The sequence below is a fragment of the Syngnathus acus genome, chromosome 10 (genome assembly GCF_901709675.1).
Source record: "Syngnathus acus chromosome 10, fSynAcu1.2, whole genome shotgun sequence".
NCBI lineage: Eukaryota > Metazoa > Chordata > Actinopteri > Syngnathiformes > Syngnathidae > Syngnathus > Syngnathus acus.
In genome coordinates, this window is record NC_051095.1 from 7,236,179 (window position 1) to 7,307,233 (window position 71,055).

Below are 71,055 nucleotides of genomic sequence, written 5' to 3' on the forward strand. Positions count from 1 at the left end.
TCCTCCACACAATATCGTGTATCATTCCATTTTGTTTACCTGTTCTCCTCTCTGAAACACTGCCGGAAAATGAGAGGAGCATTTTGTATAGAAAATTGTTTTGTTTTTTTCACGCTTTATTTTCTGCTCCAAACAATCAGCAGCAAAGTGCTTTGGACAGATGCAAATCACCTCATTAACTCCACAACCTAAATCCATTCGGCGGCGAGCGAGCGTGAGGAGACGGGAAGAGACAGCGAGGCTGGAAAACGGCAAGAAAAAAAACAAAAATTCCAGTTCCGATGAAAACATCTGCCGGATTGGTCCATCTGTGCCAACGAGGGAGGGAGTGAGTCGGCGGGCCAAGACAAAAGACAGCAGACAGAGGCGGACGACGCCATTGTGCCCACGTATGCCACTGACACAAATTGTTTGGAGTGGGTGAAATTCAGGATAACGAAGGCGGGTGCCGGAACAAACATTTTTATGGTAATTCTGCTGTTATATTGTGGGTCATTTCAATATTTACCCCTTCTCTAATATTATAAGTTATCAAGATTTATTTTGAACACTCATTATGTTGTCCTCTTAGATGGTGGGTCAAATTGACCCATTTCAATCTTTACCCCTCCCACACTCCTTTTAGCTTTGTCTTATGCTGTAGGTCAAACTGATAAAGATTTAACCCGCCTGCTTTAATATGAATCAGTTTGAAAGATTGTATGCATTTAGTCTTCATGTGTGGACATGTGGGTCAATTTGACCCATTTTAAAAGATCTTTAACCTACTTCTTATCATGTAGTTTATAGTGACCAATTCATTCAAAATTGACAGCTTTTTAACCTTCCTCTTATGTAGCGGGTCAATTGACCTGTTTTTAACGTTCACCTCATCGCTATCATGACGGGTCAAAAGAACCAGTTTTTAACATTTGTATTATGCTGACCCATCTTTTATGTCCTTAACCTGGCTAAATTTGAAATGCTCCTTATATACTGTGGGTCAAATTGATTTTTGCATTCAAATATTGTGTAAATTTGATTGAATTTTAATATTTAACATTTGTCTCACCTACTATGATTGCTCAGCGTGCCAGTTTGTAGCACAGATGTGGAGGAGACGTTGGCATTGTACCCACGTACACAGGTGCCACAAATTGTTTTGAGGGGGGAAAAAAATTGCAAAATAGCGGGGGTGGACCAAAATCCCAGAGATAATGCTAAATCCTGTAGGAAACAATTAAAGGCGCCATTGTCTCTCACGGCCATCTTTTTAGTCACACGCTCGCTCTTTGTGCCGTCTATTGCCTGATTCCGTTTTAAGAGGATTTAGCGTTTGATACACCGCCGGCGTCGCTGATGCCCGCAGCGTCGCTGGGGTGACGAAGCGAGAGTCCCGGGGTCAGCAGAGGACAAGATGTTTGCTGCGTTATCACCACACGGTGGTGAGAGGATTATTATTATTATCGTCAGGATTATCGTCAGGATTATCCCGCCGCTAAAGTAGAGATTAGCGCATCCGTCCACCAACAAACAGACAAAAGACTTACGCCGATGCATCACCAGTGTGAGGATATGAGTACTATCATCCAGTCCTGAGGGGTCAAACCGACCAGTTTTAAATGCTACGTTATACTGTGTGGAAACTCACCTGTTTTTATGGTCCTGTTATACTGCGGGTCAAAACAAACCAGTTATGAGTCAAACTGAATCGTTTGAAATATTTAGGACTGTAACGTTTACCTCTCACGTTATAGTCGGGGTAACACAAACCCATTTTTAACGTTTAACTCTGTTGTAATACTGCGGGTGAAACTGGTAGGCTGTGGGTCGATTTGACCCGCTTTTAAAATTGAACTCTGTAAAATCGAGTCACAGTGACAGATTTTTCTACGTTTTATGTATTTCCCTATTCTCATATTTCCAGTCAAATTGACCCATTTTTAGATTCGATCCCCGTGTTCAATTTCAATTTGTGTTTAAAGCGGACTTTAAACCGATGATGATGATGAGGAGGATGATGACATTTTTAAAATTTTACCACTTGCCCAAAAGTTTTCAAATCAGCATGAAATCACAATTAACATTGTCAATATCTTATTATCAGGTTAAATAAACATATAGACATATAAATAACACTTATGACGCCACTACACTCACTCACTACACAACTTTCAAATGTGTCACTATGACCCACATCATAACAGGGGATTAAATTGCTAGATTAATATGCACTCTATGTTCCCGTGAGAGTGGCACCTCCTCTCACCTTTGTGTAACACTTCATCTTTGCTGTTTGATAGCGCTAATCTGCGAGAACGCAATGTGCCTCCATAGAATACATTTATTACCCTGAGTGATTGATAGGACAGCTTTCGTTGATTTTAATTAATACGGCAGGAGGTGAACGGGCGCCTTGCTCGGACAAAGATTTATGCCACCGGTGAAGTGGTGGTGGCCGTTTTGGCAAAGTATATAATCTGTCAGCTCTTTAAAATGCAATTATGGATGATCAGACTAATAGCAGAATACAATCTCGAGCAGAGAAGACGACGCAGATGAAGCAGCGGCTAATCACGACCAGAGTGCACTCGGCAAAAGTTTCCACATAAGTGTAATTAGATAGCAGGGAGTATTTGCATGGCTGCTAAATAATTAAATAGATTATGTATTGAATAAATATGAAAAATAATCTACTTAGAAACAATCGAACATCATCTTTAGGAGGAATTCAAAGGATCCATGGAATACCAATGAATCCTAGAATTGCTACTTCAAACCAGAAAGGCAAACTTACTGATTTTATTGGGCATGGGTTCTTGAGACTTTTATGTGGATCCATTCATGAAAGACATTTCTGTCAATTACTTAAATAGTGAAACTGGTTTTGGGGACAGATTTTTTTAAACTCTTTTGAGTGCTACTAAGTCAATTAGGCATCAAAACAAGATGGCCGACTTCCTGTGTCTTCTCGGGCCTGACTTCCTGAGACGTTTTTGTGGGTCTACTCATTATAGACACGACTACAAAATTTCATGTTACCAAGAAAAACTAAGTTTAAATTTCCACTTTGATCCAAAATGGTAGACCATTCGCTAATTGTTAACATTAGAACCTCATAGATGGCCTCGCAGAAATCAACATGTTACAGTAATTCTAAACTTTTGGAAACCTGCTACTTTAACCAATGACGCAGACAACAATCCTCAAAGTCAAAAAAATCCATAAAGAAAGATTGCTTAGAAACTGCAATATAGCAGGGTCCATCATTTGTTTAGCTTTGGATTCCGGTCTGCTCCAGTTGCCCGCATCTCAGAGTGGACCACAGCTCTCCGAGTCATTGGTTTCGTTTCCCCGGATCCAATCGATGCGCCACTAATGGCGTTGCTGTAATGTGTGTCAAATCCATGCACCAGGGCGACCGTGACAGTGTGGCCGCCACCCGTGTATGATCGCAGGTGGCTGGACGAAGAGGGCGGGGTGGGCACTTTCTACCTCCACCCCCGACCAACCGCCGGCGGGAATCGGGAAGCAAAGTGGCCCTAACCTGATTTTCACGCCATGATTGGATATTGAAAATTCAATATTGGCGGGAAAAAAAGAGGTAGCGAGGATCAGGTGGCCATTTACACCTGCCGTGTTTCCGCCAGCACGGTTAATGTGTGAGAAGTGGATTTATCAAAGGCCCACAGCAAGAGGATGGGATAAGTTTATTTGGACGGCCCCAGGTTGGACCACTGGGATAAGGACGGGGGGATTTTTGCAGTCAATTGTGCTTAATTTACCCATCTAGCGATTCAGGCTGGCCACAGATGAATAAAAAGGTTTTTCATTATTGAGAGCAGAGGAAAAGGAAGGAATGCAGTACAGTGGAGCCTTGTGATTTGAGTTTTGCTAACTAAAGCTAACAGTACCCACAGTGAGATATTTTTTTTTCTCCTATGTGGAATAACAAATACAATATGTGTGTGAGTTGCAGTGTAATTTTAACTTGACCCACAGAATCACAGCAGGCTTTTTTGTATTGAGTCTTCCTGCCTAGTCTGTAAGTTTTTTTTTGTTTTTTGTTTTTTGAGCGCAGATAACAAACAGGAAGAGTCCGTTATGGATTTTCACTCTGGCGGCGTGGCGATCGATACATCATCTTAAAAGTAAAATGCGCTTGTGCCAATTATTGCGCACGTCGGCCGCCTCGCGTGAGTAATCGGCCAATTTAGAGGACGACGGCGAGGCTAAGTGCGGCGGCCGTCGTCATAAATCGCGGACGTCCTCGCTGGGCCGTGCGCCCGACGTGTAATTAAGTTCCCCAAACGCACGTGTTAATATGGCTACCGCAGCGAAAGGTGCGCGGCGGGCTTTCGCTGACTCGTCGTCTCCCTGGACGGTCCTCAAATCGGACATTGGCAATACAGGTAACAGTTCAGTAGAGACGGAAGCGCTGCTCTTTTAAGTACGTTGAACTTTTATTTAAAAAGCTTATCTTACTTTCTAATATGCAATGGTTATAGAATATTTTATTTGATTGTATTTATTTTGTTGGATTAGGCAACTATTTTAGTTTTCTTTAATGATTTTTTAAAAATCCATCCAGACTTTTATATAAAATATTAAAATAATTTGACTGAAAAATATTTTTAAAACTTGGCTTTTTACTGTTGAGAAAAATGACAAAATAATTATATTGGAAAATGACACGTCTAGTTTTGGATTTTTAAAGGTATTTTCATTTGTATGTTTTTGCACTGGGAAAAATAATTTAGCCCGAGCACGTATGAAATGTATTTTAGAAAAGTATACACGGTAAATATATTTGAAGTACTTACTAATGTTTAAATATATATCATCTGTATGTTGAACATAAAGCTGCACATTTTTACTTATTTGTAAATCTTTTACTTACTTTGTGGAGGTTTTTCAGTTTTCTCCAGCCTGCATTTGCAATCATTCTGAATCATGCTAGACTGATTTTATACCCTTACCCACCTTGTGCTAGTTTCTTCCCACATCGCCTTCATACTATCAAGTTTAAATCATTGCTCTTAAATGAATGGAACTGCATTTTATCAATGCATATTTGTGTTTTGTATGACGTTGAACAGAATGCGTGTCGTCAAGCACAGTTAATGCACTCAGCTGTTGGTGGTTGTTCTGACCAGAAGACAAGAAAGGTGTTGAGAAGCTCACAAAAGCTGTCACCATTATGAAGGATAGTAATTCACGTTTGGATGGGCGTGCAAAGCCCAAAATGAGCTTGATAGCATCTCACACACTGGTTAGAAAAAGCAACCCCTGCACACAGTTTGACTTGGCAACACGAAATTTGCTAGACATGTCCATCGATCACCGTTTTGTTTTGAAGCAGACATTTCACGGTTATTTCTAGAACTGGAACAATTGTTGAAAACTCAGCCTATGAAGCCAGGTTAGCTTTGTGACATGAACATTGGTGGACATCTTTATCCTTAGGAGCCCCACAAAAAAAGTCTCTGGAAGCTACGCTCGGAAATCCAAAGGAAGTCAAACCTTTTACTTTGAAAAAGTCGTGAAGTTCAATTGACTCTTTTGCTGAACCTGATTTGTACTGAAAATTTAACCCGATGACCAACATAACATTTTCTAGAGAGGTCCATCATGATAATACCCACAAAAAATTCAAGAAGCCCTGCCCAAAAAAACAAAAGAAGGCTGACACAAATGTATATAATATGTACATTGTATATAATATGTACATGTTGTGATTTCCTTCAAACAGCGTATCGTTGCATCAAATTCTATGACCGACGGTTCCGACAACACTGGCCACAAAATGGAGTCAACAAAGCGGCAGCGACATTGCGACTGTTTTCATTTTCCACCGCCTGGGTTGCATCAAGTCGGTCCACCGCGCCGCATCCGTTGCATCAGCGGCACGGCATCCAAAGCGCTCGTTACGGCACGCCAGAGGACACAAAAAGTGCCTGCACAAAATGAGAAAATAACACCAGAATGATCAAAGCGCGTGTTTACGGGAGGGGTTGCGGTCAATGATACTCCAAACTCTGCCCCCAGGTGAGAGAATCAACAACATGGTGTTCTCAGCTTGCCCCCTCGAGTCAATGCACTCGTGCAGGAGCCGACTTGCTGCTTAATTACTGCAGCCAACGGTCAGAGGCGTGACTGTGGTTCTCAAGAGTACTCGCCATGGGATTTTGTTATTGTCTCAAAGTTGCAACGGGCTTTTACAGAAGTTGGCAACGACGAAGAAAAGATTTGATACAAAAACAGAATTTGAAAACAGACCCCCTTATTAACAACTGAGGAGGCCTTATAATGTGGTTGACTTATATTGTATAATAAGTCTCAGGTTAGCATGTATGTGGTGTGACTTATTTTAAAGTGTGACTTAATATCATTCCCATTTACGTTAGACTACAATGTCATGTTACTGCGCAGCTCATTTTTGTTAGCCAGGCTGTAACACTGTTTCCCATTGTGTTAGCATTAAGCTAGCTGACGTTCTGTAGTTTGCGTGAACATTTTCGGTCTTTAATATAGTGTTGGAATTGTATATCTCTACTTATCTCTTCTGAGTATTTGTATAATCCAAAATAAAGTTCTTAATGGTTTAACTTCATTTTATGACTGTTTTGAGTGGATTTACACAATACGGGTCAAAATGACCCGCAACATAATAAATGTTTTTTTTCTCAACATAACACAAGGGTTAAATGCATACATTACAATGATTAATTTTCTTAAGCTTTATGCGTCAGTCTTAAAAAAAACTCATCAGGGTGTGTTCAATATTCCGTTAAACCTCAAGTAAAAACAATTTATTTTCGTCAAGGTAATTCCAAATAAAAAGCAAATTCCACCTCGGATGCATGTTAAATTTTTCAGACACCTCCTGTAATTTATTACTACCACTCCACGACCCATGCATAATGGACTTGTAACCTATGTTTGGGTCCCGACCCACCGGTTGAGGATCACAGCATTAGACGTGTTGAAGGTGTTGTGTCATCGCAGGGTTGCCAGACTAAACGAGCATATATTCCCCCCTCATGCACTGCATAAAATGTTCAAAAGCCAGATGGTAATAAAAGCAGCACATGGAGAGCAAGCAGGGGGGATGCACCGGAGGGGGGAGGCCGCCTGGTGCTTGCGATGAGAGCGAGCGAGCGCACACGGCCGCTACCAGATAAGCCAAGTGGGCGCCTCTCTGCCTTTTTTTTTTTTCTCGCCTCCCTCTCCGTCATTACGGCGCTGAAACATTTGATTATGCGGGCTGGCAAGAAGTGTTTATTTGGTTTTTCTTCTTCTATTTACTGCCACGAGTGAGACGCCACGGGGGCCCTAAAGAAAAGAAGAGTGACATGCAAAAGACAAGTGTAGTATTAATGCCTTCATGCATGAATTAGCTCCCCCAAGTGTTTTTATTACGACTCGTCAGGCATGACGGAAACGTGAAGAAAGGAAGTGTGGAGCCAGCCAAAAGTGCTTTTCTTCTATTGCCCCATCAGTCTGTGTCAAAATTGAGACAATTCAAAAGCTATTCACAGCAATATTTTAAGTCTTGAGAGTAAAATGTGCATCAGGCAATACAATGAGAACCAATTCACAATCAATCCAACCTTATTTGTGCACCACTCAGAGAGAAACTTTCAAAGATGTGAATCAGTCAATACAGGAAGTAACTTTTCACAAGCAATATTTTATGCTTCAGTACTAAAGGTACAAGCTATTTTCTTAATGTCAACATTGTCTATCAGTCACTAAAGTCGATTGCTCGTTGCTCAGTCACCACAGTGAACGGCTGATGATTTGGCTAACTGTAGTGACTGATGCAATTACATACTTTGACCTTTTACGCATATAAAGTAGTAACCGTCTTTTTAATAGCATCCACTGTCGTGACTGATTATTTTTTTTCCAAGCCTAAAGGGGAATAAAACCCGCCTGCCTTTTGATCCCGAGCAAGTGGAGCGATATCTGTGAGCCGCCAATCACGCTGCATCCAACTTAAGTCTCCAAATGCAACAAAAGTTATTTGGGAGTCAGAGCGCGTGGTCCCGACTCGCAGCATCCCGCCTGTGACGAGGCGGAATATCCTAACGTATCCCTGACATTTCCCCTCCCAATTATACACTAATCCGGCATCCCCGCCACAATGTGTCTGCATTTATCAGTGGAAATTGATACCATTTATATTCATTTTGCAGCGTCACACAATAGCGCCGTACTGGAATGGATTGGCATCCTAAATGCGCGTGCATGGAAATGGCCAGATAAGACGTTCAGCAGCCTGAGCGGAAAGATGAAGATTTAAGGATTTTGTATCTATTTTGTCAACTGGTTGTTTTTTTTGTGTGTGTGTGGCTGTTGGCTGTTTTTACCTGCATGAAGGAATTCCAAATGAGAATGCTATCTCCCTCCGTCAGTCAGCAGGACTTACTTGAGGCCTGAGATGCTCACTAAATTGGACTTGGTTGTATGTTTCATTTAAAATCATGTCAGACGTGAACGTTTGTTTTTACACTTGGTCAGGATTTGGTGTTAACCCCTTCTGTTTTGGTCAAAATCTTGGTCTTGATCTGCCCTAGGTCTTGACTCCTTAAAGATCCGCAGTTAGATTGCATTTTTCTCTAGACTTGTGTTGGGCAGAAAACAGAATCCTTGGTCTTGAAACCCAGGCCTGCTGACTTGTTTACAGATGGTTGAAGTCATGACCATGACTAGGGCTTAACTCCTTAAGTCTAGGCCTCCGCGCCTTAAATGCTTGATCTTAACAAGGATACTGGGTGTGAGAAGTTACCCCAAAAAAGTAGGGTCATGACTTTTTCTGAGTCTAACGTCTCGACCTTAGCTCGATCTTGATGCTGCGATGTCATGATCTTGACTTTGTCTCAACTGCTCAAAGGTCTTGGTGTTGATTTGGACATAATACATCATTGGTCTTGAATTGGTCATATTGGCTTAAAGTCCCTCAAAGTCAGGGGTGCCCAAGTCCGATCCTCAAGAGCCCCCATCTAGTCTGTTTTTAGACATATCCAACCCTCGTCCAACACACCTGATTAAAATGATTAACACATCTGCGAGCTTTGCAAAATCCAAAACGATCCTTATTATAAGAATCAGGTTCGCTGGACGAGGGCTACATCTAAAACCGGTTTGGTAGGGATTCTTGAAGACCAGTCTGCTTACTAGTCTTGACTCCTCAGTCTTCGTCTTGGCTCTTGAGTCTAGGTATTGTCTAAACTCCTTGAATTCTGAAGTCTCGGTGTCACATGAACATTCAAGCTTCTCGTTGAGGTTTTACTCTGTGGTTATTATTTAGTTTGTTTTTGATCCAGTGATCCAAGCTGACATCATCCCCCGGCTTCTCCCTGGTCTTCAGATACATGTTGGGCTGCACCCGCCGTCTATCTTCCACCATTCTCCTTTCACGTTTGTTTCGAGTGCCACCTGTGAGTACAACGAAACGTGGTACAGTATCTAATTGCTGCAGGCGCCTGCCGTTATTATCTCTCCCTCCTGTTGTCCCACCGTCTAAATCCTTCACGTTATTGTCGGCACATTTTCATTATCTTTGAGAGAGTCGGCGCTCTCGGTGCGCTTTGATGAGTTTATGAACAGTGGCACCTTTAATCCGAGGCAAGATGCTCTGGAGAGCTCACATCAGAGCGCCGTCAGCCAGGAGGGACCAGGCTGATGCAATTTTACATTTGTAATAATAATCTGGGAAGCCTTTAATACGAGTCAAACAAAACCCCGTCAAAAGGAATACGGGCCAGTTTATATGAGGTAAGGGAGGCTGCTGCTCTCGTTTGTTTGTCGCAGCACACGCTACAAATGGATTTCTCATTACGACTGTGTTTCCTCTACACCTGTGAGGATACTGACCTTCGCCAGCTCACAATTACGAACACTCGTAGGAAGCCTTTCATGCAAATTGGAGCGATTTATGAGATGTTTTCCAGAGACGTTATAGGGGCCATCTGATCGGGAGCTTTGAATCTTGACGTCAAAGTTGATTATCAGTACAATGTATTATGCCACATTGCCATTTTTACACGCTATTAGCCAATTTTAGTTGGTCAAAATAGATTGAGAACAAATTGAGGGTTGTAAAACTCCATTTCTTCCCTCACTCAACAGGAGCTACGTGGCATGACATCTCCTAAAGATTGTTAAACAATAATGTGAGAATCTTTGTTTGTTGGGATGTCAGCAAAAGTCACATTCAATTTTATAATAGGTCATTTTAATACTAAAAGTAGCATTCATCTCATACATGACTAGAAAGAACACCCTTTAGCTCTAAAACACGCTGTCTGTTCAAAATTACAAATATATACTATATGTGAATACATATGTAAATAAATACAATTTCATTTAAGAGAAAGGAGGCAGTTACCATAGCAACATTTTTACTGTATTGTTTTTCCGGTCCTAATACAAAATGAGACTCGCTCTCACCTGTGCCTGTCATCGCCGGGACGGCAGAGCAGGACAGAAAAGATTCTCCGGATCTCTCCTTAAATTGCCAATTAGCTTTAATGAGAGCTTTAATTTTAATGAGATGTGCCATTCATGTGCACGTCAACACAATCATAAGCCGAGCGAACCGCCGCCCGATCAGGGTTGATTTCTTCTCGCCCCACCGCCAACCCTCCTGCCCTTTTTCCTTTTAATTCTTTTCATTTATTTCTTTCCAGCCGGAATGTCAGTCCATCTTATTCTAATGAAGCTTTGATTTCTGCGCGTTCCGGAGCATCCGAGCCGTAACGATCCGCCGCCCGCAGCCCCGGCCTCAATTAGATTATCCGTGGGGGAGGCAGAAGTGGGGTGGCGGGGAGACGGGATGATGTTGATGGTGGTGGTGGGAAGCATTAAAGGCATTGGCATGACTGACCTCATGCCGTAGGTTTGATATAAATTGCGTTAATGGTTTTAATCCCTCTGAGTGCACAAGTTAGTTTGACAGGACTTTTCTGTTCAACACGGAGGATGATGGAGAAGTCCATTAGAATGTTGTTGTGTTGCAAGCTTGGGAATTTCCATGCTTTTGTTTTATGACTTGAAGATTACACTTTGATATCTGTTGGTTCCTCAAACTCATTTCAGACTATCGTAATTGTCCTATTTTGGTAATCACCAATCCAGGTTGTCATCGATCTTAAATCTCCAGGTCCTCATCCAGGGAGTCCTCACTGAGGCTGTACCCATCTGAGCCTGGAAATTCATTTTTTCGTGTGTTATTCCCTTGGTTTGATTATGTGCTGACTCGCAAGAAGAGTTGCCTCTGCTACTTGACGACTGACCCTTCGACATTCATTCACTCATTCATCCCTATTCCCACATTACATTCATCTCCAGTCTTGCTGGTCCCATCCAGGTTACATTCCAACACTAATTCTGACAGTCCCCGCCTTGTTTTTTTTTCTTATCCTCTTGGGAATCTAGATCAAGTCGTTCATTGCTTTCCTCATCCTTGCTCACAATTCAGGGATCAGATGTCTTTCTCCATCATGGAAATCTTTAACCTGGTGAGCCCTTGAACATGCTCAATGCCTATGACTTACCTGTAGTGTCCACTCCTTATATGCTTTATATCCATCCCACGTCCAGTTTCGGTGATCTGATTCCCAATATTCCCATTCTTGGAGTCTCCATCTTGTCAGTTGCCCTTTTTGTAGTCTCCACCCTAACTTTTTCCATTTAGGTTTGTCATGTCTCGTCCCCAGTTTTGTTGTGTGTAGATTGTCATCGTGTCTGTGTGCTCGCCCCTCCCTTCCTGTGTGCCCATGATTAGTGTAATCATACTCACCTGCCTCTTGTTACCTGTGTTGTATTTAAGTTCTGTTTGCGTGCCACTTGTTGTCGCCTGCATGCATTTGCTGCTGTCATGGAAGGCCACCCTGTCGGTTTTGTCTCACGTCTCTGTTCGGTTCCTGTTATTGATTTTGTCAGTAAGTTGTGTTAGTTTGCCGAGTATGTCTTTTGAGTTCGTCAATAAACCCTGGTCCAAGCTGCACTTGGTCGCCCTGCTCCTTTTCCACACCTCCATTCGTGACAAGGTTGTCCTTATGCAAGCATGTCTAGTTCCATTTATTGTACCCACTGTCCTGTTTTTTTTTCTATTGCGGTCCCTTTTGAGGTTGTCCTCAGTCCACTGACATACCATGGTGGTTTTCTTTGTCCAGGAAATCCTCATCCTGGATGGCCTCATCTTCATCCCCAACATGGATTTCTATTTTTTGGTTGCCCCTATCCTGGGTGTTCCCATTCCTGCTGTTCCCATCCAGATAGTCTTAAACAAGGTGGATGGTCGTCTCATGCTTTTTCACGAGTGTGTTATGTTGACTACAAGCGGAAGTCACTTTTGTTATTCCGAATATGTGACAGCCGTGGCTCATCCCTGCAGAAGAGGCTGCCAACTGCAGATGACATTAACATTAAAGTAAAGATGGAAGTGACCGTTCTGAAAGCAGCTGTGACCAGAAAGAGACTCCAGAAAAGTTATTATACACGCTTTAACACTGAGTGAAAATGTCTTGGGTAAATAAGAAAAAATATCCATTGAAAGTGTTGGTAATGAGGCGTCTTTCCTGTAAGCTAAAATCTTCTCGTCAAGGAAATGTCATCAGCTTTCGCAGTGGTAACTGCCGCCCAGCTACGATTAAGGGTTACCACTTTTAACTCCCACACGAACCTTTAAATGCAATTTAGGATGGGGAATGGCGCAGCTCGGAATGTTAGATGTGTGTAATTAAAGGGGAATGAGCAATAATGTGCATGGCGCCAGGTCATCCTTTACGTGCCACTATGGGGATCTGCATAGAAGAACAAAGATTTTATAAAATGCGGATATATGGCATCATGAATATTGCATCAGCTGCACATTGTAATGAGCAACAGCATTGCAACATTTAGTCTTTCCAAAGAAAACTAATATTAGAGTTTCAACAAAGAACTAGGCGTTTCAAATTTGATTCTAAGAAATGGTTAAAACTTCAAATTAGGGTTTGAAGCCGGAACTGTTTTTTTATGGATTCGGATTTTAAACACAGATTAGGCTTTCATGCCAGTGTTAGTTTCAAGCACAGTGCAGGAACATCGTACAGTGTGTGCGTGTGTGTATGTGTGTGTGTGCGCGCGCGTTTGTGCCGAGGAGCCTCGGGGTGCTTGTGAACAAGGTTTCGAGATGGAGTCAGAAGAGGACCTGAGGGAAACGCTGTCGTTTCTGGCAGCTCACGTCCATCCAGAAAGTCCACAAAGTCCATAAAGTGTCATGCGGACGCTGTGTGGCTGCAGGTCCAAACAGTCGTACATTCTGCCAGAGAAAAAAAAAAACAACAACAACTATCCGAGCAAGCACAACACCTGCAGGCTGATTTATTTCATTGTGGCACATCCACACCCCGCTTTTGTTTACAGCCAAGAATGTGACGTGAATATCTACCACCTCAATGCATCTATAATGTTTAGATTACACAAAAAAATGATACATTTGAACAATTTCAATTGCATGAGCCCTAAAATTTACAGTTCAAACCAAATTGGGAGATGGTCTGTATATTTTCAGGCATGGTTTCTCAAGACTTTTTAGTGGGTCTACTAATAATGGACAGGTCTACTAATTTTTAGGTTGCTCAGTAAGACTGGCTTTGGGGGGTTGAATTGAAAAAGAAAATCCAGGGGTCACCTTTTCTTGAGAACAAGCACTAAATTGTCTTCTTTAGAACAAAATAGATGCCTACCTGTCTATTTTGGGGCGTGGCTTAATGAGGCTTTTTTGTGGGTCAGCTTATGTTTGACATGCCTACCAAATGTCAGTTTGCTAACTCAAACAAACTTTGGGGGCTTAGTTTAAAAAAAAAAAAAAAAATCCAAGGGTGATCCCTGGAAATGGCCCTAAATGTTCACTGTCTGACATGTCAACAAAAAAAATCATATTGCTAACAGCAACTAGCTTTGGAGATTGAATTTTTCAAAAAGTCCTCGGGCCACTCAGCATGGATTCCACTTAGTGGGTGCATTATTAGGTAGCCTTTTAGCCAGCAAGTAAAAGACTAACCTTGGTGGGAAGCGTTGACTGCCGCCCACACGGGAAGTGAGTCATAGCAGTTTATGAAAAACATTTGATCGCCTACACGCTGCGGACACTTCAATAGGTACACCTGCATAAACTCTAGCCATCAAAAGCTAACAAGAAATGGCTCCTTTTATGGTCGTGAGATTATAAAAATACCATTGTTGTCTGCAACGATTCCCATCATAAGTGGCCAATTGTTGCCTAGAACGAGTTGACTGCTTACAGAATGGACATCAACCTATCATTAGTCATGCCTGGAATGATTTATTTTGACCAATTGCTGCTCTTAAGTGGAATGACAAGTGGGTCAAAGTTAATGGACAATACATGAAAATGGAAAGCAGTGACGGTGATTTTCCAAAGAACCTCAAGGTGCAGTGAAATGGAAGTGTTTTATTTGAGATATCAGGTTGCCTGAATTCAAGTCAGTCAGTTAAATATCTTTGGAATAGCGCCCCCTGGCTTTGCAGTGCATAATCAGAGGCTTTGCAGAGGACGTGTATCATTAGGACGTCTTCATCCTGAAGGTGAACAAGATGGAGTATCATCGTCTTCGTCTTTTGGCCTCCAGAGAAGTAAAGATCGTCCCGGGTGAGAGGAGGTCTCTCCCGTAATGGCGACTCTGGGAGACGAGACTTCCCGAGGTCATGCCGCTGACAGTTTAAAGAATCTTTTGACCCGTCAGCCAGCGCAACGCTAGTTTCTCCGCCGGTGATTATACCGCCGCTTCTAGGCCCCCCCCATCAGCTGACGGGGGCTGACAGAGAGGGTCGACCCGGCCGCGGGAATGATGTTGTCGTGTGGTAAGACAGTCAGGACGGAATGGCAAAAGTGTCTGAAAGCTTCCTTGTCAAAGCAACGAGGTCAATTTCAAACTGTGTCATCAGGGCAAGAACTGTTTTAATTGGCTGGCTGGTCAATGTTATTTTTGTCACAGCTGGTAAAGTCTACACTTCTATACTCGGGATTACTTTTGGAGACTTGTTGATTCCTCTTTTAGGAAAAAGACGGCCCTGTTGTTGTCGATCAAGTGTCAACACATGACAATTGCATGATTGTGAGCCTGAGCAGGCTCCATCTTGAGCTCAACTGTCAACAATTGTGTGTTCAAAGACAACTCTATTTTTTTTTTCCAAGTTTAAGATAACACCACTTAACTTACTGTTTCTTGCCCAAGTCAACAATTGCATGTTTGTGCTCAGACGTTGCCTCGTGTGTCCAGAGGCTGTTTAAACTGCCGTTTGTTTACCATGTGCTTCTTTTTTACCAGATAAAAGCCTCCGATTTTTTACAACAGTAATAAAAAGCGCCACGACACATCTTCATATCTGCAGAACAACAGAAAAGAATCGAAAACGCATCAAAGCTAAATGGTGGACTTTTTTTTTTTTAAGCCCTGCAAGTTCATATTGATTTTCACAGAGTGGAAATGTAATTTTTCTTTGTCCTTCCTCGCCTGCCTGCCAATCAGAGGTGAGAGTACGAACTCCCACCGACGTCTCTCACTTGACAGCCTCATTTCCAAGACGGGAGGCCAAAGTGGCGACCAAGCCAGCGAGCCGGCCGGCGGCTTCTGCTTTTGTCTCCTCTCATTTTCCAGAGAAAAAAAAAGGAAGAAAAAAAAACAGCGGGAGAGTTTGAGATGGTCCTCCCGACCGTTCAGCCATTAACTGCCAAGCTGATTGCTTTGTGCAAAAGGTATCCAAAGAAAGAGGGGAAAGAAATTAGGAAATAATGGGCGGGGGTAATGGAAGACGATGAAAAGTGGCAGCCTGGCTCATCTTGGCAAAGTTGAAAGAAAAAGAGAAGGTGGCAGGAGAAAAAAATGGGATCACCGATTAGAGGTGAGATAAAGGGAGTCCTCTTTTTCTCCCAGGATTTTAGCTTGCTATGAAGTGGGGATGATAAAACTAATATTAAAAAAAAGTAATAATAATAATCTTTCCCTTTAGAAACATCTCAGATGAATGTGCATCAGTTCCGAGAAATGTATGGCAAAGAATTGTTTTTTGTTTTTGTAAAAAATAAACCGAGCGTGTAATCAAAAAAACTGTACGAAATTAAGATGAAAAATTAATGGAAAACTGAACCATCTAAAAATTAGGGCATACGAAAAACAATGTTCCACTGCATACAAAGAAACGGTGTTTATTTACCGTATGCAAAAATGTGTACTTTTGCTGTACTTTCCAATTCAAGCTCGTATGATATCGATGCCGTGCTAGAAGCTTTGTTCCATTTGCCATTTTAATCAAATTGGATTTTTTATTTGTTGGATTATGACTTGTTTTTTGTTCTAGAAAAGCACAAGATAAAAATCGATTCGAACCTGACTAACTTAGCACGAATGGCGAGTAGAGATTCCAGCTGTAGTTTATGCTAACATGTATACTCTATTAGTTGTATATATCTTCATGTTCACTGTATTCAGTATAAATAGTCAAAGTCTGCTTTATTGTCAATTTCTTCACATGCCAAGACGCACAAAGAAATCGAAATTACGTTCCCACTATCCCACGGTGACAAGACATAGTACACAATATACATACAAGTAAACAACACAAAAAAAATAAAAACAAGAAGGCACAAACAATGAATAAATAAGAGTGTTTATCGATAAAACGAGCTAGTGTTTTACATTACCTTTCAACACACTTTAACATGCTGCAATAGGATAGCAACCCATTTTGTCCCTTTCTTCGTATATTGACCAGGAAATGATGAAGTAGTTCTTTTTTTTCTGCCCCATCCCTCGCCTCCCTTCAATATTGAGCACAATGAGGCGCTCAGCTGGATGCTTTAGCAGCGGCGTGCCGCTAACAAGCAGTTGAGGGAACTCCAGCTATAAGGAGGAGGGAAAAATCAACAGTTTGATTTGCAAAACGCTGCACTCGGACCAGGAGGAGCCCATTACGGGAAGAGCAAGGAGGAAGCGGAGGTCGGAGGAAGATGAGGAAGGTGACGCCGGGAGCGGGAAGAGTGTCGATATCACAGCTCCAATTACGGCTTTCTAAATGGGCCCGGTGTCGGAGGGAATGAGCGGCTCCATCCATCTGTCCCGACAGCCGCTCCCCTTAGCCCGTCACTCCCGTTTGCCGCCGCAATCTGTACGTTTCTACTTGGCCTCGCAAATTGATAATCCGATTGCGCCGTAACCCGGTTAGCCGCACGGTGCGCCTTAGCAGAACGAAGAGGAGGAGGATGAAGCCGCAAGCGCGGCAAATCCAGAGAGCTTGAATCTGCTTGATTGATCGTCAAGGAAATTCACATTCGATTAACAATCGTGGCGGAAGCCTAGAAAAGCCAACCGGATGAGTTTTTTTGTGGCAGTGTAACGGCATTTTGAGTCCAAAAGTGGTTCATTCCAACTGACATTTGATGAAATACGGTAAAATTAGATATTGTACAAAAACTCATACGATACGACATCAGCATACGACTGATTCAATTATGATACAATACAAAGTGATGAGATATCAATAAATTACATTAAATAAAATTGACTTCAATTACGATACAAAACGATTAATTTCAATGAATATAACAAGGCTCAATACATACAATTCAATCTGGTTCAATTTAGCAACACTTAATACCGCACAAAAATAATGTTTTGATTTTGACACAAAGTGATTCAGTCTAACCGTACCGTACGATTCACTGAAATTACAATATGATACGGTACAACACGATTCACTCCATTACGATATGAGGCGATACACTTCAATTAAAATACAATTACTATGATACAAAACGATTAACTTCAATTAAGATAGGATTCATTCGTGTTACATTTCCGTCAAAATGTAATTCACAATTCACTCCAATTAACATAGTATGATGGTGATTCACACGATTCAGCACGATGCAATTCATTCCAATTCCACTGTGTGATTCACGTCTGCTACAATTAGATGACGTGACACGTTACGATTCGGTCCTGTAACAGTGTTACACGCTACTGTGTGATTCACGTCTGCTACAATTAGATGACGTGACATGTTACGATTCGGTCCTGTTACAATGTTACACACTACGACGTGGTAAACTATGATACAAAGCGATCCATATTTATACACACTCTGATTATGATTCATTTAAATCATTATGCGATAGGAAGAGATTCAATCTGAAGCCATAAAATATCATTCACTGATTCCAATTTACTCTGAATGTAAAACGATTCACTGGAATTACCATTTAATACGATACAATGTGATTCACTCAGATTACGATAGCGGTCGGCGATCACTAGCATTAGCGAGCCCTGTAATTGGATTGAAGCAAGTGGTTCATTAGATTTCTTCAGAGAGTTTGGGAGACAGAATAGCTGCGAAGCTAAACTTTACGTGTGCCAATAAATAAAATATTTCAGTTGGCTGCAGTTTTGCTCTTCATGGATTTGTTGAAGCGGCGCAGGTAACGGCGTTCATACAAAGAGGAGCTCCGGAGTTCGATGGAGGCGAGCGATCCCTCGCCAGGCTCCGTATTGATCCCGGGGCTCTTCTCGTGGCCCGCGGCAGATGAATAGCGCAGCGCCGACGTAATTGAGTCTTTACGGAGCGCACGTGAAGACGGCAGAGGTGGAATGGCTTTCAGATTGTCAATCTGCTCCTCCATTACGCTGCTTGGCTGTGCATGTTTGCCAGAGGACCGCGCGCATCTCAATGCGCTTTTTGTGCCGGCAGTGGCGCCGGTCGCGGGTGAGCTTGCCGACGTCTCGCTTTCTTCGTTTGACGGCCGCTGAGTCTGGAAGATGGCAACATCAGCTCGAGTGTGAGTGAGTGAGTGAGTGAGTGAGTGAGTGAGTGAGTGAGTGAGTGAGTGAGTGAGTGAGTGAGTGAGTGACAACCCTCGATCTGACCCCCTTTGAAAAAGTGACTTACCGTGTTTTCTAGACAATAAGGCGCACCTAAAAACCTAAGATTTTCTCAAAAGCGCCTTATAGTCCGGTGCGCCTTATATATGGTCCAAATTCCTAAATTTAAACTGGCCCGAAGCATTGTGTCATCAAATCAATCATAAGTGGCCCGCTGAAGACTATGAATCATGAATCAAAAAGACTATGGATCGTTATTTTGTGATTATAAAGTAATTTGTTGCGTCTGAAGTTGAAATAAAAAAGGTAAAATGGAGAATTATTTGATTTGGATTAAAAATCTGACATGATGTTTTAAAATGGACCATTCATTGAAGGTGCGCCTTATAGTCCGGTGCGCCTTATAGTCTGGAAAATACGGTACTTTGTGTATTGTGTAGGTGAGTTACTTACATGATAAGTGAGGGAGTGAATGTGTGAATGAGTGAGTGCATTATTTATGAGCAAGGGAGGAAGTAAAGTGTGTTTCCACGTGCAGCAGAATCATCCCAGTTAGTTGTTAATGGCAAAGTCATGAAAAAGACCATTGGAAAATGCCCGTCGGCGGATAGAACCCCCCTGCCTCTCGTGCCCCGACGTCACCTCAGCTATGCCGTCGTCGCCATGGCGATGGCGAAGACTCGGGGGAGGATTAATCGGCGTCGGATGGCGAGGCATCTGCAGCTCGCTACACCGCCAACTGCTGCTGTCACGTGATGAAAAAGAACCTCTTGGAGCTAACGTGTGCTGACTTCCTGTGTGACTCGGTCTCCCTGTCTGTCATTTCTTCTGTCTTGTATTCTTTTCAACCTCTAACTTTTACTCTCACCAAATTGTTTGCTTGTTGGGGACCGGTTCTTTTGGTTCCTAGATAGGCCCTGGGGTTACACTCAATGCCACGGTGATTTCAGGGTAGAGTTCCGGTTTCTCTGTGATTCTCCAAGTATATCAATCTTAAGATTAGCGTTAAGTTTTTTGTTTGTTCTTGCCACTGACACAAACTTCTTAATAACAAAAGACCCGCAGACAGATGTGAATAAGTCATAAGTGTCTTCTGCAGATAATACAAAAGATTAAATAAAATGAGGTGTAAATGTGAAAAGCAAACCTGCTGCCAACTTATTCAATGCAGCAAACCTTGACAAGCTAAAGCCTGAAGGCCGCCGTGTATTTGCCCTCCGTCCCGCGACCTCAACCTGGACTGGGCCTGCGAGTCCGCCTGACAAGACGAGGTCAGTGACCCGGACAGCCTTTAGAGTCGTCAAACCTTGAGGCGGCCTTGGGAGCGTCACCTTTCCTACGAGTTCAGGAAAATGTGGACACAGAGAGAAACACAAACTCCCTTTGGACCTCATTGTCTGTGGATGCTGATGTGTCATCTTAAAATCATACAGACGGGGAGATTTTTTTTTTTTTTTAAATGTTGGATTCAGACATTTTTCAGACTTTAAAAATAATGTGAAGAACCACATAAAAATTAGGGTTAGTTAAGATTCTGACATTTTTCAGACTTTAAAAATAATGTGAAGAACCACATAAAGAATCAGATGAAAAAAAAGAAACACGTCAGTAGGTTGAGGTTAGTTTTAGTTGAGGCGTGCTTGATGAGCCATTAGTATTGTAATGTCAAAAACAGCAATCTATCTTTAACACGAAATTTCTTTACATTTTCTAGATTAGTCGACAATTTAACAAAAATACCAGACACACTCAGGGATTTACTAATAATCGTGACAAGTGAAGAAGTAATACCAAACTGACCAAATTGTCAATGCCATTGTAACTTTTTCAAATGAACTCAAAATTTTATTTATTTTAATCAAATGTTTTTCTTTGTCTGGAAATAAATTATATAATCAAAAGTCATTCATCTTTTTTATTTTTGTTATTTTTTAATTTCAAAGGTGTCACCAGAGCAAACAATATTTGTGTTCTGCCTGTTTCTTTTCATAAAAGGGTTTTTCTTTGCTTTTTGGTCATAAACCTGTGTTTTTCATGAAACGGTTGTTCTATTATGCTGATTACCCAAAAAAATAAATAGAAATAGGTATGATTTCCATCCCAATGAAAGAGAAGAGATTGTTCTCCTTGGTGCGTAGATTGTCATGCATCACAAAAGATCCGACAAAATGAATATTTCACTCAGACTGAAACTCCTTCGCGTGTTGTGAAAGAAAAACATCAGCTTCGATGTGTTCCAGCACCAAACACTCTGAAACTGGCTCTTTTTTTTGGGGGTTGATTATTTTCTTCCCGCGGTCTCGATACGTTCCGGTCGGCAGGTTGCCGCGTCGCTGGCTATCTTGGATCACAGCGGCGTGACCTCTCGCTCTCATCTGGCTCTCATCCCCGTCACACCTGCCCAAACCACGCTCCGCCAGCATGGCCTCACTCTGTGGTATCATGGCGCCCCCTAGAGGCCACTTTTTGTTCCTCCTCATCCCCCTCTTCGGCATCAGCGGGGCACCTCATGCATATTTCATCAGGTTTAACTCCACTTAAAATATGCATTCTAATTGGGCCTAAGTGGCACAGCTCAGCTCCCTAAGTAGCTCCTCCGCTCGTACGCTCACGTCCTCCTCCTGACGGACACGTTCGGTCTCAGTCTGTGTTCTCCTGCCGGCTGTCTCGTCTTGTCTTCTTCCTCCTTTTTTTTTTCTTTTTTTGCAACTACTTCTTCACAGATTTGACCGAGTCATGTTGCTTTGTTTTGAGCACATTGTACACGGGGAGGAAGGGAGGTGCGCACTGTGGGAATACTAATGTGGCTAATGTTAGCTCATGTTTATTTGGATTATGGAAGAGCTTTCAATAAAACAAAACTTAGTGGGGTACACCCTGAACACATTTTAATTAGTTAGTTAGTTAGTTAGTTAGTTAGTTAGTTAGTTAGTGTGAGCTTAGCGAGTGCACAGTGTACGTATGTGGTGGAGTGTGTCGGGGGCTCGGCGACATGATGGAGCACACTGTGAGGCAGGAGGCAGCACTTTGTTTCCATGGCGATGGCAGAGCAACTAATAACATGGTGGTGGTAGATAAGACGGCTCACACATGCTGGAACAGGAGGTGTGCGTGGATGATAAATATCCAATCAATCACTCAGCAAACAATTTGTTTTTTTAATGTTTAAGCTAGAGCATGTACAATTTAACGCCCCCTGGATTTGAATTTTGCATTACAGCAATAGAAAAGAGCCGTGGGTTCAATATGACGTGGCCCGATGGGTTATGTTACTCAGCAACATTTCTATTACGTTTTGATAACTTTTTTGATTTTCATATTATGTATTATTTGTGCCCTCTCTGCATCCATTACAACCTGGTGATCCTGAAAGGGGGATCCTTCCATCTGTGGTCCCTTCTCAAGGTTTCTCATTTTCCCCGGGCAGGGGTTTTGAGGTTTTCCTTGCCCTTTTGGGAGCTTAAGATCAGGGGATGCTTTGAGAATAATTGTCAATTTTTGTCTATGTGAAGCCCTTTGAGACTGCTTGTGATTTAGGGCTATACAAATAAACTTGACTTGACTTGACTTGACTTGACTTGACAGGAACTTTGATAGTCAGCTAGAGGTCCTTGTGAAGTTGGACTTTTCAGCAGTTCTTAGACGTTTATCAATATGAAGAATGTGGGTTCTCGTAAACTTGCCAAGCAGTAAAATGCAGATAAAATGATTCCCTATAATTGCTGCGTTTATTCTTTGTGTATTTCATGTCAGGCACCTCGTTGGGCAGCTATACATCCTTGAGAATGCATTTGTTTAAAATGTTTTATAAGATAAACGATTCCGGTGTCAGGGGGGCATTTTTTTATTATTTTACTGAGTGAGGAGTGATGAGAACCCCTAAAAGTTTCATCAGGATACAATTTGGAGTACTTTCAGGAATTGTGAAGCCAGCAAAAAGGCGATTAATATACTAACAGCGACTTAAAAAAAAATCATGATGGCCACACTTGTTGATGATTTGAAGAAAGAAGTGAAGCGTTATTTCGAGTATGTTCCTAATGTTCTCATTCAACTACACTCACATGAGTTGAACACACACACGCTACATCTCTACACACGCTTTCCATCCGCATACACATTAGTAGTGCAATGATCCAATTAATCAGACTTTTCGCTTTGGGTTAGAATACTGATTCCTCGTATTTTCTCTTTGCGGGCTGGAAATCCATCCGTCTGTCTGAGGCGTTTTTGGCCAGGAGGCACGGCGTCGCCTCCCGTCGTGCCGGCTGCCATTAAAACTACAAAATATATCGACGTATAAAAAGGATCCGCATAGAGGCTGGAAGAGGGAACGACGGCCACTCAGCTGGATGCCGCAAATGAAGCCGAGGCCTGGCTAAAGCCTTCATACGGGCCTGGACGTGTGACAACTGCCAACGCCCCTTGTGGGACATTAGCTGTTCTGTTGGTTTGACCGAAATCATTTGAATATTACAATTAAGTAAAAGCAGAAATACATACGGTAGGCCAACATCAACAGCATTGAGGTGTCTGTGATATTTCACTTGCTTGTTTTTAACTCTGTGCACTTTGCGTGTGCGTGCTCTGTATGGGTGGCTTCATACACACACATTAGATGGTTTGATACACACACACGCATGCACAGTCAGACCTCCACCTGCGCAAGCGGCATAAACTTGAGATCGTCGAGTATTGTCACATCACAATCGACTCCAATTACAATTAAAGTAGCAATCAAAGCCAATGAACACGAGAAATATTGAACACGAGTGAACAGCAATCATGCTTTAACCAAAATCAACCTCCACTTATGTATTATACTTACGATATATTTGATTCTAAACATGTTTTTTTATTTAGCAAAGCTATTGAATCAATGTAAACATAAACTATTTTGCAACATGTACTAGATTATACTACCTTATAATTTAACAAATTGGCATCACTATTATTTTCCACTGCACGTCTGCCTCACAGTTCGGAGGTTCGATTCCACCTCCGGCCCGCCCGATGTGAAGTTTGCATGTTCTCCCCGTGCCCGCGTGGGTTTTCTCCGGGCACTCCGGCCCAATGACCACTCCAAATTACCCGTAGGTGTGAGTGGGAGTGTGTCTATGTTTCCCTGCGATTGGCTGGCAACCAGTTCAGGGTGGCCCGGTCAGCCGCTTCCAAACAACCTTATATACATCAGAAATGTAATTTGTCAAAGAGGCGCTGTCCCTTTAAGAAATGTTGCATTCAAAGTTGCACCTCCCGTGCATCCAAACTAAACATGACAAGTCCAAAAGTCCTCTGAAGACTATCAGCTTGCCTTATTTCATTTGCCTGATCAAAAATCCTTTGGAATTGTCATAAGTCGCATCCTTCTCATCCTCTTCCTCCTCGTCATCATCATCATTCTCATCATCACACGTGTGTTTGAGGCTTATGAAGGATTCATCCAGGGATTTTTATTTATTTCATCACTCCCCGCCGTCTTCTGAGGGAATCAGATAACGGCGTCGCTAACGATGATGCTGCCAGCTCGTCTGATGCCTGACAGGAAATAGCTGGGGGCGGCGCAGGAATGCCGCACATATCAAAAAAGTCTTACAAAAATTCAACAAGCGCTCAAGTGTTGAGATGGGATCGTGGACGCCGGCTCAAGGTGGAAAGCACGTAGTGACTCGGAATATAATGTACTATTTCTTTTCAATATGCTCCCACGGATTAATCCATGTATTTTAATCCATTTTAGTGGGGGGGGGGCTCCCATTTTGGCATTTTACTGCCCTCTGATGGCTACTCAAATTGACTTCAAAGTGCCCCCCGGCTCGCATTGCGAACGTCACTTGACCATACCAAGAAACCAGGTGAGCCGTAATCAGTAACTTAAAATGTTATCTTAATTCTTATTCCACTAAAGAAATTTTAATCCGAGTATTTCGCCAACAAAGGACAACATTGAAGCGATGATCATTTTTTTACTTCCATTTAAAAAATAATTGAGCCAAGTTAACATAATATCGCCTCTCAACATTCTTCATCACAATTGCACAATCAAAATAATCACATGTGGAAATAATCCATAAAAGCAACGGCAAATTTTTCCTCACATGAAACGATTAAGGATTTATCGTAGGGATTAAAAGACTTTTACACTCTCAGGAAGCCCGACACTTCATTAAAACGGAAAATAATACTGCAATTGTTTTTTTTGTTAATTATGACGTTGCTCTCTGACTGCTAATTTGGAAGTTGTGTGTGTGCGTGCAATCGTGTTCACGCACGTGTGTGTGTGTTTTCATTAAACCCGGACAGCCATTGTTTTGCCGCCTGCTGTTTATCGGGCTGCGGCTATCGCTAACACAGCTCATCATTCACTGCCATATTGTGGTGGCAAACAATGAGCCGCCGCCACGCACAATGAAGCCTGACGGGAGCGCGTCAACAATTGTACGTTTGTGAACTCAAAGGTGGAGAATTTTGACAGCAGTTGCCGCGTTTGTTAGAAGGCCTCGTGTCCTGCCCGTCTGAGCTTTGGACAATTTCTCCTATCCCGCAAGATAGACGATAACTTTAAGTAATCGTCCACAATTGGTTTTTTTGCAATTTAAAGGTGGCTCAGAATTATGTAATAATAACTGGCAGCAGCGGACATATCAATCAGAGACCTTGGATGCTCTTTTAATTTGCAAAATCGTTTTGAAAATGTGTATGTTGATGTGGAAACAAGTTTACATTTTTAGTAAACTTGTTGAAATACTAAAGAGGAGACGTCAAATCTTTCATGTTGTTGGTGTCAGTACGGAAGGGGCGAGCGGGAGACTCTTTGTGAGAGTTTCCCCCTCAGAGCGGAAGAATCGGCGAAAAGGTTGCTCGGTGGATGATTGGCGGCTGGTATTTGCCGTGGCGAGGTGAACGCCAAGCACCGCCGTGTCTTGCTAAAAAAAATAAAAAAGTAAATAAATAAAAAAAAGAAGTGGCGCCTCCCTCCCCCTTTTTGACTCTATGGTTAGGATAAGAAGCAGTCTGAGATAAAAATCGCTGGTTTAAAAAGTTAATTTGAACCCTTAATTATACCTCGAAACCCAACCAATGTTTAAATTTGAAACCGAAAATCTTGTTTGAAACACTAACGAGAAACCCAACTTTGATACCCTGCTTTGAAATTGTAATTCATGTTTGAAAGCCAAATATAAAACCCTAACCTAACTTTTTCACTAGAAGCCTTAACCATTACTTGAAAGTTTGAAATCCTACTTGTCATTTTAAGACATAATTTGAAACCGTAATTTAAATCCTGAACCTTCAATGTTACGACTAGTCACCAAACGTGTTGCGGCTACGTATGTGGCGTTAGTGTCGCGTTGGCATCTCTTCGGTTCATTTGAACTTTGACCCCGCCACAAAGGGGCCGGTGTCAGTCGCCGCTTCCAAACAAATGAATGAATAAAATGCGTCCGCTGGAGGTTAAAAGCTGCCTGATGGTTTTATTGAAGGTGAGCTATGCACAGCCGCTTTGTTGCGACGAGCATTTCTTTTCTTCCTTTGTTTTTTTTTTTCTCCACGCTTTTGTGACATTTGGGCTGAGATTGCTTTTCATTATTGGACTCCGCTGGATGCATTGTGGGTAAATATGGCAGGTGGAGGTCGCCCGGGGAGACGAGAGAACGTTTGGCAAAGTCAAGCCGCAGGGAAACGCCGCCGCCTGTTTCGGATATAAAAAAAAAATAGTCCAGTACAGATAGTACAATAAAAAACACACCCACAAAACAGGTTGTGTACAAACACAGCAAGAGAAGAGTGACCAAATCAATCCCACAAAAAAACGATTTGAAATTTTATTCAAAACCCAACCCACTCTTGAAACTGCACTTTGAAACCTAACCCGAGTTTATAATCCTAATTTGAAATTACAACCACAATATTAATCCCTGCTTGAAACCGCAACATTAAAACCACAGCCATTGTTTGGACTCCTAATTTGAAACCTAAACCATTGTTGGTAATGCTCATTTAAAATCTTAACCCTGATCACGATGAGTCATGACAGCATTACAAACACTCAATTCTGTTATCATGAGTTAGCTACATGTGGCTCAATGCTAATAACAGATGGAAACCTTCATGTCTAAAATCTGTGCATCTACCTAATGAAATAATTTTGATGTTAAAAAAACAAAGAATTAAGGAATAACGAAAGCCAAACCAGAAGGAAAGTGATACATTTTTCCAAGGTGTCTGTCCAGTGATACAAGTGTTCAAAAATCCAGATTTTGTCTTATATTTCAGGTGTACCTTTCCAATGCCCTGTGTCACGTCTGACTACTGCTTTTATCAAATTTTTTCAGATTTTTACTTGGCACTTTATATGGAGCTGTGGTTGTTTTTAAAGTCTTCTAAAAATAAAGTTGAGATTTACTGTTAAAAAAAAAAAAAGACGCTTCTTGGAAGTGGATTTTAAAGTAAAACTGTGACATTTGCGAGACGAGTAGAATACTTTAGGACACGTTCGACATATTTTTCTTCCACTTTGAGCCTGTAGCGAGGCTAATGAGCGTTAACATCCGCTTATATGTAAAGTACCCCACCAGCCCAGCCGCCTGTGGTGCCCCACAGAGTGATGTGCAGAGGTGGCTGTAGAGTACGCCAAACTCCTCATCCGCTCATTAATGCCCGCTAACACGGTGAAAATGCTCGCCGGAGTTTTAACAGCCGCTGTTTATCCATGTTCAACGTGACAATGTTGACTTTCATCATCTCCACGCCAGCCAGGACATCAAAGTGAGCCTAGCTTCACCAGGACATAATAGAACAAACATAGTGTGTGTTTTAATGGCACTTTGAATTGTTTCAATGGAAGCTAACGCCATGTCCAATCATACAAGTGTCCAAGGATGCAGGTGTCCCTTGACGTAGGTCCCTAATGATATAAAGCACAGGTGTCAAACTCAAGGCCCGGGGGCTCGATACGGCCCGGCACATCATTTGGCCCGCAAAGACAAATTGTGCATCAAATTTGTGTGTCATTACTAGAATTGCAAATTGTCTTCACTTTTAATATCTTTTTTTTTAAATATTTGACCAGTTCTTACTTGTCTGATTTGAAAACAAGTTATTTGTCAGTTTGTTTTGTAGCTTTTACTGTACTATATAATATGAGGTGCTCATACATTTATTTGGGTTGACAGTCATAATGGCCCTCCGAAAGAAACTATGACTACAATGCGGCCCGCGAAACAAATGAGTTTGACACCCCTGATATAAAGTATAAAAGTTATTTCCTACAGGTACACCAGTTTAATTATACAGGTGTCCAGTGATTCAAAAATTATGCAGTGACATACCGTGTGATTCTAATGATATACTTGTGTAGAAACAGAGGTGGTTTATTTTTTTTAAATCATCCAGTGTTGAGTGCTTTAGTTGAGATGTGATGTCAGCCCGAAATAATCAGAGCTTATTCGCTCTTCACATCTCACAAAGAAGACGAACATCCTGGAGGTGAAATACTTACTCGCAACTTGGTCCTCGTTTGTAACATTCTTGTCTTCAAAGGAGGGGTGCCGTTAAACCGCAGTTTTCTCCTCAGGGGTCGGCAACGAGAAGCTGAAAAACACAACAGGCCGTGTGCGGAGGAAAACTTTCTGCTTCTGTCAGATGATACAAATGATTATACATGTGTTTGCTTCATTTTTTAGCAAGGACAAAATACAAAGCACTTGCTCTAATTTGGAGTTCCCCAGGGCTCTTTACTAGGGCCACCTGTGTTTTGTTATTGCATTCAATTATTGTTTGGATGCTGAATTATATATAATAGTAAGTAAATTTATCGTTGACCTAGATTCTCCATGCAATAAATTGAACAAGTCTCCATTTTGGTTTAAACCAGCCATTTGCGGGTCAAACCCAGAATGGAATTTGTCCAAATGAGCTCCAACCGAAGGCAGTACTTTTCAAAACGTTTTTGCCATCGTATGTGGTTTCATCATGTGAAAGTTTGATCAACATACCAACATTTGGAGCATTGCCAATGAAAAAGGTAGATGCAAAGGCCTATTCATCACAAGTTTCTGCCTTAATAACCATAATAATAATTACTATTGTTTATCTGAAACATCAGCAAGGTCAGAGGAAATTCTTTGCTCCTTGCTCATGTTCTGAACTTCTTTAAATACCGACTGTCAATGCACTAGCAGTGAAAGGCCTCATCCTTTGAGTGTGCGTGAGTGTGTATGTGAATAATTAGAAGATGAAGTGGCTCCTCTTTTCATGGCAAACACAAGCTGTCTGAATTCCCTTCAATGAGTCATTACCAAAGTTCAATGTGAGGTTGTCGCAGATACAAAAGGGCTGCCGCGGATGTTCAGCTGAATTCAAATAGAAGATTTCAAGAACACATTGCAGATTCACCAGCAATTTGTGTCAATAACATCTTTTTTCCCTCCACCTGAAAGCGAAAGTGCACTTTAAGCTGCTAACCCTGAACGCCCACAAAAGTTATAAAGTTCCTTTAGCAGCAGCAGGACACAAGCTAACCCTGTCAATGCATGTACTGGTTCTAACGTTACAGGTTGACAATGGCATATGTGTCCAGAGATACATGTGTCAAGTCACACATGTGGCTCTTGACATTATACATGTCCAACGACGAAGCAGGTACCTGATCATTTTGTCCGCTAACACAAGATTACAATGTTTTGGGGATTTTGCTACCGTATTTTCCGGACTTTAAGGCGCACCTAAAAATCTTCTCAAAAGCCGACATCGCACCTTATAGTCCAGTGTGCCTTATATATGGACCAAATTCCTAAATTTAAACTGACCTGAAGCATGGTGTCATGAAATAAATCATAAGTGGCCCGCTGAAGACTATGAATCATGAATCAAAAAGACTATGGATCATTATTTTGTGATTATAAAGTAATTTGTTGCGTCTGAAGTTGAAATAAAAAAGATAAAATGGAGAATGATTTGGTTTGGATTAAAAATCTGACATGATGCATTAATGGCGCGCCTTATAGTCCGGTGCGCCTTATATAAGGACAAAGTTTTAAAATGGGCCATCCATTGAAGGTGCGCCTTATAGTCCTGTGCGCCTTATAGTCCGGAAAATACGGTATATGTGACTATGAAACAGGTGGCTAAGCATACCATTATCTGATATAATTTACTTCCCTGTGTCCAATAATACTAGTATCATAGGATACAGGTGTTATGCTTGAAGGATTATAAAAGTAATATGTGGAAGAATGAACAAAATTGAGCCTGTATGAGAGTTACGGTCATGTTTAGTCATAGTTTTGACAGTTCAAAGAATGGGAACAGTTTACCAGAAATATTGTTTACCATATATAAGTAGCTCGTGATCACTAAAAAAATTCCAGTGTACATCTCTTTGGGTCATTTGGTTATCCACGACTTTAAGGCGTTTTTCCAGTGTGGACATCAAAGTTAGAAGTTTCCACCCTGTGAAAATGCATGTGTGAACAAGCTAAGCTAACTTTAGTGAAATTAAAAAAAATTACCAACAGTAATAGAAAGCTTTTTTGTTTTTTTCTGTAAATGTGGCTTTTTCTCCCCCGATCAAATGTGGAGCATTAGATATTTTCAATTTAACTAAGTGAGCAAACCAAATAGATATTTTCAGGCTGACCCTGCTAACACAATAGCATTTTGTCTGAAGAGAAATGAATATTTTCTGCCTTCATGACTGAGCTTTGTGGAGTTGTTGACCAAGCTGCTGCCTCTTCCTGACGTTGTTAGCGCCGCGCTAATTAGCGAGCAGGCTTCTAATGGCGGCATGGACGGCACTCAAGTTGAACTGAGACCCGCTGCGTGGCCGCCTAATGTGTTCCGCGGAGTACTCGAAAAATCACGTGTACTTCATTTGATAAACAAACTACTGCCCTCGCTATTTGTTTAGTGTAGCCGTTGACATCTGGAGACCAACATGAACCAGGGCTAACCCGCTGTGATCGGACAGTCTGTGACAGGTCGCCCCATGGCAGCTCCTAATTGCGTGAATGAACTCTTGACGATGAATTTATCAACAATGCCCTCATTTAAAATGACAGAGAGAGAATTTCCCGGAAGAATGCTAAGTGTAGCTATTATTCTATGATTTCCAATTAGGATAGGGTTGATTTGAATTTGGACGAGTTTTTTTGTTTGTGTGTGTCGGTTTCCTCGGCGCAGTGATTTTTTTGTCAATCTTGTATTGAGATTTGCGTTTCGAAATGCAACTTGAAAACCCTAACCCAATTTTGAAACCGAGCTTTAAATGTCAAACCTGTACCTTAATTTTGGATTTAAAGCCCCATTTTCCATGATGGTTCTTGATTCCATCTAATAACCCTGACTTGAAATCTCTTTTTGTTCTCAATGTGATGTCTAAATCGCAACCCAGGCTTAAACCCTACTTTCAAACTGTTACTCTGACTTGAAACCCAATCCACTAAATTATGAACCGATTGAAACCCTGGCTAGAAATCCTGTTTTGAAATGGAACCCCAACTTGAAAGCCGAGCTTTAACCCTTGGAAATCCTACTTTGAAATCCTAAGCCTTACTTAAAACCAAACTTTTAAGGTTTGACCATAGTTGGAAACATTAACCTTGTCCTCAAATTGTGATCAAACCTCCATCTTGAAGTCTCGACTAAAAATCCTACCTTGAAACCTTAACCCCGGCATTAAACCCTAATTACAAACCAATCTAACGTCCTCTCAAGATGGCCGCAATCATTGATCCCAAATGATTCTCTGCTGCTTCCTGCGTGCAGCCTCAGCCTCTATTACGGCATCAAGAGGCTGTGGAGCCCTCCAGCGTAGAAAAAAGCCAAACAGAAAATTAATCGGCACACTTTCTCTTTATCTGATTGGACTCTTGTCTGGTGAAGAGGCTTTTGTGCATCCGCTCAAAACCTCATGGACAACCTGATCTTGTTGATAACCGCACAAAAAAAAACCTCCAAGCCCATTTTCACTTTTCTTTCAATTTTTCAACCAGGTTTGTGCCGATATCCACCCACACTGCTCTCGCTTTTACTCCTGGACAAAGGATGGGTTGCCGAGCACTTAACTTAAAAAAATGCTCAACTTGCTGTCGCTTTTGATTCCGATCAATACTAAAATTCCTTTTAAAATTGCACAAGTGAACAAAAACACTAGAAAACAGACAGCATCACCTCTTGCTAGGCAAACGTTCTTGAGTTCCTATTAGCCAATAATGAATACTGTAAACATCCATCCAATCCATCCATTTTATAGAATCCAGACTCAATATGCTAGTTTGATCCCCTTACCTAAATTCAAACCGTTAATTACAAAGTGTAACCTGAAAACCCCTGTCTTGAAACGTCCACCTCTTGGTAGATAAGAGGCTGATGACAACAGACGGAGTACAAAGCCTAACAAGACAGACGTGAAACGGACCACAAGACATCAAGACACAACATGACACGCAACTAAATGTATTCAAAATGAAACCAAAATCTCAATCCAGAATCCAGATCACAAAAACGCGGCAACATGCATGTTAAAAAACAAAAAAACGTGTTTTTTTTTTTTTTTGGGTTGTAATTAAAATTGATTGTGCACTGCTGTCATGTTGTTTTCACTTGTGTGTGTCACGTTCAAAGCCGAGTGGACATTTCCTCTTGGTCTTGGGTTTCTTGGTCATTCCGGCTGGATTTTAATTAGCCCCGCGTGCTTGGAAATGCACAATTTAATGAACAAAACGTCTGTAGCGTGTGTCAGCGTCGTCGTTTGGCCGTATCGCCGGTTGCCATCGCGCGGTAGAAAAGGAAAGTTAATTAAAAAGATATGACAAAAGGCTGTCGGGGCTCCAGCCGCCTTTTCAATTACGCCTTCATTGTGCCTTTAAAGCTCTCAATCAGCAAACATCCTTTTTCTTCTCAAAATCCTCCCCAGTGAGCGGACTTTGTACAAGCCGCCTCAAAATGCCAAAAAAAAAAAGGAACAGGTGAGCTACAATGAAGGATTTTGTGTGATGCTATTGCAAGAAAATGCATTTTGTTCCACAGCTTGATTCTGATTTTGAAACTCTAACGCTGACTTTGGATCAAATTTTTGAACCGTAACAGGACTTTGTAACTGGTTCGAACCATTGTTTGAAACCGGTAGAAAGAAGAATAGGCGAATTGAAAGTTGAATAGGATTAACTTGGGAATTTGGATTTCGGTCCGTTATGAACTCACAAAGCGCAAAGCTCTTCGTTAAAATGGCGGAGCGTAGAAAAAGAAAAAAATGATGAACCGCCCAAAAGGAGGTCACATCTTACATCCAGATGTATCATGTCTGCTGGATCTACAGAAGGATAAGCATGAGATTTTCCAGGAGATGAGGAGAAGAGGATTGTTCATGTTCTCTTTTAATTTAGTATCAGATCTGGATTAAACTTTTCAGAGCAGTTTAGTTGCAGAGCCCTCATTTAAATCAAATGAGATTTGATAGTTTTCTTTTGAAGTTGTGCATTATTATTTTGATTATTATGTTATGAATATCTGAACTTGTCCAAACAATTTTCAAAGTTCTTTTCAAGTGTTGCTTATTGAGCCGCTTTTTGTGGTGCTGCTAAGAATTGACTTGGCTCTACTAAATTTCATGTCGCTACAGCTGGAATCAAAATCATTTTCAAATTTATACGAAAGGTAAAAATATCTTGAAAATGTCTCCTTCAACCCAAAAGGCCCCCTTCAAGCGTCTTTTTGAAAATGGCTTCTTGTGACTTTTTGTGTTTCTGCTCAAGATAGAAAATTTGCGTTGCTACTGGATTTGAGGACCACATTTTCAAACCTGTGTAAATGTCAAAAATGATTACAATTTCTTTGTAAGAAATTACTGGCTTTCTGTCTCTTTTTGAGCATAATTATTTTAGACTATTTTGGTGATTCCTATTTCAAATGTCATGTTGCTCAGTCATACTGACGTACATAGATTACCCGAATGGTTAAAATTGATCCTTTGAACCGACCAAACTTTCTGTTTCTTTTTTGAGCAGACCAGATAGTAGACCTGCCGGCTAAATCTTATGTTGCAAAGACAAACTGGCTTTGAAGGCTGAATTTTCAAATCCATCATTGAACCAAATTTGCTGATTTCTTTGGCTTTTTGAGAGTTTTTGTGGGTCTATTTGTGATCCTTACCTACCAAATTTCACGTGACGAGGTCCAACTGACTAAATTTTCCAAATCCGATGAATGGCCATCATATGCCTGAAACAGATACCTCAAATTAAAATGGCCAATTTCCATTTGGGTATGGCTTCTTACGACTTATTTGTGGGTTTACTCATGGGAGTCGAACCAACCAAATTTCATGTTGGCAAGGGTTTTGGGGCTAAATTGAAAAATACATTAATCTTTGGGTCACCACTGAGCCCATTTTAAACATTTCCATCTCTTTCTCTTTTCGAAACATTAAATAATAGCAAGGATGAACACACTAGTAAAATTTGGTGAGTTTTATAGCATGGCAAAGCCCTCCAAATGGTGATTTAGTTTGCGATGAAAAGATCCAGGCAACGCTCGAACGGCTTCAATTTTTTTGTGCTTTAACCGTCAGACATCCGCAAAAAAATTGAGCTTTCAAAAGCTTCTTTTCCTCTTCCAGATGTTGTCTTTGAAGCAATAAATGACAGCACGCCGAGAGTCAAGAATAATCTGAAGAGGAAGAGGAGGTAGCCATGAGTCAAAACAGATTTGGAGCCCTCCGCCTCCTTCTCGTCTTCCTCCTCCACCGCTTTTTTTTTTCCATGTGCAGGCAGAGCGGGGACAAGAAGTTCATTTCAGGGCCGACTAATTCCTTCATTACAGGTGCAGGGGGCTGAAGACGCAGATAGGAAGGACGGCGCAGCTGAGGAGGGAGGAGGCCAAGGAGGAATAAAAGGAAATGAAAGAAGGACGATTGAAAAGTTGCGATTTTTGCGTCACATACAAAACCCAAATACAATATAGACTTTCTGACCGCTTTTGTCCAGTAGGTGTATGTAATGAGCATTCTCAACACTTAAAGAAGAAAAAACTATCTCTGGACCCTAATTTCTTGTCTTACCTGGAACCTAAACCTAGGTTTGAAACCCTTATTTAAAACCAACACTGTTTTGACACCCTACTTTAATACCCTAAATGGGCTCTGAAATAATCATTTACATCTCCAAACGTTCTTTGAAACCTCACTCAGGCTTGAAACCCTACTTTAAACTCTTAACCCAGTTGCAAAATCCTAATCCTGTTTTGAAAAACAAACTCCAAATTGAAAACCCCAATGCTGTTTTGAAACACAAATTTGAAACACGTATCAAGTTTGGATTGAAACCCCTTAATCGAGTTTTAACCCCAATTGTATCATCAAAATCTGTGACACAAAAGCCGAAACTTTGTTTAAAACATAAATTGTGATTTAAAGACATACTTTCAACTACTAACACTTGTTTAAATCCACAATCATGGTTAGAATCCCTATTTAAAATCCCTACCCATAGTTTGGAACCCAGGCTTGCGATCCCAACCCTACCCAGATTTAAAGTCTTGCGTTAAACCCCTAATTCAGGTCCCAAACCCCAAATTATAAATGTGCTAGCCTAATTTAAATCCTTAACTGTGGCTCAAAACTCTTTCCTTAAAGCCTAACCCAACAGTCTCTTAAAAGCATCCTCACACATTTAATAATCAGCATCTCTGCTGGGTATGAAGTCTTTGCTGTAAATGATTTATCACGTTAATGGATAAATATCGATTATGAGCCACTCCAGATTTTGCGTTTTGTACACGTGCTATCGACGGTTTCTATTATTGCAACCTAAGCGGGGTGTTGTAAAGAGGCGGCCTTAATTGCCTAACGATAAGTAAATAGTTTTTCTATATTGCCATCTGGATGAAGTCTCAATGGAAAACTGCAGTTGGAGTCAATACTAACTTCCAGTCTTTCGAGTTCCGTAAAAGAAACGAGCGCATCGTTTTGCTTGCGTGTACCGTAACTTGTTGTCGTCCTTTTTAGCAACTTTGCCTCAGCGGAGCGTCTAGCTAATGGCGTAAGCGCTGCCCCGCTAACTTAGTGGCGGTCAGAGAGCGGTCGGAGGTGGCGGGCTAATCGATGGCGAGCGCCAGTGATTTATTAGGTTTGCTGAAGTCAGCGGCGAGGCAAAGCGAGGCGGAGGGGATTCTCGCCACCTAGGATTCCCTCGTCGGTGTGTAGGCACACGCCGCCCTCGCGCGCCTTCTTAATGTGTCCGGGAAGTTTTTTAAGACCTGCGCCAATAACCTGCATTGCTAACGGAGACAAATGCTGTTGTGCATCCTCGGAAGCTCCACTAATTGTGTAATGGGAAGAAAGGCATTGAGGGATGCTACAAGTGGCGCTCAGGGGTTGTGATCTTAAAGAAACAAGAAGCTAGCTACATGCTACTATGTATACAGGAAATGACCACAGAAAGAATTTTGAGCCTGACCCAGCAGTTTCCAAACTCAGGCCTGGAGACCATTTGCGGCCCGCTGACCATCTTTTTACGGCACTCGGCATGTACGTTTTAAAAAAGACTTTTGATAGAGCATGCAAATTTCACTTAGCTTTTCTAGACATGCAAGGAAACTATCACTGAAATAGTAACTTCTTGCTAACACATTGTGAATTATGATATTTCAGTTGCATCAAGGTCTGATTTGTGAACATATCAAATTAGAGTCAGGGTTTTGCTTCTGAATATGGCTGTGGGACACCTCAAAATCTGGAAAACATTTGCCGTTTCAGCTTCAAATTAAAGCCCTGCAAAAAATAACTAATATTTCTTGCTTACATTTACTGTATTGCTTAATTGGTTGGGTTTATCATATTTAGATTAAATTGAACTACTATATTAAAGTTATCACTTGTAGGTTTTGATTTCTATAAATGTAACCCTTGATATATTGACATATGAAAATATTTTGGACACCCCTTACCTAAATGCCACTGACACTGAAGTTAACACCACCAATACAAAACTGGATATGGAAGTGTGTAGCAAAAAAAATGGCCTAACCTTGGAAAACAATTTAACTTATCGGCGGCACAATGAGTAGCAATTTATATCAAAGTAATTTGAAATAAAGAAATCATGAATGACATGTTTCCATGAATAAATACAATGAAATGCAATACTATGCTGTCTAAGAAAATTTGAATAGCAGAAAAAGCCGCAAGAAAAGTCAGCGGCGTATGTGATGAGTGCTCTCAACACAACACTTCCGTTGTCCTCTGCGAGTTCTGTGTTTATGATATCGTCACCAAAAAAAAAAAACACGTTTTAATCTCCTTTCATCTTGTGTCTTTCCTCAAGTGTTTTCCCACCAAGAAATAATTGGAGCAACCCCACTTGCACCCCCTCACTCCTGTCTTTATTCCCATCTTCGGTGTCATCCCGTGGGAAGAAAGAAGCTCATTGCAATTCCCGAGCAGGAAAAAAGAAAATCCCTGAGAACTTCCCCTTGGGCTTGCCATCAGCGGATGACCAGCGAAGGCTGCATACATCTTACCGCACCCCCCTGCCCGAGTGCATTGTGGGAAGGGTCCCCCGAAGGTCCCCAATGGCTCCTCATAGATGACTTTTTTGTGAAATGAGTCCTCCCATAGGAGTCGCTCGTCTTAAGCGATTAAGCCACAAATGTGAGATATTTTTATACCCCATTATATATTTTCTCTTCCTGGGAATATTAATTGTAATGTGCCTGTGTTCTGCCCGGCAACTGGTTAACACTGCACGCCAACCGGCTCTTTAATTTAAATGCTTGATTTCTTTGTCGAGATGTTTTTGAACATTACGCCTGTATGTTTTGCTTTTCATTTGGGTGATTCTGGCTTTGCAAATGAGGTAGGCAGGGCTAGTAATCCAACACAAATGTAGAAAAAGACTGAGCTGAATGAATGAATACATGTTTTAATGTGGAAGAAAGTAGAAAAAGGAATGCAAACTTTTTTTATGATAAATTAAAACAAAATAAAAGATCCAATAAAACAAAATGAAAAATGTTTTTCAAAATGAATTGAAGAGGTACAGGAGCCTGCGCTCCCGCACCACCAGACTCACCAACAACTTCATACTCCAGGCTGTTAGGATCCTGAACTCTCTCCCCCCTTCTGCGTAGCGTCCTGTACTTTTTGCGCTATATTCTGACTGTTTGCTGTATGCACACTTGCTCCATTTTTGCTCCTCTTATTTATTGTTATTTGTTTATTTATTATTTATTCACCACTCTTATTTATTCATTGTTTGTGCCTTCTTGTTTTTGCTGTATGCACACTTGAAATTAAAAAAAAATGAAAACCTAAAATAATTATTTTGAAAATGATTGAGATTTATTTTTGGAACTGAATAAAAATTACAGAAGTTTTCTTTTAAATAACACATCTTTCAAAAATGGAAAGACAATAACAGATGCATTATTCAATGTCTAAAACAAAATTATTCAGTCTCAAAGTGATTTTTTTTCCCCTAAAACTTATTTTAAAAAAAATCACGAATAAAAAATCTAATACAATGTAAGAAAAAAACATTTTTAAATGAGTGAGTGCAAGAAGATGCAAGATCACGCGTGGCAAACCCGTCGAGATTTCCAAGCTTATTAAAGACACTCGAGAGCATTACCCCAGAACCCCCCCCCCCTCTCAAGGCAGTTTTTGTTGCAAATTACATGTGCATGTGTGCGTGCGTGCGTTACAGCATTCATCTGAAATGCAAATAACACAGGATTTCCATATGAATGCGCATTTATTATGCGGAGCGTATGTATTTCCAGAAATGGAAATTCATCCTCATTTCCATCCAACACATCTTGGCTTCTCTTTAAAGGAAATGTGATGTCATCTTGTCAATCATCTTCCAGGGTTGCATGTACATAGTAGTGTGTTGTCATGATTTGAAAATGTAAATATTGCTTATAATTAGTAGTATAGATTATTAAATAAGTAAGAATCCATCCATCCTTTTGATTTCTATTTTCAGTGTAACATTTAGCATTTTATCTTCAATGGCATTTTAATCCAGTTTTTCAACCATCACAACCATCACAAATAAATTTGACTTGACTTGATCACATGCAATTTTGACAGTAATTGCAACTTTCTCACACATTGTCGATACAGCATTAATAATGTGAGTATTGCGGGATAAATTTCAAAAATGTGATCACGATTGGGTACAAATTTGCAAGACTGAACAAATGAAGCACTAAAATAAATGACAGTAAATTATTACATTGTCATTCAAAATATCTAATATGAAACGTATAGTATAAGAAGACAGTTTGCTGCGAGGGTTTAGTGTACTGCCTTTGCGCTCCAACGTGTCTTTTTCCATTATATAACCCTAACCATCTCTGCATGTCCATAAATAAATACATAAATGAGGTCACGGTGCTTGAGTGTTTGTGTGTTTTATTTTCTTCTTCTCGGTGGGGGATTGACATGCGTGAAATGTGACCGTTAGCCACGTTCTGATGAATGCGGCGCATCTTGTCTGATATGGACGCAGCTATGTATGATGTGCTCATCATTATCATCGCCGTTGTCATTTGTAGGTTTGCACACAGCAGGATGGAAGCTCCCGTGTGCATATGAGCTCACTATTGAAAATAATGCATGTGATCGTATGTACATGCAGGGAACGGGTTACAGCAAGATTAATCCATAACGCATATTGTATAATTTATATTGCAAATCATCTTTCCCCGTTTAAATGAATGGAAATGCCATAAATATGTCCCCCCCCCCCCTTCCAAAAAAAGCCCAAAAATATCATGTTTCTAATGAGGGAAGTAACATTCGATTGTTTTGTAATCAATATTAAAAACATTCGGGAAGGATTTCATTGAATAGATTATAACAAATGTAGCGTTTTTTGTTAGTTTTTGTTTCAATTCAGTGGACATTGTGCTGCTCCTTGGTTGTGTGCCATGGCTGCTAGGGGGCAGTATAACACAGACTCCTCATTACTCAGCTGCTGTAATTTTTATCATATTTCTCAGAAGATAAAGAATATATGCCTGGCGGTTTTATATATTATCTGTCCACGTGTTGTTTTTGATTCCCGTATTTTCCGGACTATAAATCGCTCTGGAGTATAAGTCGGACCAACCATAAAATGCATAATACAAAAAACACATATATTAGTCACACTGGAGTAACGGAACGTAACCCCAGCGAAAAATGAGGGATTACTGTAATTCATAAGCTTCCTCCTTTAAGTCTCAGACTTTCTTACTTTTGTTAGTGCGTGTCTAGGTTTTCCTTGTGCAGTGATTTGTGTGTGAATTTCAGGGGGTGGATGATTTAAAAAAAAGCAATCTTAACTGGCATTATCATGATGCTTGAATAATGCACAATGGCATCAAGTATTCATAACGTATTGAACAGACCTACCTTGAGGCGCATCCCAGACCTGTGTGCGTGTGCACGTCTGTGTGTGTTTATTGGAAAAGGCTGGGGTTGATATTGAAGCCCCTCTGGAGCAACAAAAGGAAGATTTAAGCAAAAAGTAGCTTTTGCTGCACTTTATTGACGTTTTATGTTCATCCGGGCAGAGAAGAACACAAGAATTTACAGTCTCTATGCCATTTGTAACGATTGCTGCTTGGCGGGCGCTGATCTCATCGGCAGGTTACACTTTTTACACGAGTTGTACTGATTGCTAATAATAATAATAAAAAATACTGTACAATAAGTGCTGAAAGATTTTTGAGCTTAATACTTGTATGAAGGCTAAAAAAAATATACACTATATAAAAAAATTTAATGAAAAAGAAATACTAATAATGTCAACAACAAAAACAAAAAATTAAATTATGAGAATAAAATGTCATAAAAACTAATATTAAAAAATGATCTAATCATATTTAAAATCATATTATGGAAAATACACGCATCTGATCCAAACTTTATTCATTCATTTATCTGCCTGTTATGGGGCCCTATTTTCAGCACAGCATAGAATTGCTTGCACCTTAGTCACATTCACCAAAATCACATTATCTTCGCCACAATTTAGACCTGTTGGTTTAAAGTCTTTCTGTCACAAAAGCGCCTGTTGCATCCAGTGTGGCGCAGTGTGGTCAATCAATTCACAAACACGATAAACTAGACTTGCTCCAGCAAAAAACTTAAAGTACAAAAAATGGAAAATACTTTTTACAGCAAGCGCACATGCAATTGACTACCAAAATAAAACTCCGTGATGTTCTCAAATACCGTACAAGTATGTACGTGAAAGTAATAGGTTCAATATTTCATTTAATTTTTTTTTTTTAGAATAAGTCTACATCATTTAAGACTTTGTTCATGATTAATGTAGGCTACTTTTAATTAAAAATTACTGTGTTTTTATTTGAGTTTTTATTGATTTTGATAAAGATTAAATATTTTTTGTTATCTGCACTGACTTGGTGGTGTTTTCCTTGTGCTAAACACTTAACAAAAAGGGTTTTGCTAAAGAAATACGAATCATGATTAAAAGGGTCACTGGAATCGGACATTTTTGTTCCACTGTAATGGAACCACCCCCACACGCCCCAAGCCACCCTCTTCCTCCTCTTCCTCTTCGTCAGCTTATTATGAAAAGTGTCCTCTGGGTGCGAACATGAAGCAATAACACAGCGGCAGCGGCTAATTGTGTTAGCCGAGCAGCACAGTGGCTGGCGAGCGGGACAAAGGGCAAAAATCTAATAGTCAGGTGGCAATATGGCAACCAAATTAGAGCATTAGTTTTCATCAGTGTCCCCCCCCCCCCCATCAGCCAGGGGGGGAGACAAAGGGGGGGGTCTACAAAACACCCCAATCTAATTGCCAGCGTGCAAGCGTGACTGGAGGGCCGGCGAGTGGTGATGTGAAAGATGTGATGTCATTCTTGGGAGACGTAAGCAGCTTTAACGCAATAACGCCCCAAAAGCCGCTTCATTGGGTACAGCATCCAAGTGCCTTGACCTACGAGTTGAATTCAGTCCGTCAGCTTGTAACACAAATTCGCTCAGATCGGATCAGTTTTCCGATTTGAAATGAGGTGAAAGTCTATTATTCTGCTTGAGTTTCACCAATCAACTAACCATTGGAAAATCATTTTCTTTTATAAAGGTTGGTTTGGTTAGTTGGAGTTTTTTTTTTTTTTTACCTGATCAGCTGGAAGAACTAACCAAGTATCTTGTCTGGGAAAATAGATTTTTCCTCAACTTCAGCAAGGACGCATTTATGCGCTGTTTGCCCTGTGTACAAATTTTTGGTGTACAAATGGTGTCGGCAAAAAAAGAAGAAAAGAAGCAAAAGTGGGGTATTTAGCGCTAATGTTGGCAGTGTAGGGGCGACGCGTGACATCACCGAGCCGAGATCAATAAACGGTGCATGAAGACGCACACACCCGACCTCCCGGCACAAAGAGACGCTGACCTTTTTTTCCATGATGCCTCCCCCTCTCGCTCATCTTTTGTGCCACATCAATGTTGTTTTCCTCGTCTGGGTGAGGCCTCGGCGCAAAGAGCAAAATAATCACCGCCTTCGCTGAAAGCCACCGCGTTATCGACTGATTTAAAGCAAATGTACGCCGGGCCAGAAGGTCGCGGTGCCAAACTCGTTAAATGGAGGGAGTTAAACAAACTAAAGATAAAAGGAAAAAAAGGAAACAAACACCAGGACAGGAAAATTGCCGCGCAAAAACTATTGAAGTTCATCAAAGCTCGGAAACTTTGGACTGCCGTGATGTAGTAATCTTTTCAGGTTATCCATCAGATGTTAATCGAGCAAATTGTGAGCTTTGCCCTTATTACAAATGGTCGGTATCAGCCTTTTAAGGTATCGGGTATCATGGAGGCTGCTGATGCCCGCCACAAATACCTCAGGTTAAAAAGAATAAATCTGACATTGTGTAAGTCCTCTGGGGCAAGTAGTTTATTTGTAGTATGGTTTGTTGGTCAATCAATCACCGATTGGCTGGTCATTCATTCATTCTGTTGGTCGTCTGATTGATTGATTAGTTGGCTGTCGAAGAGTCGGTAGGTCTCTTGGTCAGCTAGTTAGTTAGTTAGTTAGTAAGTTAGTTAGTTAGTTGGTTAGTCAGTTGGTTAGCTAGTCGGTGTGTTAGTTAGTTAGTTAGTTAGTTAGTTAGTTAGTTAGTTAGTTAGTTAGTTAGTTAGTTAGTTAGTTAGTTAGTTAGTTAGTTAGCAAGATCTAAATGTGATGAAGGCACTTGCATGGAGAGCCCTGAACGGCATGACCAGTATACGGAACCCCAACATCCCCTGCCATATCAAATTCAGCCTCTTCTATGTGACGGTAGAGTCTGTTCCCATCTATGGCAGAGAAGGTCGGACACTCAACCTAACCTTGGAGAGGTCCCAGAACGGGTGCTAGACCAGGATGTTGCGTGCAGTGCTTAACATCAGCAAGAATGCACACGTGACCAACAAAATCCAGTACAAGGGAATACAAAGGGTGCCGCACAAAACCTTGAAGTTTCCGACTTTTCCTTTCAGTCACACAAACTCGCCTCGCCCGCCCGTGGTGGAATGCAAGTTTGCTGGTCGCAACATTTTGCGTCAAGTCGACAGGCTTTGAAGTATCAGGGTGAGGAAACGTCACGTATCAGATGTCGTTGCCTGGCACGTCTCACTGCAGTCGAGTTAATAATTCACAGTTGGAAAGTGGCAGAGTGAGCCAGCTCAAATCAAAGAATAATAAAAGTATTTTTTTTTTCTTCTTCTTGTCTTTCTTCACACAGCTGCAGGTGAAGCGTCATATCGCCGCCCATCAAATATTCACACAGCCGGAGGGGAAGGGGGAGCCGGACGGAGCTGTAGCCAGCCTCTTTTGTCACTGAATCAGAGCCCGTCTCGTTGTGGTACAGCAAAGCTACTCGCTCCAAAAGAGGTGTTCAATACTAACCAAAGATTTGAAGAAATTGATGTTGAGGTACAAGGATGGCCGGTTGTTGTAGGATTTTAGATTTATTTATTTATTCATGATATTATTTTAGACTTTTGAGAGAAGAGGATACATTATACTGACTATTGAATATAAAAAAAATATATTATTTTATTTTCGTTTATTTTTGGGGAAAGAAATGGTTCCATTTGTTCAGCAAAATAAGGTTATATCTTAGAATACTGTATTGGATGAGATTTTGTATACTAATAATATTTGTCTATTTTTTTTGCTCCAGAATAGTGTTTTGAAGTTTTAGAATAAAAGTCCCAATCCATAAAAAAATACTAAGAATGATAATGATCAAGCTAATATTTTGAAAATGTACAACTAGAAATTCATTCCCGTTTTTACAGACTTCTTTCACAGTCAACATTGATGTACTTATTCTTATTATTAACCAGCAAAAAGCGGAACAACAAAATATGTTACAAGCGTAAGCTGGAAAAAGAGTGTTGACCTTTCGTGCTCCATCTTTAATCACCAGGCTGGTGTCTGACTGATTTTCGCTAAAAGTCGAGTGAGGAACAACTTTTGAGTCTCCAATTAGATGCGTTGTTATCGCCATTACGGCGGCGTCGGCGATGTCGACGGGGTCTAATTGACGCCCCCGAACAGAAGTGTTGGCGTTCCCGAAGGCGAGGCAAGCGCATCCAGTGTGAGAAAGTGAGGCCCGATGACAAGCAGATAATGAGATGGCTAAAGGCTTAATCTTGACAATAATTAGCTGCTTTCGCCCTAGCATCCTGGTGCTAATCAAAGGTTAGCCCCAAATAAACTTTCTTCGCAAGGTGCGTTCTCCCTAAACGTTTCATACTCCAGATCCAATTATTTGACTCTTTTAGCGTATCACGCTCTCGTACTTTGGCTTGATAATTGCTGTTTTGCTTTCAGACACTCAGTTACTGCGGAGAGTTGTGATCCATCTGAAATATTTGGAATGAGAGGTTATGTCAACTTCTCTGTTGTACAATGACAACAAACACATTCTATTTTATAGTTGCCTGCTTTATGCCAGCAAGCTACGGCACAAAATGGCAGACTTTAATTGACTTTGGGGATGTTTTGGTGGATTTTCTCACCAAATCCATGTTGTAAAGTTCAAGTGGCCTGGAGGGCTGTTTGTATGATTTTGTGGTAATGGCCAAATGGTCCTAAAATGGTGGCTTCAAACCAAAATGGCAGACTTTGCATGTTTTTCTAGGTATGGTTTGCGACTCTTTTTTTGTTTTTCAACTTATGATAGATGTCTCTAACAAATTTCATGCACTAAAGTCAACAAATTGGTAGAATTTTGTATTCATGTTAACAGCCATTATGATCCAAAATATTGGCTGCAACCCAAACTTTTATGCTTCCTGTGTCTTTTCAAGCATGGCTTTTGAAAGGTTTTTGTGGGTCACCTTATAATAGGCATGCCTACTAAACTGGCTTTTTTGGCTATAAAATTTGCAAACTTGTTTAAACTGCCAACTTGAAACCAAACCAAAACGGGGGGGATTGCTGTGTCTTTCAGGTATGGCTCTTTGGACTTTTTTGTGGGTCTGCCCATTCTAGACATGCCCACCAAATCTTTTGCTGCTGGGTTGTGTCATGTTTGTTTGGTTTCAGTTTCGATTTTGGTTTGTTCTCCTTGTGTTCATCTTCAATGTCTGCCTCGTCAAGTAGTAATTGTTCCTGCCTATTATTGTTAGCCCCACCCATTTGTGTCTTCCAATCAGCTTTCTCGGCCATTTGTGCGCTTCGTTATCTCGTCAATGTCTCTGTATTTATTTCCTTCCTTTCAGTTCAATGCTGGTTGGGTCGTTCTCAGTGTGGTATGCTGCCGCACTGGGCCATGGTCCAGCCCAGGCTGTTTTAGTAGTTAGTTTAAAATGTTGTTGCCTGTAGTTTTGACCACCAAATTCCTAAGTTTACCTTGTGATTGCTGAAGCAGTAACAAGTTGTTACTTTTTTACAGTCATTTTCTACATGTACTTTATCAAAAGGTCTTTTGGAGTTTCTTTTGTTGAACTTTTTGCAGCTTTTGACTTTTTTTCCCCCTTGTTTGTGAGTGCTTTGTTATCCTTTTTATTTCCTTTAAATTATATATATTTTTAACTGAACCACTAGCCTGCTTCTGTGCATTTGTGTCCAGGTTGAAGTAGCTTTGGATCCTGATTTTTATTTTTTTATTCAGATCAGTGGTCGAATTTGATCATGATTTGTACAAGGACATTGAAATTAAATATGTTTAAGTTTTCATTTTCCTTTAATCTGCATTTTAATCTCTTATAATATGTACTCATGTGATTCTTGTAGTGAAATAATTGTAAGTTGAATAACTTTGTTTGGGTTTAATTCTATAAAAAACTAGACTATTTAATATTGAGTATGATTATGATGAGTCTGTATTAAGAATTAATATGAATTAATAATTATTAAGAATATGTGTGAAATGAATGAATAAAATATTTAGAACTCATCTGGTTTCAGTCAGACAAGCGTGGTGCCTTAAGGGGCCATTGGAGTTTCAAGTGATCATGTCGCCATGTTCTCAGCTTCTTTCATGTTCATTTTTCTTACTTTTTCAAGGATAACATCCAAATATTAGTCCATGTGTCACAATTGTCCTGTATTTGAAGGTTTCAAGTAAGGATACATCAGAAAACTTTCAAATTTGAGTCAACGTGTCTCTGATTTGCTCGCAAAAGACATACAATTGTCCTGATTTGGCACCTCCTTCAAATGCAACCTTTACCATTGAAAGGATGTTTGACAGACTTGAAGTTAGGAGCCTGCAAATGTGACCTTTTAGTTTTATCAAGGATACAAATTCCAAATATGAGTCCCTCAATGGGTTAAGTTAATAATTGGTTCTAATCATGAAGGCTCCTTCAACTGCAACAGTCTTGTTGAATTGTTTTAAAAGAATTATGAAGTCCAAAATTAGGTTAATTTTTCAAGATAGATTATGTCATGATATAAAAGGACAAATGTACTAATAATAAAACAAAGGAAAATTAAGGAACATTTCAAGTCATCAGGTTTCAGTTTCAAAGTGAAGCTCTATGCCTTCAAGTGCCGTCTGACTTTCAAGTGCTCAGGCCGTCTCGATGTGTTCACCTTCTCCTTAAGGCTGTTTATGTATTTTCAGTTTGATATTTTTTATTTTTTTTGTCCACCTCCACCTAGCCTTTAATGGATGCAATTGGTGGTGAAAGCGCAGAGCTACTTGCGAGCAAATCGTGAGGATGTTGTGAGAAGCGGCGGCGGCCAAGCGACTCAAATATGAAAAACAACAAAAAAAAGAGGGAGGAATGAAATTTCCTGGAATGAGAGCCATGCAATAAAGTGATTCTATTAAAAAGCCATCTGACCGTTAATAAAAGTAATGATTTGACATCGTCGCCCTGGGCTGGCGTTCTTTTATTTTATTTTGATGCATGCCTACATGGAAAAACATCAAACACAATTGCAGGCTGGCCCGTGTTTTGTAACTTAATGAGATTTGGGAAGGTGGCCGGGCGAGGTGTTATTCATACGCGATGGAGGCGACGGATAAAGCCCGCCGCCTCAACGTCGCCGCAGCAGGATATCAAACTCGCGCGAATACGCCACCAGATGTTTTTATTTGAGCCGCAAATACGCCTGGGAAGATGTGGCAGTCAGACAGGAAATGGACTGACTTCATATAGCATCTGCTTCCTTCCAGAGGATTTGCAAAAGCATTGACGGACGTTGTCATTCTTGATGACTTCAAAAGGCCGGAGAGATGTTTATAGCTACCCCAAGTTGAAGTTTACTTTAAAAAATAATTTCAGTTTTGGTTCACTAAACCATTTTGCCTTATGCAAAAGGAACTAGCTTAATGCTAACATGCAATCGAAAAGAACATAAACAGGCTAATGAAACTAGCATCAATGTTGCGATAGAATGTAATGCCAAAAGAGCAGTTTGGATGGAAAAGAAAACAAGTTCTGTCGATTTCTCATAAGAGGGCAAGTTGAAGGCCGGTGACATCATAAACTCTAAAAGTCCAAACGATTTTTCAAATGTGGATTTCTTACACAGTTTTCATTAGAGAATACAAAAAGGATGTTAAAATATTCTATCAAATGAGTCCATTGCAATACAAAGTTAACTTCAAATATAGCCTTCTTTTCACATTTTTAATAGAAGGAACTTTACTACTGTCTTTGAGGATTATTGGATATACAAATGTGAGGACAAATGACCTCGAAATACTGTCTTGATTCAACGGCCCCTTCAAATAAAATATAATATAGTCCAGTTTTAGGTCAATGGCTGAATTGCTGGATTGGGGAAGCAGATTTGAAGGCAGATGACCTCAAATGCTGTTTGATTTTAAAGGCTGCTTCAAAGAGGTTTTATTTTCTTTTTTTTATGCATATATAATATGAGGTCCAATTCTAAGTCAACTTTGTCTTAATTACTGGACTCCAAAGACAATTTGAAGGCGGTTGGTATCTACTTTCAAATTTTTCTCCAAGCTAGTACATAGTAACGTACTTAGCTACTTCCTCAACATCCTTGTATGTCGCTATTAAGTTCCGATAAATTAATCAAAACTTCTTCTTCTGGTTTGGCAGTAATTAAAAATATAAAATAAGATCCAACTAATCGTAATATTTTCAATGTGATTGGCTGCATTTGTAAGACCTTCTGACGAGCGACCTCAGAAAGACGCGAAGGCTGCCTTTGAATGTGTCGCCCTCGCCGCCTCGCAGTGCTTTGTGCCGCTTGTTTGTTTTTTTCAGCAGCGAATGAATGGCAGCCTCGTTAGCGACATTTGACGAGACAAAAGGCGGCGAACGTTTTGCTGTTTTTATAGACGAGACCTTGGAACTGAGCCGACGCAGGCTCGCTCGCTGAGTTTGAAAAGTGATGCTTGACTATGAAGGTCCATCAAAGCATCAATTAGCTACCATGAACAAACTTAAAATTATTTTTTCTTTTTCGACGGCATGTTGTCTAGATATTTAAATTTGTTCTGTTGCGTCTCTCACTGGAATAAATGCCAACAAAAAATGTGCTTGATAAAGTTGATCGCAGTTGGATGTCGCGCTTAAAATGGAAGTCGAGTCAAAAATGGTCTTTGCTCCCACACGACTACACGTGCTATTCTAATTATTCTGTGTTGGTGGAATAAGAAAGTCGATGAATCCACCTGTTTTCAACCATCCAGGGAGGCCCAACATTTATGCAGCACCGCCCCCTGCTGTCGACTAAAACTGACGTAACAATCTATTGTGAGTATCACGTGGGAGCAGAGGGTTAGAGACAGTACAAAATAGCAGCTCCCTGAGATTGACGAAAGTGGGTGCTGCTTATTTCTTATTCTAGCAACCAAATTTTCATCAGAAACCATGTTCAGAGCAGCTGGGAAACATGATGCTGCAAAAAGTTTTTTTTTTTTTTTTTTACTTGAGTTCTAAAGAACACAAGTTGTGAACATACAGCCGAAATTGTTACTATAGGAACGGATTTGGGGCTGAGTTGGGAATTTGGATTTGAATTTCGGTTTGGCTTGGTGTTAGAGGTTGCGTTACAAGTTTAAGTTGATGTTTCATTTGGTCATGTCACAATTCTTTATGGCCACTCACAGTTGATGTTGACTAAAACTTAGAGGTATAAAACAAAGCGAATAACACTGACACCACGATTTTTGTGCTAGTGGAAATTAGCATCTATGCTGCCGTGCTTTAAATCCATGAGCAATGGACCGATGAGCCGATAAGATTATGCCTCCTCATATTTTCTTTATCCTCTGCATAGAATTATTTATTAGTGCTGTACTGATGAGCTCAGACGTTATTATCATGAATTCCACTCCATATCCATCTGTATTATACTGCCTCCAAGTGGTCAAGGTAGGCATACCATAAGCAGCGTCATTTAACTGATGCAGTGTCCCAAATTGTTTGATTATTGTTCCATTATGTGTGTGTTTCTATTTGTGAGGTTTTATTTTCCTCATTAAATAACACTACATTTTTTGGTACTTATATGGGGAAGGCTGGAAGAGATTGATGAAATTATTTGTAATTGTGTTGTTTCCGATTTTTTTGTATTCTTGTATTCACTTTTTACAATGTATTTGAATGAAGTGAATCAAATAATAAAATCAAATAATATAATGAGGGCTAGATCGTCTAATTGCCAGTTTTTGCTAGAAAAAGACAGTTTTGCAAAGCCTGAATATTTTCAGGCGTATCTCAGCAGCTGGTCGCCGTCGGTTCATTTCTCCATGGTGAGGTAGGGGGGGGTAAGACAACAGTGTAATTACGTGGAGCTTTGAGGGGCTAATGCGGGATTGATTTGTAACTGCGGGACATCCTTGAACCAGATCCTCTCAAATGAAGCCAGCCAGCAGCTAGCGAGTGCTGCCTTAAGTGAATTTAAAAATGCACGAATAATTACACGTATGCCGCAAACTAATTAAGACGGTGTGAACTCTATGGCCCGGCTCGTCGCTCACGGTGATTAGCACCCTCGTATTTCACCACCAACCCAAAATGGAGTCTTTGACATCGGACGTGGACTGGCGGAGATATAGGAGGGAAAAAAAATTAAAAAAGGAAGAAAGTCAGACTGTGGTTACTATTTCCAAGTCGTCGCATTAATTGTGAAAAAGGCGGACGACTGTCGGCCAAGAAACATGAATATTTTTATAATTCAATGGATGTAATTTATATCCGGGCCAAATCATCAGAAGGGCTCCTCTTTTTTTTAAATATGGAGGAATAGATTCATAAATAAAATGTGGGCAGAATGTAGTCGCTTGTAGAGAGAGAACTTTATTCTATTTTATGACATGGTTAAATGCACAGGTTAAATGATAATACAAACATCACGCTCACTTTGTATCGACTTTGTCCGAGTGTATTACATCTTGAGATTTTTAACATACTGAAGAAACTATGTAAAGTCTAGAGTGGTGAACATTTTATTTCTATATTCAAGCTGAACACATTCCGTTCAGATTCCCCAAAATGCTTTATTTTCAGATTTATTATATGTAATCTTTAGAAGGGGTATTAATATTATGATCACACTGATATGGATAACAAACTGCAGTCTGATATCAGGATATTTTCACTTTTATTCCTATTCTATATTCAAATTTTACAGCTGGCTCAAATTTGAATTTGACTGCAGTAACAAACTTAAGATGAGCTAAATAACATGTGCCTCTTAACATGAATGTTTTTTAATTGTATTGTTTTTTGATTTTTTAAAAGCAAAGTGAATCAGCATTTTTCAAAAACATCCAGTTGAATAATTGGAGATTTAAATAACTATTTATTTATTTATTTATTTATTTATTTATTTATTTATTTATTTATTTATTTATTCATTTATTTATTCATTTATTTAAATGGGTGTCATTCATCACAAATGAAAATGAATAAAATAAAATAAAAAGAATAAAACTTCTGCTTATATTATATTTGTGGAGCCACTAAAAAATGATTTTTCAATGAAAGAAGAGGAAATGGGCAAAAAGTAGATATTTGATAAAGCATGTGAGGTATAAATAAAAACTGCTGAAAATGAGCCATGTTGAGTTTGGTACACAGTCAAATTTACATTCACCATGGAGCCACCTTGTATTTACAATATCAGCATTGCTAACATTAGCTTCAAATAACCTTGATGGAGCAACTATATGCCACTTCATCATGTCTCAAGACAAGGACATGATGATTTGATCACTTTAGAAGCCTTTGCAAAGATCTCAGCTAAAGTCGTCTTCGTCTCTTTGTTGGAGCAAATCTTCCGTCTGGATTAAGACAATCTTCAGGCCGCTCTTCATCCTCGTCTTGCTCTTCGTCTTTCTCGACGCATCTGCGTTGAAGCTCGAGATTCCGTTTAGCCTCATCAGCGTCCGTACGACTTAAGCAAATCCTCGTCGAAAAGCCTTCGAACGAACTCTTTGAGACGCACAAACACGCCTAACCAAAGCGATGCCAGCGCTTTATTGGAATTCCAACTAATACTTCTTCGTCCTCTTCTTGGTTCAAATTGCAAGAGAGGATTGTGACCAGCAGATTCGTTGGGAAATCTTGTGTCTGTCGGCTGTTCTCACTGACAAAATACAAAGCTTTGAGAGCTGATTGCACTCATTTTATCATTCTACCTCTTAGAGGATGGGAGCGGGTTAACTATCACGTGAGAAATATATTTTATTTTACGTCAATAAAAATAGCTCTGCTATGATAGCTCAATGCGCATAGAATATTATTTTTGCGCATAGAATATGTAACTAATCTTTGTCTAATTATAAAGACAAAATCAATGTCAAAGCTGTCGAAAGTCAAACAAAAAAATCTGACTGGTTTAAAAACAGTAAAATGAGAAAATATTGTTTATGTTCACTACTTACAAATCTTGTAAATATCAAAATACCCAATGAGTACAAACCAGTCAATGCCATCAACAAGTCAAACAAGAAAATGCCAGAATGATGCACGATAGTAAAAGGAGAACATTTCCAAGTTTTGTAATTGGCACAAATCCCATCATCCAAGAAGTAAAAACGAGAAAGCACCATGACTGTCCATTATTACTGAAATAAAATTAAAAAAAAACATTATAACTTCCCATCACCACTGAGATAAAATGCAGTAACTTCCCATCAGAACAGAAATGAGCACTTTTCAAACCCGTTGTGATTGTCCAACATCTCCCAAGAAAAAAAAACCCAAATGCCTCAACTGGCTATTATCACTGACGTAAAACTATGCCCTAGAAAAGTCATAACTGTCCAAAAAAAAAAAAAAAAACTTCAGAGGAAGAAATGATCATTCTCCTGTAAATGCTTCTCTAGACCTCCTGGGAAGTTTAAAAAAAATTCCCTAAAAGCACCAATGATGCTCTAGCTCCTGACGTGCTAGCATCTGATGCGACCCCCTCTCCAGCGAGAAAGTGAGCTGACAGGGCCTCGTAGGTAATCCGGCGTTAGCAAGTTAGCGCTTTGCCACCCAGCTGGAGAAAATACCTGCATTGCACCTTACGGATCAGCGGCGCAGAGCCGCAGCTTTACCGCCTCTGTCGCACGACTTTGGCCTTAATTAAGTCCATCTCTGAAACGGCGCGGCGGGGATGGCGGGCGGAGCGCTAGGCGGATTTACACTAGCACATCTCCAGCGTCAAAATAGACTCTGACAAGCGTGCGCAGTCAAATCCAAAGCATTTTGGGGAAACCCTCATAAGGCGAGGCATTTTCGAATATTGCGAATTTTATTATAACTATGACAATATTGTTTTTTCAGCAGTTTCCATTTTATTTGAAAAGAATCACACTCATTTTTGAATGTTTTAGTTATCAGACTTAGACTCAGAATTAGACTCAACTTTAGTCACCTCATGGGATTGCTCCCTCATAAAATTCCAGTCGAAGTAGCTCACACAGAAGCAGTACAAAAGAGAACATTGCACATGAGTAATAAATAAAGCGCAAAGCAATAGCATTCACACTGGGCAGATACTGTGGGTGACCAATTAGCTAGAAAAGTTACGAAGACCGGATCGGAATATCTTAATCAAAATAGAAATCAGATGTTTGTACTTGTGATGTCATTTTTGTGTAGTTGCCTTTGGTTTTTATGGTTTCTTCTTCATGGCTGTCGAAGGGACTGCAGATGGACTCCTGAGGGACTCCAGTGGCCCCGCTTTGTTTTCCCCAATGTGGCCTCTCAGGACGGCGTTCGGGCAGCCGGCCAGCAGCCCTCCTCGTCCACAACGCTTGTTGTTGTTGTTGTTGTTGTCGAGCCACAAGCTGCGAAGCAAACTTTTAATGGGCCGAGGTACGGGTCGCTTGGCTGCCCTAACTGGTCTCCCCGGACCCTCCTGTACACCCCCCTCCCTTCCGCCGAGCACCAAAGCATCATGGGAAGAGGCCGACGCAGCCGCCTCATAAGTCAAAGCCTGCAGGCTGGCTTCTTTGCCTGTGGGAACGTCATGGAGCGCATGTCCTATAAAAGCAACGTTGCCTTTTTTCTCTCCAGGAATCCAATCCCGACTGTAGCGTTCTAAATTTATTTCCTGGCCACAAAAAGAAGAAAGAAAATCAGACGCAAGGGAAGAAGACACGTGTGAGCAAGATAGGGCGAAAAAACAGCAACTTTTCATAGAAAGAAATGATCTGGAATGACTTTTTTGTAGTTTACAGCCACTTTCCGCCTCTTTTGATTGTCAATATTTTTAAATATGGACTGGATTTAAGTTCCTGAAACTAGTATTGTGTCTTTTGGGGCAAATCAAACATACATGTGTATATGCTGTTGTATATACAGTTCAAATTTCTAGCACTGTTGTGCAGGGTGGGTAAGGGTGAGCCTAAAAATGTCACTTCAAATCAAAATGGTAGATCCTCTGTCTTTTTTGAGGAAGACCTTCTTATTGGTCTACTCGACTTATCCTACCAAAGCCGTTGTTGGAAAAATCCCCAAATTTGATCACATGCTCTTACGCGAAAGGAAGTTGCTTCGCTGCAGATGACTTTGAGGGCGTGGCTTGCCCAACCCGACACCAACATTCACCCTGAGTGATTCACGGCTGATGTTGCCACGCTGATGGTTCTCCTCATTGAAACCTCATTTAATCTCGTCGTCGGCCTCCCTGCCTGCCAGGCCTGCTGTCACGACCGTTCGCTTCTCCCAGCGAGCATCAGGGCTGCCAGGGAAGATGGAAGGGGCTTCATTTACAAACACATTTTGTGAATAGTAGTCTCATCCTTGACATTTCAATTTTGGTGGTTTGTATGCATGCATTATGGGATCTCTCTACATGGTCAAACTTGAACAGGGTTTTTCTTTGTGGAAAAATTTTTTTAGTAGTTTGATGGAGAAACATTAAATTTCACAGCCCCGAAGCCAGTTACGCTGAACAACATTGAAATTTAGTAGTCCTCTCAATCATAGGTAGAGCCGCAAAAATCTGACTGAGAAAACAGGAAGTTTGAAATTCACCCTCGGAAGCTCGTTCCGTGTAGCAACAGGAAATTTGGTAGGGATGTTAGCCATATTTTGATCAAGAATTTTTTCAAACTCTGCCATCATTCATAAAACTGTGAATTTGTAAACTCAGTCCGGAACTTAGTTTCACTTACCATGGCAAAATTTGGTAGACATGAGTAAATCGTGAGTATCATGAGTAAAGCTGCATTACAAAAAGGTTTCAGGAAACCAAACCCCAGAAGACACAGTAAGTCTAACATTTTTCGTTGAAGCGGCCATTTTCCAAGGATCCTGGCTCCTTGTCTGATTTGGCAACAAGAAATTTGGTAAGCAAGGCTATTATGAAGAGACCCACAAAAACACTCAAAAAAACAAATAGAAACTACACAGTAAGTCTGCATTTTGATCTGAAATGATAATTGTAGGCATATTTGATCCATTTCCAGGGATGCTTCAAAGACAATCTGGTCCCAAAGCTTTTGTCCAATTGCTACCAAATTTGAACCCAGAACACTGAATTGATTGCCAATACTAAACTATGAAGCGTGTGAGTTCACGCCATTGTGTTTAGATAGAGCATGGTGGTAAATTTGGATGACCTGCCATAAAAGACGAAACTGATAAATTGAGTTCAGCGCTCAAAGCCAGTCAGGATCATGAAATTTCAACGTAACCTTGCTCCTTAGAAAGCCAGTTTGACTCAGCAACATATTGTCAAGCCTGAAGAAGCCAAGCCTGAAAAGGCACAAAAATGGTTTCAGATTATGCTTTCAGGTAACATTTTTTTTCCTTCAAAAACAAACTCCAATCAATAACTTTGTCCAATCGCTACAAAATTAAACCTTGAATACTGGACAGATAGACGACACTTAAACATGATCAAAAATTGTATGTGGGATGAAGGTCACGTCCTTTCTCCAGGCAGAAATATATAGATGCAATAATGCTGTATTGAAGTCTAAAGATGCAGGCCATAAACGTGAGTAGCATTGTAGATCCTCACATGAAAACAAAAATAATCACGCTGGAGGCTGAGTGTTCATTCCCGCCTCTGCAAAATGAGAAGCTGTTTCTCATCACGGCAGCAAGGACGAAAAAAAAAACACCCACCACGATTGACCCGAGCGCGCTCGCGCCTCACTCGGCTATTTCTCCGAAAGGCCAATCGACGAGTCGTCTTTTTACGACACTAATCAGAGCAAATGCGGTTACAGAGATGCACTTTGGGAGAAATGATTGCTTTTCAGAAAAGAATCAAAGCAAACGCGGGGCGCTAATGCTTCCGCCATGCTGAGAAGCGCTACGTGACGAGCGCATTTAATTTGCCCGCTAAATCAAATAAGTTAAATTAGAGAGTGCTCATTTTAACGGCCCTCGGAGGGCGAGAGGCGGCGTCAAAAGAAAACAAACAACAAGCTGTCGAAATGGCTGAGAGGTGCTCTGTTACTTGGAAACCAAACACACAGACACAACAAAACCTTGCTTGCCTTTTCAGGTACAAGAAAACAATTCTCTGCAACGTCAACGAAAAAAGCTGAGGGCCCAATCAGGAGGTCCCACCGCTGAGCCGCGGAAAAGGCCTTGTTCCGACACGTCTTCAAATACGCTCAGACCACAGGGACGGGAAACCCAGCTGGCTAATTAAAGGCTGCCAATTAGAGCGCTACTCTTGTGTTTGTTTTTACAATGAGCCTAAAGCACTGGTTTCAAACTGGAGGCCGATGGGCCAGATCTAGCCCACTGCATCATCAAATGTGAGCTGTTTGAAAAAAAATGGAATTATCAGGAGCTGTATTATATGTCATTTAAGTCACATTTCAGACTGTCTCGACGTTTGCCCAAGCTCAGACCTTATGAAGTCGACTTCTTAGAGTTTCGAGTTTCATTGCGAGTCTTCAAACTGTGCCGCTCATATGCATTGACAAAAAACTTAAAGGTTGAAGTTTTTGAGGTTTGGATTTAGTAGTACCGTATTTTCCGGACTATAAATCGCACTAGAGTATAAATTGCACCAGGCATAAAATGCACAATAAAGAAGAAAAATACGTATATAAATCCCACCGGAGTATAAATCGCATTCTGGGGGGAAATTAATTTGATCAAATCCAATACCAAGAACAGACATGTAATCTTGAAAGGCAATTTAAATTAAAAATAGAATAGGCAACAACAGGCTGAACGGTATGGTATGCTAACGTTACATAAACATATAAACAAGGCACCAAGAACGTGCCTAACATAACATATCAAGAGTTATTCAAATACCAAGAGCATAAATAACGTGCTAACAACTTCATCAAACCATGTCTTATTAAATCCAACAATATCTCCTCTCTGTCACTTATAAACAACTCCGCTAACCCCGTAAGTAGAAGATACAGTGCTTCCTCTTCTACGTCGCTTATATCCGACTCATCGTCAGTTTTAGTTCCAATTATTCCACAAGCCTAGAGCGCCCTCTTGCGGTTTTGTGTGGGAATATGTGAAATGTATAGAATGTCTTAACAATTTCACACATAAGTCGCTCCTGAGTATAAGTCGCATCCCCGGCCAAACTATGAAAAAATCTGCGATTTATATTCCGGAAAATACGGTAATCAGACAGAGTCTCTTGGACAAGTGATTGTGATTCAAGTCATTATAGGCCAATCTACCAAATTTCATGTTTCTTCATCTAACAGGCTCAAGCCAGGTAGGCTGGAGTCCATGGTGCCTCCATGGTGCCAATTTTGTTCACGCCCACTACTTCATCCAAACAATATTTTCGAGAGGATGAACATGCCTTGGGTGTACAGTACATTCTTTTGCAGCCAATCATCTCCTTGCTAGCCAGATGCGTCCTCTCATCTTTTTTGCCCTTTTTCCTAGTGTCCAATTAGCCTCCCGCCTCCCCACCTGTGCCTCATTTGTGTGCGTTTCAGCGCGTTTGTTTGCTTGCTTGTCAGTCCTGCTGGCTTTGTTGGTTCATCCATGGCGGGAAAACTAACAAATAACAACTCATAATTGCCACGTAATGGCGTGAAAATGAAATGCCTCTGCAGGTAGGCCCACTAATGTCTCGCATGTTTAATCTAATTTGACATGGTGGCTTTTATGAGCGCAGTTCATTTGCTGGTATATTGACTTGAGCTGAGTGGGTAACAGCACTTTGTGAGGATCCCAAGAAACGGACGCCACTTTTTGGAAAATGATGCCGACAGGTTTGGGATTCTACAGCCACTTGATCATCGCCCAATGGCCAGCCAGCACTGAGGTTTTGAATGAATGCCTCAGATTTGGACAAGGGTTTTATATCTGTATTAGGGTTAATGTTTGAAATTGAGATTTAAAGACAGGGTTTTAGATTAAAGCGACGATGTCAAACTAATTTTAGTTGTGGGCCAGATCATCGTTTCCTTCGGAGAGCCATTATGAATGTAATAAACTTGCAAGCAATATCACTATTAGTGAAGTCAATTTGTAATCTTAGTATTGAAACATAAAGTTGATGCAGAATTTGTCCTGGTGGGTGGGCCAAATATAATTACACTGCAGGCCAAATTTCGCCCGCAAGCCAGATTTTGACGCCCCAGAATTGAAGGTTCAACTCTGAATTGGGGTTTCAAAGAAAGTTCTCAAACCTGGGTTTGGATTCAAGACAATGTTAAGAACTTAAATTGGAACTGCAGGAAAGAATTGGGGATTGAAATGATGGTTTCAAGGCAGGATTAGGGTTTCAAATTAAAGGGTCAAAAATGGATTAGGGTGCCAGACAAAGGTTTCAAATCTCGGTTAGAGATTAAAAATAGGATTTTAAAACAGGGTTGGGGTGTTGAACATGGGGTTCGGATTCAAATTAGTGATTTAATTCTGGTTTAGGGTTTGAAGGCAAACCCAAGATTTCAATATAGTCAACAATCTGGGTTTCAGGTCTTAAGAAATAGGATTTCAAGATAGGGAAAGAATTTTTAACATGATTTAGGGTTTTTAAGTACAATAGTGTAATCTTTAACGGACTGCGCTTTATCTACACAATATGGTGCTCATGCTAGTAAATGTGATTGCTATGACTACTTGAAGATGACTTTCTATGTAACCCTTCAATAAAGGGATGGGATCTTGTTAAAAAAAAAAAGAAAATCGCTGGCCATTTCTTTGAGTAATGCGCTGACACAGGCGTATGATTTATGCGCTACACGCTTGATTTGTGCGGTCTTCATAACACGGCGCCACTGCCTTCTTCTCGTGGTCCGCCCATGTCGCCTTCGCCGGTGCTGTAAAATGCTCACAGATTTGTGATTAAGCAGCTGCTTTGTCATGCGATGCATCAGCGGAGGTCAGCCGCTCTCCTGGAGTTTATCACTGCTGCTGCCTCACAAATTCAAATGGCTTCTTTATTTGCTGTTAATCCCATCATGTGGATACGCAGAAGCCTATTATTATTATTATCATTATTATTATTATTATTATTGGAACATTTAAGGATTGTAAGGGTCCACAACACAAAAAAAGAAAAATGAAGAAAAAGAAAATTGGCCTCAGATTCTATGCTTACGAATCACTGTGAAGTTCTTTGTAAAATTTTCTACCATCATTCAATGCATGAAAAAGTCACAAGGGGCCAAAACTTGGAGTTGAACAAGTCAGCCATTTATTTTTGAAAGAGACTTTTCAATTTGGCGCATCCCATTAATTTGAAAAAAAAAAGAAAAACAGCAAGACCTGTTTTAGTGATCAAATGATCAGTGATAAATGACATGTCTGATATAACAATCTGCACACAAAAGGTTTAAAATTAAACAGAAAGTCTGCCAAGGTTAACTTGGTAATTAACGAAAGTAGCCCCCATTACCAGTTTCACTGATCAGTCTAAAATTGGTTGGACATGACCATCAAGAGTTTCAAGCGCTCATGAATTCAACAGGAAGTCAGCCATTTTGGTTTGAAAAAGCCACTTTGAGTCAAATTAACTAGTCCTGAGACTTTGAGAAATTACCACCAAACCGCATTTTCACCAGTCATTAAAAAATCTCAGAAGACATATTTTTCTAAATAGAACGGACACAAAATTCTCAACAACCCATGCTTTAAATTGAACAGGAAGTCAGCCATTTTGTTTTGAAACAGTGTTATGGGGCCAATCGTGGGCCGTCACGTTGTTTCTCATTTTTGTAGCAGCAACAGTTAATTGACGGCAGGAAGAAGTGAAAGCGTGTCATCTACCTGCCCAGGGTCCAAACAGGATTCGGGTCAAAGCCAATATTAGCGCCATCAAAGGCAAATTGTCCAAAGTGATTCAGACGCAGGAGGTGCCACGCAAACGTGCTGTTTGAGATTCATGAGTGCGATTCGCATGCGGCAGCAGGAAGAAAGAAAAAAGAGGAGGAGGAGGACTGGTGAAAATTGCTGGCTTTAATTTCCTGCCTCATAGACCGTTGAGTGTATGCGCAGCTACGCCCTTATCTGCAGGAAGCGAGATTTAACACCTCGCCTTGACTAAATGTGACCAGCTCAATATATTAGCGCATGATTTTAAGACTTTTTGTCATCACATTTTTTTTTGGGTTGTACTGGATAACCGAAGTAGGGTTTCAAGTCAAAGGTTGGGTTTAAAAAAAGGATTGAAATGTTGAAAAGGGGCTTTAAAGAAAGGGTTAGGGATTTAATTGAAGGGTTTGAATTTGGGCTTTTGAAGCTTTGTTATAGTGTCAAACAAGATTTAGAGCAATACTGATGGATTTTACTCTTACGGTTCAAAATTAAGTTTTGAAGCGAATAAGGGATAGGGGTCGAAAAGAGAGTTTCAAAACATGCCATCACTTTTAAAGGGTTAAAATTTTAAATGGGTGTTCCAAACCAGTATCAAGATTTCAAGGGTTTGTTTTTAACATAACCATGTCAAGTAGGGAGCACATTATAATTTTTCACACTTTAACAGCAACAGCACAATAATCTTGAGTGATGAGCCACATGCTGCTTCACCTAGGATGTTACCTTTTGAACACCTGCAAGTGGAGTGTCATTCGTCGCTGTGCATACAGCGATGATCGAATGAGGTCTGACTCTGGCCTCTTGCAAGAGCATTTTTATCAAGAGAAACAGGGTGGGGGTGAGAGTGGACTGGATGGAGAGAAAGCCCTTGACCTCTAGTCAAAGCATAGCAGGGGGTGTTTTACGACGTTGTGTAGGATGGGACAAGCTAGGTTATTTATTACAGGTTACATTCCAACATAAGCATAAAACTAATCTAGCTAGGTTATTTATTACAGGTTACATTCCAACATAATCATACGATCAAGATAATCTGGAAAACCCTGACAATTGTGTTCCTAAAATTCACTCAGTCGTGATACATGGTGACAGTCGCCGCGCGACTCTCATCAGCGGGAGCATGGAAACGAAAACATTCATCAGCATCACTGGCAAGCAGCTGTAAATCAGCAGGCGGGAAAAGATGCAGGCAGGACTGTAGAGTAGAGCAAAGCACTCTAAAGTGTCAAACGAGGCGCCAGAGAGTCGCGAAGACAATAAAGCATTGTGACAAATAAGAGGCAAAAATCAAAAATGAGACTCAAAGAAGGGCGGGTGTTACCTCTGACAACGAGGTGGAAAGCAAATGAAGCGACGGTGAGAAAGGTTGAGCGATATTAGAAAAAAGGGAAGTGGCGGAGCGGAGGTGAGGGATTAGCGTCACGCTTATCAGACGGCAGGTGCAAAAAAGTAGCGCTCATTTGCATGGCTCGCCACCGTCGCCAAAAACGCCGCCACTCTTATCACAACAGGCGCCGCTCTTTCACGCGGTCAGAGGGCTTGGCCTCGCCGCCGACATGTGGGCCCCAAACACATAGCGTGCTTTCAAATGTTTAACCAGCGTACAAAGGATAAGGTTCAGTCTGCTCTGCTTCAAAGGTTATTCAGAGATTGATTTGAATAATTACCATAAAGCCCCCATACATTTACATAGCAAGAGGTTAGCGCTACAGGATTAGCATTTATTAACATGGGTCAAAAGTAAAAGGGCAAAACAATCAGACTCGTTGAGCTCAACTTAAAGGAGCACCACACAACTTTTTGGCCATCATAAAATGTTTTCAAAACTCCTCTGATGAAACGTTGACTTAAAAGTGGTTAACGGTACACACTCCACACAGGAAGGCCGGAGCCAGAATCAAACCTACCACCTCTGCACAGTGAGGCGGACGTGCTCACCAATATCACCCGGTATTGCTTTTACCAGTACAAAAACATCCTGCAGCACACATAACTACAATAGAATAGGCTACAAAGACATGTTGTTTATTTTCAACATTAGATACGGTTTGGACACAATTATATTCATCCCCTCAGTGCTCTTCATCCATCCCACAGCCACCACTCGTGGCAACAGAAACTCCTGAGAAATGTGGTTGACTTCAGGCGAAACACTACCGCCTGTGTCCATATGGTGTCGCCATAATCAAGACGAACTGAAACTTGTCGAGTGGGCCGTTGAATGAGATCAATTTTTGAGGAACTCCAGTTCTGCCTTACGGTTTTGAGTCTCGTCGTAGATCCTGAAATGCGCAAATGATGTTAGATTCAACATTTAATCGCACTACATGGCCATACTGTGTTGGCAAAGTGCCAAGCCATTTTGGCAAATTATTTTTCTCCAACTGTCCAGCCAGCCAGCCAGCCAGCCAGCCTCATTTCAATGAAAACTAGCAATTGTATTTTAAATGAGGCGTAGAAGTTTGCTTTGATAGCTTTGATCGTGTAAAGCGATGAAATGATTTGTTTGCAGAGCTTTGGTAACCCAAGAAGACATTTAGCGGCGGCAGATACTATATGGAAAATGGACAGAAAAGCTGACGTGGCGGTCAAAGAAAGGGCACGCGAAGAAACAACGGATTGATCCTAAAACAAATAGACATGAAACTCAAGTGACAGAGCCTTTTCCTGCACATCACCCCGACTCTGGAACTCTCTCCCCCAGTCTGTCTGTGACTCACCCACACTCCCCATATTTAAGTCCCGTCTAAAAACTTACCTCTTCTCCCAAGCGCATGACCTCCCCTACCCATAACTGGTTTCCTCTTCTTAAGTTTACCCGATTGTTTCCTCCCCGTCCCCCTCCCCTCATGTATGTCTTTGCCTTGTTACCTGTAAGCGTCTTTGGGTGTTTGAAAAGCGCTATACAAATTTAATGAATTATTATTATATTATTATAAGTGAAAATGAAGCTATGGCTCAATCGATTGCTAGCTCGCCTGGTGATTTCGCCAGGTTGCTCTGGATCTGAGTGTGCTCATGTCGGTTGTGAGGAACCTTGCACTCGACCAGTCTGTTCACATCCAAAAATGTTGTGAAGCACAAATACACACTCATTTGCCAAGCGCGCATCAAACCGGTCACCCTTTGCATCTCTGGGCAGCCGAGAGGCAGCTGTCACTCAAGTGCAATTGCAAAACGGTGGCGGGCTCCAAACGTCTTTGTACTGTGATATTTACATGAAGACATGAAGCGAACCAATTGTGTGCGTGTCATTATCTCGGACGCATTCCTCAGTGACTCCTGCGGCAACCGTGAGAGTGGATATTTGCAATCTATCACTTTGCCAACAGCAGTCGTGAATATGACGCAACATTGGCATAAGAAAAATACAAAAAACGCTTGCAGGTGGTTGGAGGGGGGTGGAGGGAGGTCGAGGGCTTCAGCTTTGCCTTTGTCCTCTGATGCAAAGGAGCAGGGCTGTCAAAGGTGCGGACCGCGGGTCAGATCACAAAGTGATGTTTGAAGGCTTTGAATTCTGACGATGTCGCTGCTCAACCCGGAGACAAAAGGTCATTCATTATGATTGTGATTCCAGACGTTTCCATTGCAAAGTTGCTTGCCAAAATATAAAAATGTAAAAAAAATAAAAAAAAGTGTCGAAGGTGGCAGAATGGGGTGCAGAGCGAGGTGACCTTCTATGACTCTGTGGTGGCCTCAGCCATCCTCTACGCTGTGGTTTTCTGGGGTGGGGGCAGTACTGACCGGGGGAGACTGAATAAGATGGTCAGAAGAGCGAGCTCTGTCCTGGGCTGTCCTCTGGACTCCATTTGAGGTTGTGGGTGAGAGGAGGACGTTGATTAAGTTTAAGTCCATCATGGACAACACCTCTCACCCCCTCCATGAGATTGTGCGGTCCCTGACCAGTTCCTTTAGCGGCAGACTTTTGCACCCTCGGTGTAGGAAAGAACGGTTCCGCAGGTCCTTCATTCCCTCTGCTGTATACACACAGACCCAACTACTCCGTGCACCTTACAATTTTTATTCTATGCTGCTACTCTGTGTTGCTGTACCATCTGCTCTCCAATATCTTTATGGTGGATTCTTGTGCTTTTATTGATTTTCTGATATGGTAAATGCACTTTATGTTTTATTTCCTATTTACCTGTGTCTTATCTCAGCCTCTTACTGCGCATTGGAATTTGGAGAAACGCAGTTGCAGTCCTCATTGTAGTACACTGTTGCATAGTCTGATTGACAATAAAGTTTACTTTGACTTCCTTGTTTCCAGATGCTTCCTAGTGTCAGAAGGTTTCCAAGGCTCCATGGTAGCAAGTGCCTCGCCTGATTGCTTGGTTGATTGTTTGCTTGCTCTGCTCCTGTGTTGAGTACAATCCAAGTTTTTTTTATAAACACAACAAAAGTTAGCTCCGAGCAGAACAAGTCTACAACTACACTCCTTGACTCACTAGATCAACAGAACCCACTGACATAAGCGTAAGGAAGCTCAGGCATACTCCGGTCGCGACTCAAGGTCGCCCTCCTCCAACACACCCGATTCAAACCATCGGCTTGTCAGCAAGCTAGATGACAGGTGTATCAGAGGAAGGAGACATCTGAAACAAGCAGGATAGTGGTCCTCGAGAAGTTTTGAAGAGCTTCATTTTTTGCCTCTGGAATATCTGTTATTGGCCTTTCTTTCTCGCCAACGGTTCAAGTTTCATTATGGCTCCCAATTGCTTTCATCGTGTTTTCTTGTATCGTAGAGGTTCACTATTCCAGATGATTCCTCAGGAACTGCTTCGATTGCCCCTCATACTGCACAATCTGAAGTGCCAAACTGCAACTAATGGTTTCTAGGGGCTACTGGTTCTGCTTGCTTGACATGTATGTGTTTTTCCAACTGTGGCCACTTTCACGTGGTTCCTTTGGAAGGATAAAATCGATGTCACAAAATTGTAACTTTCAAAGCGTCTTTTCTCTTGACTTGCTGCCAGAGTTTGTGGCGAATTCCTGCTGCCTCAACAATTCCTCATCAGAAAGGTTTCCGGTGAAGGATGGTCGCGACTGTTCCACTCTAGATCTGGATTGTCAACCTCCGCTAATATTTAACGGTTTTCTATATTAGTGTGTATTTTCTTAACGGTTGTACTCTCACGTGCTTCCTTTACATCTTTGGGAAGCGTGAACCTGCTTTTGAAAGAATTTAACATCCCAAGTATTTGAAGTTTCTTTGTTAGCCAAAGTTTAGCGTTGACTTTTTATTTTCTTTGCTTTCTTTGGCAAAGTTTTCAAAGTAAAATGTGATCATTAAAAACCATTGCGAAATCTCTTTGTTCACCTGAGCGCTCGCTTCCCGCGCTTTCCTTCAACCTGCCCCCGCCCCTGTGTTTTTTCTTTCCCTATCCTTTTGTTTAATTTCTCCTGTAAGCACACAAAGATTAATTGGCGCTTTCTTTTAACTTTTAGCGCGTGCCGTCCTGCCGACCGCTCATTCTGTCTCTCAGGAATGCCTCTCATCATCTTTTCATTAGCGCTACCTCTGCCCTTATACATTATTCAGCCTGGCTCTGGTGTGCACGGCCTGTCGCCAGAGTGCATTCTGCAAACTCATTAAAAAACTATTAAAGCCCGATGATTTCCTGTGATAGAGCCAAACGGGCGGCGGCCACGGCGTTTCCGACTGATCTTCTGACGAAACATTGGCGGCGCCGCCTGTCAAAAGGAACATTGGCACTGCGCATTTGTTTAACCTTTAGAAGCGATGCTTTCATCCCGCTTGCATGCTCAGAGTGGAACGCCGCCGGCTTACGCACAATGCAGCCCTCTGCTTTTGTTGACTCTGAAACCTTGTTCAGGGCTTTCGAGGAGCGTTTTCTAGGCTCAGGGGATCGCAGTGCAGCGCTACCTTGACTTTCAAGCTTGTGATTATTCTCATTCATACAGGTCATTTTATTCGCGGGGCATTGAATCGATGGCAACTAAACTGGGATTGTCTGGTTGTCTTAAAAGACGTTCCGCCTCTTATCTGAGCAGCCTACATGTTCACGCAACAATGCTAAGCTAGGACTAGCTTGCGTTGGAGTGTGGGCGGGAGTCAACTATTTATGCTTTTGATGACTTGGCTCTCTCATATTGGCAAGGAAAACCACACTGGCACTTTTAGCTGTTCAGAACGATGACAAGTATTCCAAAATGTATGTATGTACTCAGTGGCTCTCATGTATTGGTAACTAGCATCATTTTCCACGTTCCCATGACTTGTACCTAATAAAATGTCCCGTGAGTGCAGATTGAATCCAAGGTGAAATTTGTCCTCAAAACATCAAATATTGAGTGGAAGCTCTCCAGTCGGCTTTTAGTGGATTAATTTATTCCGTTTTCAGTGTCTATTATTTACCTGAACGCTTTTGGTGACGACTGACGCCCTTTAGAAGCCAAGCCTCTAAGCGTATTGCAGATGTTTCTGGGTTTTGTTTTTTTTCTTCATCCTCACATCCTCCACAGCGGGTTTTGAGGAAAAGAGTTGACATGTTAATTGACGCTTTGTAGGCTTCTCTCCAGGGAGGCTCCTCCTTCTCCTCACTGATTTGTTTGGCGTCTTGCGTGATCAGAGCTACTGTAAAATGACGAGGAGATCATCTGGAAGAGTCGTTCAGCTTCACAGCTGTCTGTTTTAAAATAAGTATTTAGAGGCAAAAAATAATCTTTTATTAATTCTTGTATCCAAATGTTTCATTCTTTATTAGATTTTTATTCATTTTTATATAATGTGAATTTTTCTAAATTAAATTTTTCAAATGAATATAAAACTAATGTACATCGAGTAAAAATGAGTTTTTACTAGAGTGACGTAGATTGAGCTACTTATAAATGTATTTCAATTACAAAGTGAGAAATCTTTATTTGTATTGTATTGTTTTCTACATATTTTTTAAGCATTATACAATGTCACTGATCTAGCGTAAAAGTGATTGAATTCCGCCTTTGTTTTAAATTTAAGCTCCATATGAAGTGAACCGGTTATATATATATTTTCTTTGCACATAGTAGATTTTTGTCATTTTTATAGCAATTCTCAAAAGTTCCAACAATATCCATTGAGTAAATTAAGTACTTTAATTAATGTAAATATATTAATAGAATACCATGTGCATTAAGACAACCAATAAGCCAAGTTCTAATCCTGCACACAAATGTTTACGTTTTTTTAAATATTATTTTCTTGTTAATTTTAGAGCGCTGAGCCAAAAAACAAAAACTTATGGTGAACTAATAAAGAAAGCTTTCAAAGTTGTGTGACTGAAGGGGCACCATAAAATGATTTGAATGTGATTCATATCACAGCCTATGAAGGAAAAGATATATTTGTGTGCAAGCTCTCCTATCAATAGTCGCCTGATGTGATTGTGTGCAAAAGGAATCCTAATTCTTCATCTAGCCCCTTACACTGCTCTGAATACAACGTGAAGGCCCTCCAGCGCATAGTGAACACAGCTGGTAAGATTATTGGTGCTTCACTCCCCTCCCTGAAGGACATTTACACCTCCCATCTCACCCGCAAGGCGACCACGATTGTGAGTGATGTGAGTCACCCCGCTCACTCTTTGTTCGATCTTCTGCCCTCTGGGAAGAGGTACAGGAGCCTGCGCTCCCGCACCACCAGACTCACCAACAGCTTCATTCTCCAGGCTGTTAGGATCCTGAACTCTCTCCCCCCTTCTGCGTAGCATCCTGTACTTTTGCGCTATATTCTGACTGTCTGCTGTATGCACACTTGCTCCATTTTGCTCCTCTTATTTATTGTGTTATTTGTTTATTTATTATTTATTCACCACTCTTATTTATTCATTGTATGTGCCTTCTTGTTTTTATTTTTTTGTGTTGTTTACTTGTATGTGTATTGTGTACTAGGTCTTGTCACCGTGGGATAGTGGGAACGTTATTTCGATTTCTTTGTGTGTCTTGGCATGTGAAGAAATTGACAATAAAGCAGACTTTGACTTTGACTTTGACACTTCCTTTCTCTGACATCAAATTTGCCTCAAAACATGATCTATTTTCATCCGACTGATATACTATTTGCCCGGAAAAGGGATAGAAAATGACACTCTATACAGCCACTCGTCAGATTGTATTACGCATACAGAATATTTTGCCTCTTTAGGTTAGTTTACCACTTTTGTGCCATATTTTGCTTATTGTCACTAAAACACTTATTTATTTGGGGGGGGGGGGGGGTGAAGAGACGCTTTAGCTTGATAAAATTGTTACGACGTCTACTACTATTACTATGATTTTATGAAGTGTAATATCATTGAGGGGTATTAGTTTGACTGCCAGTTTGGAAACTCCTGGTCTCCAGTATGCTTTGAAACACACTCTAATCTGAGTGTAATAATTCCTGCAGGTGGGCCCATCCATCTAATTCGCCTAAATTAAACGAGATCCGTCACACGTCCCTCTAATGGCCGCCGCAGATTGTGTGCAAAAATCTGAATTAATAATTCAGCATCGCCTTGCATTATTCATACCAGCGCCTTTATAAGGGCCTGCGCGCACTTTTTACAGCCAGAACTTTCTTCCTGCAGGGTCAGGCCACGACGTGTTCGGGGACTGTGGGATATGACAGTGACTTTACTTAGTTTTGTTCATTTCAACTATAGTGACAATGCAGTAATGTTACTTTGGGTTATTAGCCCGTAACCTAAAAGAAAAAGGCTATAGAGTGCCCCTGGAAGGATACAACCATTTTGGTTTGATGTAGATGTTTCAAACTCCTTCTTACAAGGTACACAAATTCGTCCCTCAAAATTAAAAGACAATATGAGACTTGGTAAGATGTTTACTATGATTGGTTCCTAAAAATAAATCTGAAGAACATAAAGACACAGCAAACCGAAGCCACCATTTTAAGGTCATTTATGCCATTGAAAGAAATTCAAATATTCAGCTACCCAATTTTGATAGGCCTGTTTATCATGAAAATACCCGCAAAAATGATCTAAAGAAACCATTATATATACGTATATAAATTAAAAAAAAACTGCCGTTTTGATTTGAAGTTGTAAAACTAGATTGACTCAATTACACCCAAATTGATTTTTCTGGTTTTTAAATTTATTTCATTCAGCAACAGGAAATTTGGTGGACAGGTCAATCACGATCAAACCTACAAAAAAAGTATCAAAAAGCCATGCCTGAATAGACATAGAAAATCTGCTGTTTACATTTAATTCACCCAACAAGATTTTGAATTCCACCCAATTATCAGTTTTGAAAATAAATGTTTGTCTTCACCTTTTTCATTGCTAACATGACGCTTGTTTCCTTACAAGGATAAATAAGATTATTATGATGCTCTTTAATCAGATCTGTGTGGGGAAACAAACCTTCCCCGGTGTCAATAAGTGACTTTTTTTCTTTTTTCCCAATTCACACAAATTCCAACATGGCTCGATGAGTCGTAAACCTTCCACTGGAATCTTGCTGACAAGCGTCTGCTATATATTCTCCATGAAGGTGAGCGGCTGCCATGATTGAACGGGGAGGCATTAGCATCCAGTTAGCGCTCGCTCGCTCACTCACTTTTCCCACCGCGCTAGGTGCTTTTAATCCCGCCGCTTTTGTCGCCTCCATCGTTAAGACCGCATTGTCGGCGCACTGTAGAAAAAAAAAAAGAAGCAAGGTTTTTTAATAAGGCCTAAAACTTTGGAGGGTTCCTTAAGAGAAGAATCAAGATCAAACTTGGGCCAAAGACAAAAAGATCTGAGGCAATCCCAAAAAAAAAGTCAACCTTCAAAGAATTTGCAGAGGAAGTATAGTTTGAATGTGTAATGCCATACAGGTAACTGGAAGGCCATTTGAACAAAGGAAAAAAAAAGATTCACAATTTAATGTTGTCTATCTGCCTTTTTAAAAAACTAAATTGGGTAGCAATCAAACTATATTCTTTTGTTTTTGCACACGCAAAACAGCTGTGTGTAAATCTGGTTTAGTCCTGTTTGCCAATGGGTACCTAAGGTTGTGACTGATGAAGATCTCACCATTAACTTTGAATGAATACATTTTTCTTTTCTCATCCATTGGTAATTGGGTTAATTGTGATAGAAGTTGTCATGATGGCCAGTATGTGTGCCATCATTAGCCTCAGTCTGCATCTTCCTCCCAGGAGCACATACATTATGGATGCTCCTCATCCCCACTCTTCCTCCTCAATATGATGCTCGTCCTCGCTTTTCCTCTGAGCTGTGTAGCAAAAAATAAAAAATAAAATGATACTTTGCTGCCATCAAGTGGCTCTTTCATCTTGTGCGTCATTATGAAATGCAAGCTCGACTTTGTCGTCTAGTTTTTATTTGGGGGGGGAGGCACGTCATCTTTGAACTTTACAACAAAGACATACTAGATTAAAAATGAGGTTATGAGAAATAGTCATACTTTTCAAAGATAAAATTGCATTAGGATATTTAAATCCAAATTTAACAAAGGAAGTAAGTCATATTTTAAGAAGTAAATTAAAAAAAAAAAGAACTCCATCTGTGAAAATGTTTTATTCTCTAAAGAAAAAAACGGGACTATATATTCAAGGAAACGCACTGTTTGAAAATAAAATAAAAAAAATACATCTTTTGTATTATTTTAAAAAATGACTGTAGAGAGGGCAGATTATATAATGATCCATCACCGTCATAGTAGATCTTTTTATTGTCCCGAAGATGAAATCACAACTCATTTACATAATCTCAACCTCACACTTAAAGACGAAAGGGAACTAGGGAGAAAGGAGGAAAGACTGAAAGGAAGGGAACAAGGGCCAAAGGAAGATTAATTTGGAAGGAAGGAAGGAAGGAAGGAAGGAAGGAAGGAAGGAAGGAAGGAAGGAAGGAAGGAAGGAAGGAAGGAAGGAAGGAAGGAAGGAAGGAAGGAAGGTGGGTTTGTGGTCGTGAATGTTGAAAATGTTTAATATTTAAGATTGTTAGAGACCGAAACAATTTTGTAAAGTATCTGTGGTATTGTTCATTTTCATTCACTCCTATTTGTC

General features: G+C 40.7%; 1 long non-coding RNA gene across 1 annotated transcript; it reads right to left on the reverse strand.

The window, feature by feature from the left end:
* Positions 1–26,411: 26,411 nt before the first annotated feature.
* On the reverse strand, positions 26,412–60,203 carry LOC119129368. The gene is made up of 3 exons (XR_005099178.1): positions 59,985–60,203; positions 28,378–28,469; positions 26,412–26,568 (listed from the first exon to the last, which is right to left on the reverse strand). It is a non-coding gene; the product is annotated as an uncharacterized LOC119129368 (long non-coding RNA).
* Between the last annotated feature and the right edge of the window lie 10,852 nt (positions 60,204–71,055).